A 71,472-nucleotide genomic window follows, 5' to 3' on the forward strand; every position below is an offset into this window, starting at 1 on the left:
CACATGACCCCCCCCCAAAGGAGACTGCAACCTGTTGTGATTCAGGGTCAGCCTGTGGGTTCGGCAGTTGGGTCGGACGACTCAGAGGAGGAGGGGGGTGTTGAAGAGCTTGCTGAGGGGGTTGAAGATCTTGCTGATGAGAGCCCTCAGCCAGGCCCCTCCCACCTGGTCACGATGGAGACCCAACTGTGTGAGCCTGACAGCGTGGATGAAGATGACCCACAGCTGGCCCTGTTCAAGGACGCCCGACGCAGGTGGCAGTCAATCAGGAGTAAACAGAGGAAGGCAATGGGGCACCTCAGAAGGAGGCAGAGAGAAGCCACGCCCTGAACTGTATAAAAGGGGAATGCGTGGGAGGGCTGGTTTGCTGAAGGCAACCGCTTGATTAGTTCCTGTTTCATAGCTCCTGTTTCATGGTTGGTGTTTTGTTTTGCTCTGCTTTATGTTAATAAATTTGGCAGGCTTAATTCCAGCCTCTTGCCGTTTGTAAAGGGGTTGTCCCTGCCTTTTCTGCAGGGCCGGTAGCAGGCTGGTACAGAACACAACCGTCATAAGTATGAGTTGATCATGAAGCATCTGAATTTTGATCACGTGACCATGGGGGAATGCTGCAACGGACGTAAACATGAAAAACGGTCTTAAGTCACTTTTTTTCAGCACCGTTGTAATTTCGAATAGTCACTAAGTGAACTGATGTAACCTGAGGACTACCTGACGTTTGTAAATAGGTGCCCATCAGCTAATGCCAGAGTTGGCAGCATTTTATTTGATTTTTATCTCTATGGCTCAATCTTCATATAAGACCCCTAACCATTAAGTATATCAAATATATATTACTAGTCCATGTGTGATGTGCCAAATGCTAAATAATTATACATATAGACAATCCTTGAGTTACAACTGTTACTTTAGTGACCGCACAAGATTACAACAGCGCTGAAAAAACAGACTTATGACCGTTTTACACACTTACGGCCATTGCACCATCCCCAGGATCACGTGATCAAAATTCAGACTCTGGGCAACTGACTCGTCTTTATGACGGTCGCAGCGTCCCAGAGTCACGTGATCCCCTTTTGCAACCTTCTGACAAGCGAAGTCAATGGGGGGAAAACCGGATTCACTTAACAACCGTGTTATTCACTTAATAACTGCAGCGTTAACAACTGTGGCAGGAAAGGTCGTAAAATGGGGCAAAACTCACTTAACAAATGTTTCCCTTAACAACAGAAATTTTGGGCTCCGTTGCGGTGGTAAGTTGAGGACTAATGACCCTCAAACAGGACACAATTTTAACATCCTCTCCTTTGTAAAAAGAAACATTTTGAAATATTTGTTGTAACCCTTTGGTGATCTCCTGCTAGAGCGTTAATTCAAGCAATATGGCTTCATCTGAAGCAAACAGGTGGTTAATTTCCTAACTCAGGCGAAAAAGTGGGGAGTGTGGCAGGTTTAATATCTCAGCGATTGCATTTTCTTCAATTTTGCTGTTTAGCTAGAAGCAGAGATTGATCTGCAGACTGGTTCTAAAGCCTAGGACTTTTTCTCCTCCTCCTCCTCCTCCTCCTCCTCCTCCTCCTCCTCCCCCCCACAAACCCCACTCCCTTCTGGCACTGATGATGTTATCTAGGTGGGTCATGAGACGTCTGCAAGAAAACAGCCAAGCTCAGAAAGCACCAAGGACTCCACAGTCCTTCCTCCTCCTCCTCCTCCTCCTCCTCCTCCTCCTCCTCCTCCTCCTCCTCCTCCTCCCTTCTGGCACTGATGATGTTATCTAGATGGGTCATGAGACGTCTGCAAGAAAACAGCCAAGCTCAGAATGCACCATGGACCCCAGTCATTCTTCTCCTCCTCCTCCTCCTCCTCCTCCTCCTCCTCCTCCTCCTCCTCCTCCTCCTCCTCCTCCTCCTCCTCCTCCTCCTCCTCCTCCCTTCTGGCACTGATGATGTTATCTAGATGGGTCATGAGACGTCTGCAAGAAAACAGCCAAGCTCAGAGAGCACCATGGACCCCACAGTCCTTCCTCCTCCTCCCCCCCTCCTCCTCCTCCTCCTTCCCTATTGACCTCCTCCCCACAAACCCCACTCCCTTCTGTCACTGATGATGTTATCTAGGTGGGTCATGAGACGTCTGCAAGAAAACAACCAAGCTCAGAAAGCATCAAGGACCCTATAGTCATTCTCCTCCTCCTCCTCCTCCCCCCCCCCTTCTAGCACTGATGATGTTCCCTATTTGAGTCATGAAACGTCTGCAAGGAAACCACCCAGCTCAGAGAGCACCAGGTACCCCACAGTCCTTCCTCCTCCTCCTCCTCCTCCTCCTCCTCCTCCTCCTTTGCCTTTTAATGCATCCCCCTGCTGAAACAGGCGTCCCTAAACCACTTTGGACAAAGGGCTTTTCAATGGGGAAGCCAGATTCACTTAACAGCCGTGTTACAAAGTTAACAACTGCAGTGATCCACTTAACAACTGTGGCAAGAAAGGTAGTAAAATGGGACAAAATTCACCTAACAATTATCTTGCTTAGCAGCAGAAATTTGAGGCTCAACTGTGGTCGTAGGTCAAGGACCACCTGTATGGTGGCGACCACAGCTGGACGCTGTATTCCAAGTGTGGCCTTATAAAGGGGTATCCACACTTCACATGACCTTGATCCTCTCCCTCCGTTGATGCAGCCTAGCACTGCGTTGGCTTGTTTGGCAGCTGCAGCGCACTGATTATAAAGGAGAAAATATATTCCTAGCCTGTCCTTTGCAGACTAAACATTTGGGATGTTATATCTGCGGCTGGGTTGCAAAACCACTGCAGAAAAATAATTGTGTCCGTGGAAAATCCCAGCCACATTCTTCTCTCTGATCATCCAGCTGATCTAGTGGTCTTCTCATCCCATTTTGGAAGCACTTTGTATCATAATTTCCGAAAACCTCAAGGTTGAAAGCCACTCCATCACCGATGCATATTGCTATGATTTATTTAAGAACTTGTTAGGAACTCAAGAGGAGGCCATTATTTTTTTTAAAAAAAAACATGTGCTTCTTGGCTGACTTTAATCCAACAGCTTGAAACCCACACCTGCCATTTAACTTCTAACGGCCTCCAGGAGGTGTGAATGAGGTTCAGGGACGCAAAACAGCCAAAGCTTTGGAATGGAGGTCTGTGGAGATTCTAAGTCATCCAGGTCATGGTTTTCCCATCTTGTTTAAGATGTTTTGCTTCTCATCCAAGAAGCTTCTTCCATTCTGATTGAATGGTGGTGGATGGAAGGATTTATATTTCTTGCAGTCATCTGATCCAGGGCTTTTTAACCTTTTCACCCATTGTACCACTTTTAGGATATGGAAACATCCAAGTAACACCAGTCGCCTAGCAAGGTGTCAAAAACATGATGACCAAAGGAAAAAAGTGATGAAGTACAGGTAGTCCTCGACTTACAACAGTTCACTTAGTGACTGTTCGAAGTGTGGAGCCTTCTTGGCTGCAGGATGATTTTCTGCCCTGGGTCCCTTCCCTGTTGGAGACAGGCGGAGGATGCTGGGGATGTGTCTGTGCTGTCTGGATCTCAAATTGAAGCGCAGATGGTTCCTGTAGCCTGCCAAGTTTTCTGGAAGTCCGTTCACACTCCTGCAACCATTTGAAGGGTGTTCATTCCCAAATGCACCGCTAAATGTCCACGGAGGTTCTCAGTCATCCAGGTCAGGGCTTTTCAACCTTTTCATCCATTGTACCACTTTTAGGATATGGCAACATCCAAGTACCACCAGTCACCTAGCAAGGTGTTAAAAACTTGACCAAAAAAAAAAGGAAAAAAGTGATGAAGTACAGGTAGTCCTCGACTTACAACAGGTCACTTAGTGACTGTTCGAAGTTACAATGGCACTGAAAAAAGTGCCCCCTGAGCCACAGCCGAGCAAGACACCTGCCTGCCCACCCGGGGGCGCTCTTCCTCCTGTCCGAGGTTTTCATTGTTCTGAGCATTTCTGCTGAGGATTGGCAGCGCGGCTGGGTGTGTGTGTGTGTTTGGTTTTTATTCCCCCCCCCCACTTTGCTAGGTGGTTGCAGCAGGTTTTGGTCACTTCACATGACCCTGGGACACTGTGACCGTCATAAATATGAGTCAGTTGCCAAGCATCTGAATGTAAAATCACAAGACCCTGGAAATGCTGCAACATTCCAGCTGATTGGAGCTTCTTCTGGGCTCAGCAGAAGCACCAGGATTAGTGCCAAGCTCCAGCTGGATCCTGGCACTGATCCTGGCGCTTCCGCTGAGCCCTGACAGCCCTGCAGCTCCAGCCGTCTCTCACTCAGGCTTGTGCGGTGCTGCCACCGGTTCAACTCATTCCCCTCCCCCACTACCACTTTTCTAGGATGGTCGCGTACCACCTGCCAGGTGCCAATGTACCACTGGTGGTACCCGTACCACTGGTTGAAAAGCCCTGATCTGGTCATTAGTACTCTTTCTGAGATTTTTTTGAGGCCACTTGAAAGAGGGGTCAAAGAGGCCATCTACATTAAGATTGAGGAAGACATCACCTATTATTTCCTGTCTACCACACGGTCCTTTCAGCATTTCCAAAAAGGCTCCACACCCATTTGCACCATTCAGGTGACTCTGAGGACACAGATAAACCTCCAGGTGGCCTCAATGACTCTCAGAGAGAGCACTAACGGCCAGATGACTGCAAGGAACATAAATCCTTACATTCCCCACCATTCAGTCAGAAATGAAGAAGCTCGTTGGATGAGAAGCGAAACGTCTTTGAGGAAAAACTCCAGTTGCCTTTTGAAAAAGCAACTTTGGGGACGTTGCAAAGCAGGCAGTTTAGAGATGAATATGCAAGCAAAATGCAAACCAGCTCTGAATGTTTAATTCTATGCATTTTATGCAGCTAGAATGAACTGGGTTTTCAAAACAACTGTTTTTTTAAAAAAAATCATGGTCAATTGACAAAATTTCAGGTGGCTGGGTTCATACGGAGAATACATACATACATACATACATACAATGAGAGCTAGTTTGGTCTAGTGCAGGGGTCAAAGCTCCATGCGTGGGATGCAGGCAGCACACTAAACCACGCGCTCTCCGGTCCACGGAAAAACCTCTCTCCACGGAACCGGTCCCTGGTGCCCAAAAGGTTGGGGACCTATGGCCTAGTGGTTAACTCACCAGGCTAGAAAGCAGGAGACTGTGAGTTCAAGTCCTGCCTTAGCCCTGAAAGCCGGCTGGGTGACTTTGGGCCAATTGCCAGGATATGGTGAGTTCTAGTATCTCTTTAGCCCTGAAAGCCGGCTGGGTGACTTTGGGTCAGTCACCAGGAGACGGTGAGTTTTAGTCTCGCCTTAAGCATGAAAGCAAACTGGATGACTTTGGGCCAATCACCAGCAGAAGCAGAGTTCTAGTCCCACCTTAGCTGTGAAAACTGATTGGATGACTTTGTGCTAATCACCAGGAGACGGTGAGTTCTAGTCCTGTCTTAGGCAGGAAAAGCAGCTGGGTGACCTTGGGCCAGTCCCTCTCTGAGAGCCCAATGCACCTCAAAGGGTTGCTAACCAACCCCCTGCTCAGGCAGGAGACCCTATACCATTTTGGACAAATGGCTGTCCAGTCTCTTCTTAAAAACCACTTTTACATTTACCACTTCTGGAGGCAGGTGGTTCCACTGGTTAATTGTTCTCACTGTCAGGAAATTCCTCCTTAGTTCCAGGTTGCTTCTCTCCTTGATGAGTTTCCATCCGTTGCTTCTTGTCCTGCCTTCAGGTGCTTTGGAGAAGAGCTTGACTCCCTCTTCTTTGGGGCAGCCCCTGAGATACTGGAACACTGCTATCATGTCCCCCCTCGTCCTTCTCTTCGTTAAACTACACATACCCAATTCCAGCAACTGTTCCCTATATGTTTTAGCCTCCAGTCCCCGATCATCTTTGTTGCTCTTCTCTGTACTCTTTCCAGAGTTTTGACATCTTTTTTACATCGTGGTAACCAAAACTGGATGCAGTATTCCAGGTGTGGCCTTACCAAAGCATTGTAAAGTGGTATTAGTACTTCACGTGATCTTGATTCTATCCCTCTGTTAATGCAGCCTAGCACTGTGTTGGCTTTTTTGGCAGCTGCAGCACACTGCTGGCTCATATTTAAGTGATTGTCCACCAGGACTCTGAAATCCCTCTCACAGGTACTACTATTCAACAAGGTACCCCCTATACTATACCTGTGCATTTGATTTTTCCTGCCTAAATGTAGAACCTTCCTTTTTTCACCATTGAATTTCATTTTGTTAGACAGCGCCCAGTGTTCGAGTCTGTCCAGATCCTCCTGTATCTTAAGCCTGTAACTTCTGGAGAGTTGGCTATTCCTGCCAGCTTGGTTGTCGTCTGCGAATTTGATGAGTTTGACTCCTTTTCATCAAAGTGACCCCAGTTTTCTGGAATAATTACTCAGATTGGGAAGGAGGAGTGGTGTCAGCCTCTCCGGGGATGGAATAATAAGCTAAGTTATTTCATCTAACAGATTAAAGGAGATGTCATCTAATGCTGTAAAAATGAAATATATTCATGTAGGGGTCCAAGGCATCGTGTTGTTTTTTTTCCGATCCCAGGAGTTGTGAATTAGAAATTGCATCCTAAGGCCAAAATAGGCTGACGCTGGAAGTGAGCGAGAGAAAGAAAATGAAAACGTCTTTGGGGAACCAGCTGCTGAAAGCTGGGTCTCTCTGACTGAAAAATCTTTTTCCCTAGGAGAAAGATTGAGGATTCCCTAAATTTGTGTAGGAAGTTTATATTAGAAAAGCTGAGGTAAATTTCCTTCCTCCCTTTGCTTCCTCCCTTCATGTCTTTCTCTCTTACTCCCCTCCCTTTCTTCTTCCTCTCCTCATCCCTCCCTCTCTTTTTTCCTTCCTTAATTCCGTCCTTCCTCCCTCCCTCCCTTTCCTTCCTCTTTGTTTCCTTCCTTCCTCCTCTCTTCTTCCTCCTTCTTCCTTAATTCCTTCCTTCCTCTCTCCCTCCCTTCCTTTCCCTCCTCCTTCCCCTCCCTCTCTTCTTCCTCTTTCTCGCCTCCTCTTCCTTCCTTCCTTCCTTCCTTAATTCCTTCCTTCCTCTCTCCCTCCCTTTCCTTCCTCCCTTTTCCTTCCTTCCTCCTCTCTTCTTCCTCCTTCTTCCTTAATTCCTTCCTTCCTCTCTCCCTCCCTTCCTTTCCCTCCTCCTTCCCCTCCCTCTCTTCTTCCTCTTTCTCTCCTCTGCCTTCCTTCCTTCCTTCCTTAATTCCTTCCTTCCTCTCTCCCTCCCTCTTTCCTTCCTCCCTTTGTTTCCTTCCTTCCTCCTCTCTTCTTCCTCCTTCTTCCCTAATTCCTTCCTTCCTCTCTCCCTCCCTTTCCTTCCTCCCTTTGTTTCCTTCCTTCCTTCCCCTCCCTCTCTTCTCCCTCTCTTTCTCCTCCTCCTTCTTCCTTTGCTCCTCTCTTCCCCTTTTTTTCTCTCATCTTCCTCCCTCCCTCCTTCCTTTCCTCCCTCCCTCCCTCCTCTCTTCTCTCTCTATTATTCCTCTTTCTCTCCTCATCCCTCCCTCCCTTCCCTCCAGTTTTTCTACATCTCTCTCTCTCTCTCTCTCTCTCTCTCTCTCTCTCTCTCTCTCTCTCTCTCTCTCTCTCTCTCTCTCTCTCTCTCAGGCGATTTGTATTATTAGGATACGAGGCCCAGGACTCGTAAGCTACAATCAATCACAAGCTGCAAAGCATTTTCCCATATTGCAGCCTCAGCAGTTTGACCAAAGACATCCCATTCTCTCTCCCTCTCTTTTGTTGGATGGCTGAGGCCATCTCTCTCATCCTTTTTCCAGGAGCCTGGATTTTGTCAGTAAAATCTAGGTCATTGCTAGAAAGAAAATAAATAAATAAAAAGGAATGCCTGTAAAATATCTCAGAGAAAAATCACTGTTCCTAAAAGTCTCCAGCAGACAGATGAACCCTCCATAAATCAGGAAGGAAGGAAGGAAGGAAGGAAGGAAGGAAGGAGAGAAAAAGAAAGAGAAAGAAAGAAAAAAAGAGGAAGGAAGGAAGGAGAGAGAGAAAAAGAAAGAGAAAGAAAGAAAGAAAGAGGAAGGAAGGAAGGAGAGAGAGAAAAAGAAAGAGAAAGAAAGAAAGAAAGAAAGAAAGAAAGAAAGAAAGAAAGAAAGAAAGAAAGAAAGAAAGAGAAAGGAAGGAAGGAAGGAAGGAAGGAAGGAAGGAAGGAAGGAAGGAAGGAAGGAAGGAAGGAAGGAAGCCTCGAACGCAGACATTTTATAGTTGCTGGTTGAATGTTCAAATTCAAAATGCATTTTTCCGGAGTGAAAATATACCGCCTTCTACTGTTAGTTCTCGACTTACAACCGTTCGTTTAGTGACGTTCGAAGTTACAACCCCACTGAAAAAACTGACTTATGGCCATTTTTCACACTTACGACTATTGTAGCATCCCCGTGATCATGTGATCAAAATTCAAGACATCTGGCAACTGGCTCATATTTTACGACGGTCGCAGCAGCCCGGGGTCACATGATCCGTTTTTGCAACCCTCTGACCAGCAAAGTCACAGGGGGAAAGCCTGATTCACTTTGCAAACTTAACAATTTCAGTGATTCGCTTTTGTGGCGAGAACGGTCGTCAAGTGGGCAAATCTCATGTCACAGCTGCCTTGCTTAGCAACAGAAACGTTGGGCTCAATTGGGGTCATAAACTGAGGATTGCCTGTTTTTGCTAATTCTGGAGTTGTCAAAGACAGCGTGAGAAATGCTGCTGTCTAAAGCAGGGCTTTTCAACCTTTTCACCCATTGTACCACTTTTAGGATATGGCAACATCCGAGTACCACCAGTCGCCTAGCAAGGTGTCAAAAACTTGATGACCAAAAAAAAAAAAAGGAAAAAAAGTGATGAAGTACAGGTAGTCCTCGACTTACAACAGTTCTCTTAGTGACTGTTCGAAGTTACAATGGCACTGAAAAAAGTGCCCCCCAAGCCACAGCCCAGCAAGACACCTGCCTGCCCGCCCGGCGACACTCTTCCTTCTGTCCGAGGTTTTCATTGTTGTGGGCATTTCTGTCGAGGATTGGCAGTGGGGGTGGGGTGGGGGGTGTTTGGTTTTTATTCCCACCCCCCACCCCTTTGCTGGGTGGTTGCAGCAGGTTTTGGTCACTTCACATGACCCTGGGACACTGTGACCGTCATAAATATGAATCAGTTGCCAAGCATCTGAATGTAAATGCTCCAACACTGGAGGTTTTTAAGAAGAGACTGGCCAGCCACTTGTCTGAAATGGTATAGGGTTTCCTGCCTTAGCAGGGGGTTGGACTAGATGACCTCCAAGGTCCCTTCCAACTTTATTATTATTATTATTATTATTATTATTATTATTATTATTATTATTATTATTATTATTATTATTATTATTATTATTATTATTACTATTATAAACCACAAGACCCTGGAGATGCTGCAACATTCCACCTGATCAGCGTTTCTTCTGGGCTCAGAAGTGGCAGGATCAGCGCTGAGCTCCAGCTGGATCCTGGTGCTGATCCTGGCGCTTCCACTGAGCCCTGACAGCCCTGCAGCTCCAGCCGTCTCTCGCTCAGGCTTGTGCGGTGCTGCCACCGGTTCAGCTCATTCCCCTCCCCCACTACCACTTTTCTAGGATGGTCGCGTACCACCTGCCAGGTGCTAATGTACCACGGGTGGTACCCGTACCACTGGTTGAAAAGCCCTGGTCTAAATCACCCACTGTTTAAAGCACGTTGCCCTGACCACTGTGGTTGGGGTTTTTGTGTTGGAAAAGAAATTTTGTTAAAAAAAACTCTCCCAAAAAAGGCTTTGATATTAAAATTCCTCCGAAGGGAAGCCTAGATATCTCTGCTTATATTCATCCATCTTTTGCCTCCTAACATTCTTGTGATGGCTTTTTCCTTTAAATCCAGAAGAAAATAGTTTTTTGTTTGTTTTTAACCTCATAAAGTTTATTGGATTCCCTGAGAGAAAAGAAGCCTGAGGATTTTTAAACTGAATAATGTTTTTGCTTTTATAAAAGCTGTCAATTTCTCAAACCCAGAGGCAAAATTATTAATATCTATATCAATATCTATCTCTATATATCTGTATCTATCTATATCAGATAGACAGACAGATAGATAGACAGACAGATAGACAGACAGGCAGACAGACAGATAGATAGATATAGATAGATAGACAGACAGACAGATAGATACATACAGTACATACATACATACATACATACATACATACATACATACATACATCTTTAATGTCTTGAGTCCCCAAAAGATCCATGGGTAGACAGGAACAAATCAAATGAGACAGAGACCTCATATCTATCTATCTGTCTGTCTGTCTGTCTGTCTATCTAACTATCTATCTATCTATCTATCTATCTATCTATCTATCTATCTATCTATCTATCTATCTATCTATCTATCTATCTATCTATCTATCTATCTATCTATCGATATAGATAAAGATATAGATATGTTGTATTTAATGTGCTGGAACTCCGTTCTGAGCGTTCTATGAGAAAAAAAGCCCTGGATATAGATAGATATAGATATAGATATAGATATAGATATAGATATAGATATAGATATAGATATAGATATAGATATAGATATAGATATAGATATAGATATAGATATAGATATGTTGTATTTAATGCAGGGGTGTCAAACTCAATTTCATTGAGGGCCGCATCAGCATTGCAGTTCCCCTCAGGGGGCCGGGTGGGTGTGGCCAGGGTGGGCGTGGCCTACTGGCTGGGCGTGGCTAGAGTGCATATGGCCTACTGGGTGGGCGTGGCTAGACTATGTATGGCCTACTGGGTGGGCGTGGCCAGCTCTACATCATTGGCATCAAGGGTGCCTATGGGGGCCTGGGCAGGGGTGGGACAGATCTGAGGGTCTCTGGCAGAAGGAGGGTCTCTGGGCCAGGGCCAAGGCAGTGGGGGTCGTTCCCTCACTGTTTCCAGGATGGCTTCGCGGGCCGCATGAAACCACTTCGCGGGCTGGATCTGGCCCCCGGGCCTTGTGTTTGACATGTCTGATTTAAATCATTATAGCTAGGAATGGTGAAATTAAGCAATTGAACACAAAGAATACCAAGAGTAAGAATAAAAAAAATATTAAGTCCTAAATGATTTACTAAGCACAGTGGCGTAGCGTGGGTTGTCAGCACCCGGGGCAAGGCAAGTAATTTGCGCCCCCTAACCGCATGCCTGGCACCCCCCCCCTCCACAGTGGGCGGCGACCCGGCAGCTCGGATCGGATTCACACAGCCAGCACTGCAGTGAGAGAGAGTGAGTGAGCCAGGCAGGGGCAGAGAGCTGCGAGTGTGAGCGCGCCCCCCCAGATGTTGCGCCCGGTGTGGCCGGCCCCCCCTGCACCCCCCACGCTACGCCACTGACTAAGCAAAGTCATCAATATTATATACTTCTAGGTAGCAGCCCAGCAAGCTTTAAAATTACACAGTATGTTAAATAGAGGACTGCAGAAGGTAGATGCCTTATAGTCACCAGTAATCAACTCGAAACTATTTAATTTACAATTGTTTGCAGTTCTTTTAAGTCCTTCCCTATTCGCAGAAGGGGGCTGATTTTTTCCCCTACTCTCCCCACTCAAATTCATTATCTCATGGTCTTCAAAAGTTCCTTAAGTCCCCAGGAATGGATTTTCTAGTGGAGAAGTCATTATCCTATTTTATATAAATAAAATGTTCCAGGATAGCAGGTGCTGGGAATATGTGTATTTTCTAGAACTGAATGACAATGGAATAAACAAGATTTCCATCTCAACAGATTTCAATCTACTTTCTTATCCAATAGATCAGGGGTGTCAAACTCAATTTCACTGAGGGCCACATCAGCATTGTGGTTGCCCTCAGGGGGCCGGGTGGGTGTGGCCAGGGTGGGTGTGGCCTACTGGGTGGGCGTGGCTAGAGTGCATATGGCCTACTGGGTGGGCGTGGCTAGACTATGTATGGCCTACTGGGTGGGCGTGGCCAGCTCTACATCGTTGGCATCAAGGGTGCCTATGGGGGCCTGGGCAGGAGTGGGACAGATCTGAGGGTCTCTGGCAGAAGGAGGGTCTCTGGGCCAGGGCCAAGGCAGAGGGGGCCGTTCCCTCACTGTTGCCAGGATGGCTTCATGGGCCACATGAAACCACTTCGCGGGCTGGATCTGGCCCCCGTGCCTTGTGTTTGACATGTCTGATTTAATGTCTTGAGTCCCCAAAAGATCCATGGATGGACAGGAACAAACCAAATGAGACAGAGACCTTTCATATATATTTTTTACCCCAAAAGCCTATTTCCAGAAATTCAGATGTTCGAAAAGGCCTCTGTTTACGACCACAATAGAGCCCAAAATTTCTGTTGCTAAAAGAGATTAGTTAAGTGAGTTTTGCCCCATGTTACAACCTTTCTGGCCACAGCCGTTAAGTGAATCACTGCAGTTAAATTAGTAACACGGTTGCTAAGTGAATCCAACTCCCCCATCAGCTTTGCTTCTCAGAAGTTCGCAAAAGGGGATCATGTGACTCCATGACCCCACAACTGTCAAAAGTACATGCCAGTTGCCGAGCATCTGAATTTTGATCATGTGACCATGGGGGTGCTGCCACAGCCATAATTGTGAAAAACGGTCATAAACTGCCAGTGTAACTTTGAACGGTCGCTAAACGAACTGTTGTAATTTGAGGACTGCTTTTACTCTTTGCAGAGTCTTAGTAAGAATATTGTTGGATCGACGGATGCTTGTCAGAGTAGTGATTGATCATTTTTACTGCTCTGTGGTTTATCGGTATGTTAATTTTACACGGAGGGAGCCATCAATTGCCTGCAATCTGTGGAGTCAGCATGATGTAAATATTGTAATAAGTAAACAATGAGAAAAAAAAACTCGCTCTAAACTTGCTCCATGTCTTAATGCTATCCCATTAGTTGTTTCCAGATTTTTGGCACATTTACTGAGTATGGTTACAAAAATAAGGCTGCAAATTCTCTTTTAGATAATAAATAAATAAATAAAATCTCTTTTGCAGCTGTGTAAACTTTTGAAATCAAGTCTACAAAAATGTCCTTTGAACCTTTCTTAGCATAGATAGATAAATTATGTTCAAGCTTGGCAGCCTTCATTGTTGACACAGAATGACAGAGTTGGAAGGGAACCTGAAGGTGATCTAGTCCAACCTGCACTATACCAATAAGCACATGGAGAATGCGTGTGACATGTCCTTGCAACTCCCTAAAACAGCTATGTCTTTCCTATGCCATTTCGTGGCAGTGATGCGGTTCCTTTGAACGATACGGCTAATTTAAAGGTTGCAATGCAAATCTGCAATTGAATTACTTGCTCTGCTCCGTACAGGTAGTTCTCAACTTATGACCATCCATTTAGGGACCGTTTGAAGTTAGGGTAGCAATGAAAAAAGTGACTTACGACCATTTTTCACATGACCGTTGTAGCATTCCTGTAGTCATGTGATCAAAATTAGAATGCTTGGCAACTGGCATGTACTTTTGACAGTTGCATCATTCTGGGGTCACGTGATCACCTTTTGCCACTTTCTCTGCTGGCTTCTGACCAGCCAAGTCAGTGTGTGTGTGCGTGTGTGTGTGTGTGTTCTGGATTCACTTAACAACCATGTGGTTCACTTAACGACAGGCTTTGCTTAACGACCATGGCAAAAAAGGTTGTAAATGAAAAAAAGTTTCTGTTTCTAAGCGAGAATGTAATTAACTGAGCTTAGTCCCATTCTACAACCGTTCTTGCCACAGTTGTTAAGTGAACCACTGCAGTTGTTAAATCAGTGACACGGTTGTTAAGTGAATATGGCTTCCCCCCTTGACTTTGCTTGTCAGAGGGCTGCAAAACAGGATCGCGTGATTGTTTTCCCTTTCTTTATCAGCCAGTCCATAGTCCTGGGATCGCTTGCTGGTCTCCCATCCTGGCTTTACTGCATTTCGGAGGCTGCAAAAGGGGATCTTCGCGTGATGCGTACGTCATAAATATGAGCCAATGGACAAGCACCTGAATTTGGATCACATGACCACAGGGGTGCTGCGACATCGTGTGAAAAACATTTGCAAGTTACTTTTATCATTGCCATTGTGATTTTGAACAGACACTAAATGAGTGTTAGTAAGTCGAGCACTATCCGTACCTGGTCAGAAATTTTAAGAACTAGACCTGAGCAACACTGAAGACTTAATCCCACACATTTCTTTTCTACAGATAGAGAACCTAAATAAAAAAATAACCGACTAAAAATAACACTGACATTTTCCTTTGAGGCCAGGGACCCCATAAGGCCGTTGAAAAGGACTTAATTGCAGTCAAGCCTTGGTGGATTGCAAATTACAGCTGGCAAATAAGATCCTTGATGCACTTAATCAGAGCCCACATCTGTTGCATTAAAAATGAGAATTAGGTATTTAATTTTTACAGCAAAGGTGACTCCTGTAGACGTTTAATCAGTGCTTACAGCTGTTGCATTAAATGGGATCCTCTTCAGGAGGCAACTGGATTTTTTTTGCTTTGCTTTGAAGACGTTTCGCTTCTCATCCAAGAAGCTTCTTCAGCTCTGACCGGATGGTAGGGGAATGGAAGGATTTATACTCCTTGCAGACAGCTGGTCGTCTGCATTTGGATGAGAAGCGAAAAGTCTTTCAAAGAGAAAGCAAAATGAGAAAGTCCAGCTGCCTCCTGAAAAAAGCACCTATGGGACAACGGTGACCTGGATCAGGGCTTTTCAACCAGTGGTACGGGTACCACCTGTGGTACATTGGCACCTGGCAGGTGGTACGCGGCCATCCTAGAAAAGTGGTAGCGGGGGAGGGAATGAGCTGAACCGGTGGCAGCACCACACAAGCCTGAGCGAGAGACGGCTGGAGCTGCAGGGCTGTCAGGGCTCGGCGGAAGCGCCAGGATCAGCGCCAGGATCCAGCTGGAGCTCAGCGCTGATCCTGCCACTTCTGAGCCCAGAAGAAGCACCGATCAGCTGGAATGTTGCAACCTCTCCAGGGTCTTGTGATTTACATTCAGAGGCTTGGCAACTGATTCATGTTTATGACGGTCACAGTGTCCCAGGGCTATGTGAAGTGACCAAAACCTGCTGCAACCACCCAGCAGAGGGGGGGAATAAAAACCAAACACACCCTACCCCACCCCCACTGCCAATCCTCGACAGAAATGCTCACAGCAATGAAAACCTCGGACAGGAGGAAGAGCCCTGCCGGGCGGGCAGGCAGGTGTCTTGCTCGGCTGTGGCTTGGGGGCACTTTTTTCAGTGCCATTGTAACTTCAAACAGTCACTAAACGAACTGTTGTAAGTCGAGGACTACCTGTACTTCATCACATTTTTTCTTTTTTCTTTTTTTTGTCATCATGTTTTTGACACCTTGCTAGGCGACTGGTGGTACTCGGATGCTGCCATATCTGAGAACCTCTGTGGACATTTAGCGGTGCATTTTGAGATGATCACCTTTCAAATGGTTGCAGGAGTGTGAACGGACTTCCAGAAAACATGGCAGGCTACAGGAACCATCTGCGCTTCAGTCTGAGATCCAGACAGCACAGACACATCCCCAACATCCTCCGCCTGTCTCCAACAGGGAAGGGACCCAGGGCAGAAAAACATCCTGCAGCCAAGAAGACTCCACACCTCGGGTGACCCTGAGGACACAGATAAAACCTCCAGGTGGCCTCAATGACTCTCTAAAAGAAGGCAAACGACCAGCTGTCTGCAAGCAGTATAAATCCTTCCATTCCCCACCATCCAGTCAGAGCTGAAGAAGCTTCTCGGGTGAGAAGTGAAACGTCTTCAGAAGAAAGACAAGAAAGTCCAGATGCCCCCTGAAAAAAGCACCTGGGGGACAACCATGACCTGGATGACGGAGAATCTCCCTGGACATTAAATGAGATGCTGCAGTCCTTCACAAGATGCTAACAGGTGGGGTAGGTTTCAACCTCACTTCCCCTGTGGAACTACCGTCTAAATTCCACCCAGCCTCTTTTTCTGCACATGCCCCAAAAGATGTCATGCTGTTCCCATTAAATCTCGGATCAGAGTTGCATTAGGAGAAAATCACATGTAGAAAGTATTCCAAAGGATGACTTCAAAGTAGGCTTCTTTGTTTTTAAGATGAATCCATCAGGGTTAAAGCCTGGTCAATATCAAGCTGGGACGATTGTCTCTGATAAAAGAGAATATTTTAGCTCGAGGTTGAACTGTGGGGGCCCTTGGTGCTCTCTGAGCTTGGTTGTTTGCTTGCAGACATTTCATGACCCAACTAGGCAACATCATCAGTGCTAGAAGGGAGGAGGAGGAGGAGGAGGAGGAGGAGGAGGAGGAGGAGGGGGGGGAGAGGGGAATGACTGTGGGATCCTTGGTGCTCTCTGAGCTTGATGGTTTTCTTGCAGACGTTTCATGACCCAACTAGGTAACACCCTCAGAGCTAGAAGGGAGGAGGAGGAGGAGGAGGAGGAGGAGGAGGAGGAGGAGGAGGAGGAGGAGGAGGAGGAGGAGGAGGAGGAGGAGGAGGAGGAGGAAGACTGTGGGGTTCCTGGTGCTCTCTGAGCTTGGTGGTTTCCTTGCAGACATTCCATGACCCAACTAGGGAACATCATCAGTGCTTGAAGGGAGGAGGAGGAGGAGGAGGAGGAGGAGGAGGAGGAGGAGGAGGAGGAAGAAGAAGACTGTGAGGTCCTTGGTGCTCTCTGAACTTGGTTGTTTCCTTGCAGGCATTTCATGTCCCAACTAGGCAACATCATCAGTGATACAAGGAAGAGAGGAGGAGGAGGAGGAGGAGGAGGAGGAGTTGGAGGAGGGGAGGAGGAGGAGTTGGAGGAGGAGTTGGAGGAGGAGGAGGAGGAGGAGGAAGAGGAGGACAATTGTGGAATCCTTGCTGCTCTCTGAGCTTGGTAGTTTTCTTGCAGGCCTTTCATGACCCAACTAGGGAACGTCATCAGTGTTATAGCAGAATGGGTTAGTTCTCTATATGCAAGCTAACATCTGATAAACCAAGAAACCACCAAGAACACTCACCAACACTAACAGGGCAATCCACTTGTATTTAAACAGAAAGCAAACCCCACTCCTTTCGTTCCACAGATGAGGTTACCTAGTTGGGTCATGAAACGTCTGCAAGAAAACCACCCAGCTCAGAGAGCAACATCAAGGACCCCACGGACCTCCTCCTCTCCCCCCACTCCTCCTCCTCCTCCTCCCCCCCCACCCCCTTTTAGCACTGATGATGTTCCCTACCTGGTTCATGCAACGTCTTCAAGAAAACAATCCATCTCAGAGAGCACCAGGGACCCCACAGTTCAGCCCTGAGCTACATAGGCTCTCTTGTATTAGATGCCAGCAATTTTAACAACCACAAACCACTTCCCCAACCCACCGCCATTGGTCTAACGAAGGGAAAAGGGTCCTTTAAATCAGCCAATCAGGGTTGGAAGTGGGTTTGAAAGGACTAGAGTTTGGGGGTTTGCTTTGGAAAGGTGATCCTAATTAAGCACCCAGCCAGTTTCCCCGCCCCCCCCCCTCTCATCCTGATGGATGATATAACACAATTTCTGCGTGAGGGTTTAATCAGGCAACGTTTGAGCCCTGTCACAACAAGCCCCCTTTCCTGCCTCCAATTTTCCCACATGCAAAATCAAGCTTCTGGTTGAAGGTTGGGTCTTCCCTGGCACGTTGCCAGAGACGAGATTTTTGAAGGGCTGCTGTCAAAACAATTGACTTCCTTGCTTCAAAGTGGTCCAGAATGCTGATAAAAACTTTTGAAAGAAAACAAGGTGGCAAGTTTCTCACCCAGCCCACGTGAGGAACAAGGCGGGGAAAGAACTGCACAACTTTACCCATGGAAAGGCTACAGGCAGTCCTGGACCTCATTTAGTGACCGTTCAAAGTTACAACGGCAATGGAAATAGCGACCTCTGACCTTTTTTTTTCACGCTTTATGACAGTTGCAACATCTCCGTGGGTCACCTCATCAAAATTCAGACACTTGGCAACTGACTTGTACTTATGACGGTCGCAGTGTCCAAGAGTCACGTGATTCCCCTTTTGCGACCTTCTCACAAGCAAAGTCAATGGGGGAAGATAGATTCACTTAACAACCATGTTATTTGCAGTGTATGCCTCCCAGCATACACAAAGGACAGCACAGCAGGAGGCTGATGGTGCAGATCAGCAGAGGGGTTGGACAGCTCCGGGTGATAAATGCTCACTCAGGATAAGCCTAATGAGTTAAGCTGTTGACAGCCCCAGGCATGGTCAGCCTGGTGGGAAGCCAGGATCTACACCCATTGTCACCTGCACTGGCAGGAAGCCCAGATTTGAACTGATTGGATGCCATCCACCTGGGCAGGTACAAATAGACGCCAGGCTTCCCTGTTTCCCCAGTTCGTTCTGTTCAGAATAAACTCATCCTTACCCCAGCTCTGTGTCCGTCTCTATGTGAAGCACGCGACTTTACATTATTAATTTAACAACTGCAGGGATTCACTTACGAACGGTGGCAAGAAAAGTTGTAAAATGGGGCTAAATTCACTTAATAGCTGCTTTGCTTGGCTGCTTTGCTTGGCTCAGGTCGTAAGTTGAGAACTACTTGTAAGGGAATACTTAGATTTTCATGGTTTGGACCTAACTGCTGGGCAGAAAAGATGTGTAGAGGCTGTGTTTGGCTATATTTTAAAATAGTAATACCAATACAGGTAATCCTCAGCTTAACGGCCACAACAGAGTCCAAAATTTCCGTTGCTAAGTGAGACAGTTGTTAAGGGAGTTTTGTTCCATTTTACATAACACAGTTGTTAAGTGAATCTGGCTTCCCCATTGACTTTGCTTGTCAGAAGGCCGCAAAAGGGGGATCACGTGAATGCTTTCCCTTCCTTTCCCAGCCAGCTCGTAGTCCTGGGATCACTTGGTGGTCTCCCATCCTGCCTCTGCTGCATTTCCGAGCCTCTCTGATGTGGCAGCCTACCCTTATCAAAGAAATGCTTTTCTTACTAGCCTTTCTTCCACAAATACCGTGAGTCCTTGCTTAATGACGTACCTCCTGACAAGCAAAGGCCAGATTCACTTAATGACCGTGTGACTAACTTAACGGCTGCAGCAATTCACTTAACCACTGTGGCAGGAAAGGTCATAAAATGGGTCAAAACTCACTTAACAACTTGTTTAGCAAAGCAAATTTTGGGCTCACTGATGGTCATAAGTCAAGGACTTACCTACATAACCTTCCCATGTTATTTTTACAGGTTATTCTAGCTGCTTCATTGCCTTTTAGCCATTTCTGCCTTGTTCTTTTAAGGATCCAATCTGTGCTACTAATTCTTTTCATTAAAAAGTTTTTCCCTTCCAGAATCTTCCTGATTTAATTCACTCTTTTGTAATGAACAATTTGTCCTCATTAGCTATACCCCGCAGGGGAGTGTTAATTAGAGAATCTGTTTTTGTTGATTTTCCTGTTTTCAAATGAAAAATAAAATAAAATGCTGAATTGCTGAGATTGGGCTGCAAACCCCAAACAGGTACCGAGCAATTTCGGCATCTGTCTAAATTAAAGAAATGATTTTTCTAATTGTGTTTTCAGTTACCAAGGGGTAAAATTGCTGGTAATCATCACCGCCCCCAAATAATTCTTGATTGTGTTGAAAGCACTTGAAAAGTGGTGCAAAACAGCCAGCTTTTCTTCCTACCAACAGTTGTGTTTCGTTTTGTCTTTTGACAAAAATCTCAAGAAGTGGGTTACGTTAACGGCCAAGCAAGGATTAAAACTCCCAGTTCAAATGATTTCTGTTTTTAAATATATATCTATATAAATTTGTAGGTTTTTTTTTAAAAAAGACTTTGACTTATTCCTGGGTTTTGGCTTCACAACAGAGGAGTATCTGAGGGGCTGCCCGAAAGAAGAGGGAGCCAAGCTATTCGCCAAACCACCTTGTTATTGTTGTTAGTTGCGAAGTCGTGTCCGACCCATCGCGACCCTATGGACAATGTTCCTCCAGGCCTTCCTGTCCTCTACCATCTTCTGGAGTCCATTTAAGCTCACGCCTACTGCTTCAGTGACTCCATCCAGCCACCTCATTCTCTGTCATCCCCTTCTTCTCTTGCCCCTTTGCCACGACAAGGCAGTAATCCATGAAGGGGCCAAACCACCTTAGGATAGGACAAGAAGCAATGCATGGAAACTCATCAAGGAGAGAAGCAACCTGGAACTAAGGAGAAACTTCTTGATAGTGAGGACAATTAACCAGTGGAACTAGTCGCCTCCAGAAATTGTGGAGGTTTAAAAGAAGAGATTGGGTAACATTTGTCTGAAATGGTGTAGGCCAGACATGTCAAACACAAGGCCCAGGGGCCAGATCTGGCCCGCGAAGTGGTTTCATGTGGCCCGCGAAACCTTCCTGGAAACAGTGAGGGAACGGCCCCCACTGCCTTGGCCCTGGCCCAGAGACCCTCCTCCTGACAGAGACCCTCAGATCTGTCCCACTCCTGCCCAGGCCCCCATAGGCACCCTTGATGCGTGGCCACACCCGCCAAGTAGGCCACGCCCACCCTGGCCACACCCACCCGGCCCCCTGAGGGCAACCGCAATGCTGATGCGGCCCTCAATGAAATTGAGTTTGACACCCCTGGTGTAGGCTCTCCTGCTTGAAGCAGAGTTGGATTAGAAGACCTTCAAGGTCCCATCCAACTCTGTCATTCTGCTCTTCAAGTTGTCGTCTGTGTGTGTCCACCAACAAGTCAGGTTTCATTTTAGGGAAAATCTAAAGAAAGATCCTGCCATTTAAGCTGCTTTTTCAATCCTTCGTGAGAGAATGTTCTTCCAAGGAGAATAGCCCGCAGACAAAGCTTTCCATCCCTGAATTATTCAGAAGTTTCCACCAAATGAACATTGAACACAGAAAGGCAAGAAGATGTTGGCGAAATCCCATTATCCTGTCATGGATTTAAACCTGTGGGGTTTTTTTTGTTTTTAACTCACCCAATTTCCCGAGCAGACTGTAAAACAAATTTCTTTCTCTAAATGTAAAAAAAACACCCTTTTCAAAGCCATTCAGGTAGTCCTTGACTTATGACTGATTGAAACTATGATGGACACACACATTCACGGAATATTAATGATGCCCTCAAGGACTTGTGATTTATTTACAACCATTTGCAGAATCCCATGGTCCCATGGCCCATGTTATACATCATTTTTGCAGAAAATCTTCACTGCCTTCTGGTTTTTTGGGAAAATCAGACCACAGTTGAACAGTTGGTTCTCTGAAAAAGGTTGTAAAAGCAAGTCTGTCACGTGGGTGTCCCACTTTACGATGGTCTGAAATTACACCCATAAAGTGGCTGATGGGGAAATAAGATCTCATCCGGATCTTAGCTATCTTACTTGGGTTTTAGGATAGGTTTTAATCATATTTTAACTCTGTGCTGTTTTAATCTTTTAATCTTTTAATTTGTTTTATAACTTGTAAGCTACCCAGAATCACTTTGTAGGGAGAGGAAAGAAAGAAAGAAAGAAAGAAAGAAAGAAAGAAAGAAAGAAAGAAAGAAAGAAAGAAAGAAAGAAAGAAAGAAAGAAAGAAAGAAGGAAAGAAAGAAAGAAAGAAAGAGGGAGGGAGGGAGGGAGGGAGGGAGGGAGGGAGGGAAGGAGGAAAAGAAAGGAAGGAAGGAAAGAAAGAAAGAAAAAGAGAGGGAGGAGGGAGGGAAGGAGGAAAAGAAAGAAAGAAAGAAAGAAAGAAAGAAAGAAAGAAAGAAAGAAAGAAAGAAAGAAAGAAAGAAAGAAAGAAAGAAAGAAAGAAAGAAAGAAAGAAAGAAAGAAAGAAAGAAAGAAAGAAAGAAAGACTCCATAACAGTCCTAGGTCGAGGACTACCTGTGTTAAAAAAACTAAAGGAGATCAAGCAGTTAATTCTGAAATACAGCCTGTTTATACTGATGCAGTGTTAACTCACTAATGCCCCCTAGTGGCTGAAAGGGAAAAGATTTTTGTGTTTTATTCCACAACACAGAAAAGGGAATTGTGTTTAAGATGTTCTTGTATTACATCTGCCTGCTTTTCGTTCCTAAGATGGGTTCACACACTAGTGACCTTCAAGCTACAGGTAGTCCTTGGCTTATGACCACAACGTTTTGGATTCTAAGGAAGGCAGTTGTTATGTGAGTCACACCACTTTCTGCTGCAGTTGTTAAGCGAATCATGCCGTTAAATGAATCATGCAGTTGTTAAGCGAATTCTGGCTTCCCTTATTGATTTTGCTTGTGGGAAGCCAGCTGAGATTACAAATGGTGATCACATGACCCTGGGACACTACAGCTGTCGTAAGTATGAGTCAGTGGCCAAGCAACCAAATTTTGATCACATAACCATGGGGATGCTGCAAATGGTCGTAAGTATGAAAAACGCTCATAAGTGCCTTTTTTCCAGTGCCGTTGTTGGCTACCAACAGTCACTAAATAAAGCCACATTCACTTAACCATGTTACTAAATTAATTAGAGGGATTCGCTTAACTGGAGCAAAACTCACTTAACAACTGTCTTGCTTAGCAACACAAATTTAGGGCTCAGTTGTGTCCCTTCTATCTTTAGTGTTGCAAATTCCTCAACTTACGACCATAATTACTACAATAATTTGCATTGGTAAGCAAGGTGGTCATTAAGGGAGCCACACTCAATTATACCTTTTTTAATTTTATTTATTTTAATCCCATTTATATCCCGCCCTTCTCCGAAGACTCAGGGCGGCTTACAATCTAAGCACAAACCAATGTGCTTAGCAATAGCCTTCATTCTATGTATATGCCTGCTTATTAGGGCTTTTTTTGCCCCATTTAAGAGAAATACTGCGGCCGTTAAGTGAATCCAGATCCCCTCATTGACTCTGCTTGTCAGAAACTGACTGGGAAGGTCATAAAAAGGTGATCATGTGATCCCGGGGCAATGCAACAATCGCAAATACAAGCCAGTTGCAAAATGCTCAAGTTTTGATCCCACAACTGTGTGGAGGGGGGTGGGGAGGTGCTGCAGCAGTCGTAAGTGTGAGGACTGGTTGTTAAATCCTATTGTTTCCAGCGCCGTTGTAGCTTTGACGACTATCTGCAGTTACGTTGGTTTAGCAAGTCTTCCGTCTGTAAGTGAGGAAGGCTAAAGCATACTGCTTGGAAATAATTCTACGTGTTTTTCTTGGTTCCTGGCACTGCAGAGCGATGTTCCTCATTTTGCTGGCTGCTTTTTATTTATTTATATTTATTAAATTTTTATGCCGCTCGTCAGCTCCCCAGAGCTTACTTTCCTCCATCGATTTTAACAGATATTTAAGAAACATGGTCTCTGAATAAAATCCACCCAGATCCTAGGTGGCAGGGAAGACAGAAGTGAAGGGGGATAGAAAACTTCACTCATAAATACATATCAAAAATGGAATGTAATCCTTTACTCTCCTTATTGATTGCTCCTCTTTGTATTGACAGATGCAATTTTTTTTCCACCAGATATTTGGAAGTCTTTTGAACTCAGTGCAAAGGCAAAGTGGTCGAGGAGAATCAGAAACTCACCAAAGGCTTTTTGGTTTAAAAATTTAAAGCTGAATGTGTTTAAAACCCTCTGATCATTTCAAAGGTGGAGAAATTGGGAATTTTAACATGTTGGCTTTCATTCAGAAAGGGGGGGTTGGAATCAGGACTTGGCACCGACAGGGATGTTTCTTTTTAAAATATACAGTACAAGATAAAAACCATGTTGCATTTCCTAAAGAAAAATGTTAAAAGACAGACCTCGACTTACGTCCATTGCAGCATCCCCACGGTCACGTGATCAAAATTCAGACACTTGGCAACTGACCCATTATTTATGACGGTCGCTGCGTCACGGGGTCATGTGATCCCCTTTTTGTGACCTTCTGACAAGCAATGGAGAAGCCAGATTCACTTAACAACTTTGGGCTCAATTGTGGTCATAAGTTAAGGTCACAAAATTCAAAGGGCCTTTTGTCAAAAGGCAAGACGATCAGGGTGGGCTCAAGTAGGTCAAAATAGTCAAGATGGATTATTGGCTGATGGAAGCCACACCTCTTTTTCAAAGGGGGCGTGTCTGAAAGTTTCACCAGGTCCCTGCATTTGGAAAGTTAGCAGTTTGCAAGGTTTGCAAGCTAGACAATTGGGAAATTATAGATTTAACTCAATACCCAAATCTTTCCTTCCATTGTCCAAAAGCGCTTCTGATAAAATCTTTTCGAACTTTGAGGATTGATCATAAGTCCTATCCTTCAGCACCGTCGTAACTTTGAGCAGCTGCTGAATGAATGGTCACAATTTGCGGATAAGAACAGTACAAGGAGTCCTCAACTTATGAACACACTTCAGCCCAACATTTCTGTTGTTAAGCAACACTGCGGTTTAGTGATTTTACTCCCGTTTTACGACCTTTTTCGCTAGTTACAAAGTGAATCTCTGCAGTTGTTCAGTTAGTAACACGGTTAAGTGAATCTGGCTTCCCCATTGATTTTGCTTGTCAGGTCGCAAAAGGGGATCACGTGATTGCTTACCCTTCCCTTTTCCAGCCAGTTCGTAGTCCTGGGATCACCTGGTGGTCTCCCATCCACGTGACCCCGGGGAACTGCAATGGTCACAAATAGGAGCCAGTTGTCAAATGTCTAAATTTTGATCACGCAACCACAGAGATGCTGCAATGGTCATAAGTCAGAAAAATGGTTAAGTCACTTGTTCCGGTGCCCTTGTAACTGGGAAATGGTCATTAAATGAACTGTTCTAAGTCAAGGACTATCTCTATTTATTTATACTATCTCTATTTATCAGATGGAGGTCCAGCCGATCTGAATCCGACCGATTGCGACTAAGAACCCATATTAGGTCTTATCTCGCAGCGATAAGGGTGGCGAGGTCTAATTACTTCGCTACCCTTATCGCGTCCGCAGATAATTGCCCGGCCGCCCTGTTTAGGGTGACCCGCTCCCTCCTCAATCAGGAGGTGAGTGAGGAACCCTTGCAGGGGGCGTGCCGAGGAGTTTAGTCAACATCTGTTGGATAAAATCGCCCGGATTCGGACCGATTTGGACTCCGACTGGGCAGAGTCGGACGATCAGGACACGGGTGATCTTGTCAATGTGATCTGGGAGGAGTTCGATCCTGTAACTCCGGAGGAAGTGGACAGGATTATGGGGAGGCTGAGCTCCACCACATGTTTATTGGACCTGTGCCCTTCCTGGCTGGTTTATGCAGCCCGGGAGGGGACACGAGGCTGGTTCCAGGCGGTTATATCTGCCTCTTTGAGTGAGGGTAGTTTCCCCGCCGCCTTGAAGGAGGTGGTGGTGAGACCTCTCCTCAAGAAGCCTGCCTTGGACCCAGCTGTGTTAAATAACTTTCGTCCGGTCTCCAACCTTCACTTTCTTGCGAAGGTTGTTGAGAGTGTGGTGGCGCATCAGCTCCCTCTGGCCCTGGATGAAGCGGATTATCTAGACCCGTACCAATCGGGCTTCAGGCCCGGGTACAGCACGGAGACGGCATTGGTCGCTCTGGTGAATGATCTCTGGAGGGCTCGGGACAGGGGATATTCCTCTGTCCTAGTCCTATTGGACCTCTCAGCGGCTTTCGATACCATCGACCATGGTATCTTGCTGCGGCGTCTCAAGGGATTGGGAGTGGGAGGCACGGTCCTTCAGTGGTTCTCCTCCTATCTCCTGGGACGCTCGCAGTCGGTGTTGGCAGGGGGGCAGAGGTCGACCTCGAGGCCTCTCGCTTGTGGAGTCCCTCAGGGGTCGGTCCTCTCGCCTCTCCTGTTCAACATCTACATGAAACCGCTGGGTGAGATCATTCGTGGTTTTGGAGTTGGGTATCATCAGTATTAGGTCTTATCTCGCAGCGATAAGGGTGGCGAGGTCTAATTACTTCGCTACCTCTGTGATGGAATGAGCTATACTGGGACATCCAAGAAGTAGCACTGGCCACTGTGGCACAAGAGACTGTGCGAACAAGAACTGATAGCGTGCATCAACTCAAGATCTGTTAACGTTTACCCCGGCCAAGCGTGGCGCGTGCAAGGCCCTTTCTGAGCTTGGTTGGATATCATTGAAGATAACTCATGACCTGAGGGAGGGAGGACTATGGGGTCCATGGTGCTCTCTGAGCTGGGTGGTTTCCTTGCAGACGTTTCATCACCCAACTAGGGAACGTCATCAGTGCTGGGAGGGAGTGGGGTGTATGTGTAGAGAGGACAACAACTGTGGGGTCCTCGGTGCTCTCTGAGCTTGGACGCTTCTTGCAGGCATTTCATGACCCAGCTGGGTAACATCATCAATCTTCGTGTTCCTTGCCATGAGGTCTAGTATTATGTTTCCTCGAAAGTAGATCCACCTCCCAAAGTAACCCTTGGCTGTTTTTCGGGGGAGTGGGCCTAATATAAGCCCTCCCCACAAAAGTAAGCTCTACTTAAGGGCATACACGGACAACCTGCCTCTGTGACGAGGCAAAGACGATGGGCGAATGGGGATCTGACCTACAATACCGGTATAGCGGTTCCCTACTGCCACCTGGCTTGTTCCGCGGCCTCATGGCAGCGGCATTGGGCAGAAGATGGCAAACAGCTGGTTTGGGCATAACGCAGCTGTTTGCCACCTCGCGCGTCGTGCCCGATGCCTCTGCCAGGCCTACCGTATGCTAACTCTAACCCCCACTGCCCCCCAACCCTAACGGGAGATGTGGAGTCCTGAGGAAAAAAAGAGACTTGGGCGGGGGTAAAAAAACACACAAACAAAATGGTTTTTCCCGTTCGTTTCCAAACTGCTTGCAGGGAAAGGAAATAAGTTTTTTTTTTGGGGGGGGGGGGGTTGGGAAAGGTCAATCAATCAATTCCAACTTCCTGAGGTTTTGTTGTTTTTTTTCACCAGAAGTTGGGATTGACCTTTTTTTCTCCCCAAAAATCCCCTTTCGTTTTTCTGCACACGGCGGCGGCAGCGGATCACGAAGGAGAAAAGGCTGGGAACCGGGTAAGGAAAGAAATGTAATTCCTGTGGGGAACGAGGGCATCTGGGTGGTGGTGTGCCAAGCTCTCCGGCTCCACGGGGAAGGGGCAGCCGGCATGGGTGCTGACAGCAGGACACCCGCCCACTTCACCGTCCCTGAGCCTCCGGCGCTCCACCTGCCGCTTTGGTCAGCCTTGCCAGCCCCACCTCAGTACCCTTCCCACGGCCGCCCAGCAGAGCCGCTCAGAGGCTGGCCTGGCACAGGCGGCCACATGCCCTGCCCTCCCACCCACTCCAGTACCATACCTGGTCCGCCACGTTGCTTCTCCACCCCATGCATCCCGACCCACCCCATAGTGGGTCCGGGATATCTGAGGGAACACCTGCTGCCAGCATCAAGCTCCCTTCGTCCAGTGCGCTCCCACAGGGAGGGTCTTCTCAGGGTGCCGCCGATAAAAGACTGTCGGCGGATAACACCCAGGGGAAGGGCCTTCTCTGTGGGTGCGCCTGCCCTGTGGAACCAGCTGCCTGTGGAGCTTAGGACTGCCCCCGACCTTCGCACATTTCGCCGGGACCTGAAGACCTGGCTCTTTGAGCTTTCCGGCCCAGGCTGAGAATTTCTAACTGGGTTTTTTTTAATTTTAGGGATAATTTAATCTTTTTTTAATTTGTTTTTAACTTTTGTACTGGTTGTTTTAAATACCCTGTAAACCGCCCTGAGTCCTTCGGGAAAGGGCGGTATATAAATCTAATAAAATAAAATAAAATAAAATAAAATAAAATAAAATAAAATAATAAAATAAAATAAAATAAAATAATAAAATAAAATAAAATAATAAAATAAAATAATAAAATAAAATAAAAAAATAAAATAAAATAAAATAAAATAAAATAATAAAATAAAATAATAAAATAAAATAAAATAAAATAAAATAAAATAAATAAAATAAAATAAAATAGTAGCGGTAAAAAGTAAGCCCTCCCCGAAAGCAAATCTTTGTGCTTACTTCAGAGCCCAAAAGAAAGTTAAGACGGGGTCTTAATACCGAGGAAACACGGCAGCGCTTGAATTCAACTCGACGGGTCCCCTGCTTAGGGGACACACCGTTATAAATTACTGTTTGCTCGCAATAAAAATCCACCCCACTCAGTCAGATTGGAAAAAGTAACTTTAAGAAGAACATAATATCCAGTAGATTTTTCCTCTTATTATCCATGCTGTAAACCTATGGATAATGCACCCGTGTGTAGAAACTCGACGGAAATCTAGGTACATGAGAAAATTCTTTTAAAAAACTCCGTATCAATGTGAAATCGTGTAATCAAGGCTGGTGCTGTTTTCAGTTCAAAACGAGGCTATGTACAGGAAATGTTTACAGGACGTTCCCTCTCAAGGCACCTTCACCATCCGTGATTTTTCAAGGCTGCTGCCTCCTCTACCCAAACTTGATATAAATAGATTTATCTACAACTTAAGTCTAACGCAAACACGATTCAAAAGTCAGTTTCCCAATAACATTACAATTATCCTCTCCCAAATAATATTACAATTAATTATATATGTATTATAACCACCACCTCCCACTCTGTCGTGAACAAAAACCCTCAATTGTTTTGGTAAAGAATCTTATGCTTTAAACAGCTTATAGCACACACAGTTGGGAGATTTCAGTGCATCTGATTTTCCAGGTTGATTTTTCCCAGATTATCAGCGGTGGATGTGGCTTTCTGAATTTGCTTTCCGTTTGCAAAAAAAAAAAAAAAATGTGACGGAAAAACCAGATAGCGGCCTGTAAAACTCTGAATTTTTGCTAGAAGTCAGAGCGGCGAGAGTCTTTTTCAGCACGCACATCCTGCGGCCTTTTTTTTTGGATTAAACAAATTAATATAAAAAGATCGCAAGCTTCCTTCCTGAAGATGGATATTTTCTTTCTGCCTGTCAGGTCTAAAAAAAAATAAGAGTGTTTTTTCTTTTTGCTACAAAAATAATAATAGTGTTTTTCTTTTTTCTAAAAAAAAAAAAGTGGTTTTCTTTTTTTGCCAAAATGCATTATTTCGAGCAAGGACGGAAAAACCCCAAACTTACGAGTCCATTTGCTCAGAGCTCCTTTAGAATAATTTCCCTCAAAGCTGAGACTTTTTTTTTTTTCAAAAAAAAAAAAAAACAACACCCCGCCTGGGATGCAGGGAGTCCTTTTTCACACCCCCAAATCCAGCTGTTTCTCAGCCAGCTGCCGGGTTAGGATCTGGTGAGAAGAAAGGGAGGCAACGGCGACGTGGAAGAGGATTTGCCAGTGGTTTCGTAATCCGTACAGGTAGAGGTTGCAGAGACAGACCGTCGCAAAAAGGATGAAGACTTTGATCTTCCGGGCGGAAGCGTAGAATAAGTAGAGGTAACACTGCAAAAATATATTTTGAAAAAGAAAAAAAAACGGCTGTTAAGCAAGCAGGGCACAAAGGCAACATAACAGAATAACAGCGTTTGGAAGGGACCTTGGAGGTCATCTAGTCCAACCCCCTGCTCAGGCAGGAGACCCTATACCATTTCAGACAAGTGGCTGCCCAGTCTCTTCTTGAAAGCCGCCACTGATTAAGCCCCCCCCCCCCCAATTTCTTGTGGCAACTCATCCCACTGATGAATTGTTCTCACTGTCAGGAAGTTTCTCCTTAGTTCTAGGTTGCTTCTCTCCTTGGTTAGTTTCCATCCGTTGCTTCTTGTCCAGCCTTTAGGCCCTTTGGAGAATAGCTTGACTCCCTCTTCTTTGGGGCAGCCCCTGAGATATTGGAAGACTGCTATCATGTCCCCCCTCGTCCTTCTCTTCGTTAAACTGGACACCCCCAATTCCTGCAACATGTTCCTTTTATGTTTTAGCCTCCAGTCCCCCAATCATCTTTGTTGCTCTTCTCTGTACTCTTTCCAGAGTCTCTTTTTTTTTTGTATTGTGGCGACCAAACTTGGATGTAATCACCAATCAAGGTTTTCTTAAGAAAATGGTCCTTGAAATATCCCAAGGTTACTAGAATTAGCCAGCAATCAAAAAGCAAAATGAGGTATTAGTGTAGTTACTCTGATAACATTTTGTAGCAGGAATTCATTGGAGGGAAGGCCAAACTCTTAACAAGATCGCTGGGTCTTATCTGATTTCCTGCAAACTCTCATTCAAGAGTATTAAAACCTTCTCTGAAATTGGATATTATTTGGTTACGTAGTGAGATCTGAGCCATTTTTAATTTTATTTTTAAGCGCCTGGTATTCAAAAACCTTTTTTTTTCTTTAGAAGGCCAGATCCTGAAGTTGAAACTCAAGTACTTTGGCCACCTAATGAGAAGGAAGGACTCACTGGAAAAGAGCCTAATGCTGGGAAAGGTTGAGGGCAAGAGAAGAAGGGGACGACAGAGAATGAGGTGGCTGGATGGAGTCACTGAAGCAGGAGGCGTGAGCCTAAAGGGACTCCAGAAGATGGTAGAGGACAGGAAGCCCTGGAGGAATGTTATCCATGGGGTCGCCAGGGGTCGGATAGGACTTCGCAGCTAACAACAACATTGAAAAACCGCCGACACCTAATTTACAAGCCTACTGAAGACAAAGAAGTGAATACAGAAAAACAGCATGATAATAAATCCAGGATAGGCCTTCAGTTATCAATTGATAAATCAAAGGGTCTATGGAGATTCTCAGTCATCCAGGGTAATAGTTGTCCCAAAGGGCCCTTTTTTCCCCCTTAAAAAGGCACGTGGACTGTTCCTTATTTGAGGAAGAAAACATTTTGCTTTCCATCCAAGAAACCTCTCATGCACTTTATGTAAAACATAGTAAAAAACCCGATGAAGCTTCTTGGATAAGAAGCAAAACTTCTTCCTCAATCAAAAAAAAACCCGGTCCACTTGCCTACTGAAATAAAAAACAGGAAAGCACCTTTGTGATCAATCAAAGCATTACAGAAAGTTGCTGAGGCAGAAGCCACTTTTAAGTCACCAGCGAAACAGTAAATATGTAAGTTACTCACCAAACCGAAGCAAGACAGGAAAGGCAGCAGAAACGCTACGACCTTTCCAATTCCTCGGTGATCTTCCTAGGGGGGAGATGAATTCGAGGGTCAAATTAGAATCCAAAGATGAATTTCAAGGTCAAATTGAAAAAAAAAGAAAAAGAAAAACAGATCAACTGAAACGTAAACATATTGTTTTTTCACTTTTTTTAAACAGTCACGTTGGCACCATTAAGGCAGAATCCAAATTAGCTACAGGCAGTCCTCAACTTCCGACGGTAATGTAGCCTGCCTGTTCGGGTCACAAGTTGTGACAGTTGTTAACTGAGGTGGACTGTGGATCATCTAATTTAAAAGACCACCATCCCTGTGCTCCCCAACGTGGTAGTTAAGCAACTGTACAGGTCGTTAAGCGGAGCACAGGGTACTTCAGGGGTGGAGGGCCCTATGTGGGGCTAGAACTCACCATCTCCTGGTGACTGGCCCAAAGTCACCCAACTGGCTTTCGTGTCTAAGGCGAGACTATAACTCACCGTCTCCTGGTGACTGGCCCACAGTCACCCAGCTGGCTTTCGTGTCTAAGGCGGGAGTAGAATTCAGCATCTCCTGGTCATTGGCCCAAAGTCATCTAGCTGGCTTTCATGGCTAAGGCGAGACTATAACTCACCGTCTCCTGGTGATTGGCACAAAGTCACCCAGTCGACTTTCACGCCTAAGGCAGGACTAGAACTCAGCATCTCTTGGTGATTGGCCCAAAGTCACCTAGCTGGCTTTCATGGCTAAGGTGGGACTAGAACTCACATTCTCCTGGTGACCGGCCCAAAGTGAAAACAGACAGCTTTTTGGCCTAAGGCGGGACTAGAACTCACAGGCTCCTGGATTCTAGGCCTGCACCTCCTCCACTAGCCCAAACTGACTCTCCTTGCCTCCACATCAGCAGCCCCGTTACCTGCAATGAATACTCTGCCAGATGAACCCCCCGTATGAGATTAAGCGCCCCACACATGATGTTGAGGACCAGAGAGAGGATCCCCAAAGGAGAGACTTGCTGCATCCGGCAAGCAGGAGCTGCAGGTGAATTGAAAAAAATGAAAAGGACATCAAACAAAGGTGAGATTGTTCCATCTTGCTAGGAAGTTCACAACGCTTCTTTGTGCTTCAGCCACATCTCATTGCCTGAACTACTTTCCAGTTTAATTATTTTTCGCAAAACATCTTTTGTAAACCTAAGTCTGAAATGCAGGCAGTCCTCAACTTACAGCGGTTCATTTAGTGACCATACAAAGTTAAAGCAGCACTGGAAAAAGCGACTTATGATGTGTGTTTTTTCAACATGTACGACCATTGCGGCATGGGGTCAAAATTCGTCTGCTTGGCAACTGGCTTGTATTTATGACAGTTGCAGAGTCCCGGGGTCACATGATCCCCTTCTGACAAGCAAAGTCAATGGGGAAGCCAGATTCACTTAATAACCATGATTAACTGAACAACTGCAGCGATTCACTTAACAACTGTGGCAAGAAAGGTCGTAAAAGGGAGCGAAACTCACCAAACGTTTTACTTAGCAACAGAAATTTTGGGCTCCATTATGGTCGTAAGTTGAGGAGTACCTGTACTGTTAACTAGTGGCCTACTGAAATCCTGAAATTAGACAATATTTTAGACAAAAAGTGGGTATGAATTTTGCCTCCTTGCACCTCAAAATTCAGTCAATGGGGAAGCCAGATTCAATTAGCAACCGTGTTGCTAAGTTAACAACTACCGCAAGAAAACTGTGGCAAGAAAAGTGATAAAAATGGGGCAAAATTCACTTAGTAAATGTTTCACTTAGCAACATAAATTTTGGGCTGTTGTGGTTGTAAGTCGAGGACTACCTGTGTAGGTAGACCTCAACTTATGACCACGACTGGCTGTTCCCAAATGCTATTGCCAAGCAAGGTTGTTAAGTGACTGGTTTCCGATTTTGCCATGGTTCTTAAGCAAATCACTGCAGTTGTAAAGTGAATTGCACAGTCATTAAGTGAATCTCTTTTCTTCCACTGACTTGTCAGAAGCCGGCTGGGAAGGTCGCGAAGGGAGACCACATGACCCTCGAATGCTGCCCTCTTCATAAAACACATGCCAGTTCCTGAGCCCTTGAATTTTGATTACCTGACTGAGGATAATGTGATGGTGGCAAGTGCACTGGGATTCTTAATAGCTGCTAAGCAACCCATCGTAAGTTGAGGACTACCTATACAATTTGGAGACGTCAACTCCCAGAATTACCAAAGCAAATGGCTAGGGAATTCTGAGAATTAAAACCCACAGATCTTAAAAATCGCTGAGACCGAGAAGCACTGGGTTAGAGGAACAGAATAGCACAGATAATCCTTGACTTACGACCATAGCTGAACCAACAACAAAGCAAGACGGTTAAGTGAATTTCGCCCAATGTTACGACCTTTCTTGCCACAGTTAAGTGAATCGCTGCGGTTGTTAATCACTGCGGTTGTTCAGTTAGTAAAAAAGTTGTTCAGCAAGTCTGGGTTTCCCATTGATTTCGCTCGTCACAAGGTCGTGGAAGGGGATCACGTGACACACATATACACATACCCCCCGGGACACTGCAACCGTCATAAATACGAATTGGTTGTCAAGCGTCTGAATTTTGATCATGTGACCACGGGAATGCAGCAGCAGTCGTAAGTGTGAAAAATGGACATAAGTCACAGAATATTTAAACTGAATATTTGAAGCTGACTGTTTTATTATTATCTAGCAATAAGAGTAACAACCCCTCTTATAACTGAATGAATTACGGCAGGGTTTTTTTTGTTGTTTTTTTAGATTAGTAGCAAAGATGCTTTTTCACGAGGCAACTGGACTTTTTTTTTTCTCTTTGAATATGTTTCGCTTCTCATACCAGAAACTTCTTCAGCTCTGACTGGATGGTGGGGAATGGAAGGATTTATACTCCTTGCAGACAGCTGGTCATTTGCCTCCTTTTAGAGAGTCGTTGAGGCCACTTGTGGGTTTACCTGCGTCCTCAAGGTCACCTGAGCTGTGCAAATGGGTGTGGAGCCTTCTTGGAACTGCTGAAAGGGCTGTGTTGTAGACTGGAGATATATGATGTCACCACTCAGCTGACCCTGAGGACACAGATAAACCCACAAGTGGCCTCAACGACTCTCTAAAAGGATGCAAATGACCAGCTGTCTGCAAGGAGTATAAATCCTTCCATTCCCCACCATCCAGTCAGAGCTGAAGAAGCTTCTTGGGTGAGAAGCGAAATGTCTTCAGAAAAAAGACAAGAAAGTCCAGTTGCCTCCTGAAAAAGCACCTTTGGGATAACCACGACCTGGATGATTGAGAATCTCCATAGACATTTGTTAGATTAGATTAAATTAGGGATTAAAGCAACTTTTTGTCTCTGAGTACTTTCTCCGCGCCACCCATTTCTGCGGCTCTCGATCTGTGATGGGATGAGCAGGAAAAACTTAATCCCAATGTAGGATCACTCACCTGTCTCAAGGTGAGCTTCCGCCCGGCCGTTCACTATCCTGTTCATCAATTCCATGTCATCCCAGCTGACAAGGGCGGGAGGTCGCAAGCGGAGGTCCTCTTGCATCTTTGCCACGTCGATCTTTGGCTGAGCGCAGTTGGTGTGATTAAACTGGTTTTGGATTTTCTGGACGACACTGTCTGCGGCAAAGAGGCAAGAAGAGCTTTCTCTAAAAATAAGAAAATATTGATGTATGCTTCGCTAGGGCCCACCAATGGAGCTGTGCAGCGGTGGGATTCAAATATGTGAACAACCGGTTCTCTGTGTGGATGCCGCCTCCGGAAGTCCGTTCTGGGCCTGGGCAACACAAAATGAGCTACCGATTCTGCCAAAGTGGTGCGAACCGGCTGAATCCCACCACTGGAGCTGTGATATTGTGTAGCCGAATCACATCTGGAGATTACAGGTATTCCTCAATTTATAACCACAATGGAGCCCATACTTTCAGCTGCTAAGCAAGACATTCGTTAGGTGAGTTTTTGTCCCATTTTAAGGCTGTTCTTGCTACCGTTGTTAAGTGAACCCTTGCAGATGTTAAGTTAGTCACATGGTTGTTAAGTGAATCTGGCTTCCTCATTGATTTTACTCGCCAAAGAGGGATCACATGACCCCAGGACACAGCGACTGTCATAAATACGAATCAGTTACCAGGCATCCAGATTTTGATCACGTGGATGCTGCAATGGTCGTTAAGTGTGAAAAATGGTCATTAAGTCCCTTTTTTCAGTGCCACTGTAATTTTGAACAGTCACTAAACAATCTGGCTCCCCACACTGACTTTGCTTGTCAGAAGGTCGTAAAAGGGGATCATGTGACCCTGGGATGCTGCGACCGTCATAAATACGAGTAAGGTGCTAAGCATCTGAATCTTGATCATACGACCATGGGGGGACGCAGCAATGTCGCTAAGTGTGAAAAACGGTTGTAAGTCACTTTTTTTCAATGCTACTGTAACTTCGAACAATCATTAAACGAACTGTTGTATGGATCTTTCTTTCCAGAAAACCTGAAAGATCAGGTTAGTGACAGATGCTGAGAGAGAAAACCTAAGTGATCTTTAAAGGCTCAACCACCACTTGACAGCTTGCGACCACAGGCCAGAATTTTCAATGCTAAGCGAGGGGGTGGTGAAGTCAGTTGCACTCAATTGTTCGACCTTCTTTGCAACGGTTGTTAAGCAAATCACTGCCGGTTAAGCGAACCACGTGATTGTCATGTAAACCCAGCTTCCCCCATGGACTTTGCCTCTGAGAGGCCAGGTGGGAAGGCTGCAAAAAGCCGACCGCTTAATCCTAAAGTGACGCAACCATCGTAACCATGGTTTACCATGGGCCTGAATTTTGATGGGACCATGGGGATGCTGCAAGGGTTGTTTTAAGTCACTTTGTTCAGTGGCGTTGTAGCTAAACGACAGTAAGTCAAGGACCACCGGTAGAAATAGCACAACTGAGGATTCTTAACGTAGCAATGACTAATTAGAATATTTGTAGCGTGGAGTTGACCTGTGGGGTCCTTGATTGTGCTCTCTGAGCGTGATGGTTTTCTTGGAGACATTTCATGACCCAGCTAGGTAACATCATCAGTGCTAGAAGGGAGGAGGACGAGGACTTGGCACTTTCTGAGCTAGGCGGTTTTCTTAAGAGATATTTCATGACCCATTTGGGTAACATCATCAGTGTGAGGCAGCGTTTATATACAGTAGCGTTCCCTGCCAGTGTGGGTGGGATGTGATTTTATCCTTGGTAGTTGCTTGATCAAGTATTGCTTTGTGCTTCACTGTCTGTCTGGTGTAAATCCATACTTATCTGTGTTTCTCTTTCTTTAGGGTCCTTGGTGCTGAGTATGGTTGCCTTCTTGCAGGCATTTCATGAGCTAAGTAGGTAACGTCATCTGTGCTAGAAGGAAGTGGGGTTTAGAGAGAGAGAGAGAGAGAAAGAGAGAGAGAGGAGGAGGAGGGGGAGGAAGATTGCTTCTTGCATATATTTCATGACCTGTCTAAGTAACATCATCAGTGCTAGAAGAGAGGGGGATTTGGGAGGAGAGAGGAGGACTGTGGAGTCCTTGGTGGTCTCTGAGCCTGGTTGCCTTCTTACAGCTATTTCATGACCCAGCTAACATCACCAGTGCCAGAAGTGATTCTGTGAAACCTCTGCAAGAAAACAGCCAAGGTCAGAGAGCATTAAGCACCTCACAGCAATGACTTGCTAAATTTTCCCCACCAAGAGAGAGACATAAGACAGCAAACCAACAACGTACCAAATTCAAGGAAAGCATAGGGCCTGGAAGCCAGACTGACACTGGTGGCATTGTAGGACGTGGCAAATTTACACCGAAGCTCTTCCAGGAAACAGAAGGCCATCACAGCTGGATAACTGCTGGCGGCAATGCAGGTGCAGGCCACGCCCCCAGAAGTGTGGAAGCTGTGAAAGGAAAGATCTAGGATTAAACTCTCAAGAGTACAAGGGGGAACCACAAGCGAGGGATGGACTTGTGGACAGACAAAGGAAGGCGTTTCATAGCAGGGGAATTCCTAAAAAAAAATCCTCAGGGGGCTGATACAGCAACAGAAATTTTGGGCTCAGTCAAGGACTCCCCTTATAAGATTTCTATTTCTATTGTCCGATGTTAGGCGGTGCTATGGTTTTACGATTATATCTGCACAACGTGTTTTTATAGCTTCATGAGTTGGTAGCTTTCCGAACACAGGACTTTCTCTATTCTTTCCTTATTTGTTAAGCCAACCAGAATGAACTCAAATGATCAGAGCTGCAGAATATATGGTGTGTGTGTGTGTGTGTGTGTGTGTGTGTGTGTGTGTGTGTGTGTATATATATATATATATATATATATATATATATATATATATATATATATATATATATATATATATATATATATATATATATATATATATGTGTGTGTGTGGTGTGTGTGTGTGTGTGTGTGTGTGTGTGTAAATTTTAGATTGCTAACAAAGAATAGTTAACAAGCATTTAACATATATATATAGTAAGTCACAACAATAGAAAAACACAGTCTGCTTAAAATAATACTACACAAACATTAGCTGTTGTCATGTTTTAATTGAACATGAGATGGAAACATTCACAGTGCAGGGTGGAAAAAGTATGTGAACCTTTGGACTTAATAACTGGTTGACCCTCCTTTGGCAGCAATAACCTCAACCAAACATTTCCTGTAGTTGCAGATCAGACCTGCACAACGATCTGGAGTAATTTTGGACCACTCCTCTGCCCAAAACTGTTTCAATGTAGCAATATTCTTGGGATGTCTGGTGTGAATCGCTCTCTTAAGGTCATGCCACAGCATTTCAATCGGGTTGAGGTCAGGACTCTGAGTGGGCCACTCCAGAAGGCGTATTCTGTTCTGTTGAAGCCATTGTTTTGTTGAATTACTTGTATGCTTTGGGTCATTGTGCTGTTGCATCACCCATCCTCTGCGGAGCCTCAGTTGGCGGACAGATGGTCGTACGTTTTCCTGCAAAATGTCCTGATAAACTCTGGAATTCATTTTCCCATCAATGACAACAATCCGTCCAGGCCCTGAGGCAGCAAAGCAGCCCCAAACCATGATGCTCCCTCCGCCATGTTTTACAGTGGGGATGAGGTTCTGATGTTGGTGTGCTGTACCTTTTTTTCTGCACACATAGTGTTGTGTGTTTTTCCCAAACAACTTAATTTTGGTTTCATCTGTCCACAGTATATTTTGCCAGTAATGCTGTGGAACATCCAGGTGCTCTTTTGCAAACTTCAAACGTGCTGCAATTTTTTTTTTGACAGCAATGGCTTCCTCCGTGGTGTCCTCCCATGTACTCCATTCTTGTTTAATGTTTTCCTTATTGTAGATGTGTCAACAAAAATGTTAGCATGTGCCAGAGATTTCTGTAGGTCTTTAGCTGACACTCTAGGATTCTTCTTTACCTCATTAAGCATTATGCACTGTGCTCTTGCAGTCATTTTTACAGGACGACCACGCCTAGGGAGAGTAGCAACAGTGCTAAACTTTCTCCATTTGTAGACAGACTGTCTTACCGTGGACACATGAACATCAAGGCTTTTGGAGATACTTTTGTAACCCTTTCCAGCTTTATGCAAGTCAACAATTCTTGATCGTAGGTCTTCTGAGAGCTCTTTTCTGCGAGGCATGGTTCACAATAGACAAGTGCTTCTTGAGACCAGTAAACCCAAAACAGGTGTGTGTTTTTAAAGAGCAGGACGGCTGTCAGCAACACATCCAATATCATCACACTGGTTGGAGTCAAGGTTGGCTCACTCCTGGCTCCAATTAGCTCTTGGAGAAGTCATTAGGCTAGGGGTTCACATACTTTTTCCACCATGCACTGTGAATGTTTCCATCTTATGTTCAATTAAAACATAACAGCTAATGTTTGTGTAGTATTATTTTAAGCAGATTGTGTTTTTCTATTGTTGTGACTTACATGACGTTTAGAGTGTATTTTATGGCCAATTCATGCAAAACTCCACGTAATCCCAAAGGGTTCACATACTTTTTCTTGCAACTGTATGTATATATGTATATGTATGTATATATATATTTGTTTTCGTAGATTTTCACGGGTATAGGTATGTAGGTCTTGGTGTATTCGGGTCTTTTCCCGTGTAGGATTGAGGGTGTCTTGGCGACGTTTGGACGAGGTCCCAAGCGAAGCACAAGCACGAAACCGAAGACACCAGCCTGAAGATGACGAATGGGACCTCGTTGAAACGTCGCCAAGACACCCTCAATCCTACATGGGAAAAGACCCGAATACGCCAAGACCTACGTATATATATATATATATGGAGGGACGCGGTGGCTCAGTGGGTTAGGACGCTGAGCTTGTCGATCAGAAGGTTGGCAGTTTGACGGGTCGAATCCCGAGTGCCGCGTAACAGAGTGAGCGCCTGTTACTCGCCCCAGCTTCTGCCAACCTAGCAGTTCGAAAGCACGTAAAAATGCAAGTAGAAAAATAGGGACCACTACGGTGGGAAGGTAACGGTGTTCCGTGCGCCTTTGGCGTCTAGTCATGCCGGCCACATGACCACGGAGACGTCCTCGGACAAGCGCTGGCTCTTTGGCTTTGAAACGGAGATGAGCACCGGCCCCTAGAGTCGGAAACGACTAGCACGCATGTGCGGGGGAACCTTTACCTTTTATATATATATATATATGTGTGTGTGTGTGTGTGTGTATGTATATATATGCATATACATATATGTGTGCGTGTGTATATATATATATGTGTGTGTGTATATATATATGTATATGTGTGTGTGTATACACACACAATAAGTAAATAAAACAGGACGAGCTAGTTAATGTCTGAAGCTAGAGCATGACTTACTGTATACTGAGGTCACGTTCTTTGGCTGTGCCCCGTTCTGGATATTGTGTCAGTATGGAGGACAGGGCCCTGAGTCTCTTCCTGCATTCCAAAAAACGAGGGTCTAGGTGGAAATCACTGGACGCCGAGAGAGGAAGTCCATCCCTTACCCGCACCACGCAGGTGAAGAGGATCATGGACATCCTCGGCGGGAGAACTCATGGGGACAGTCTGGAAAAAGGAATTTGAGTTAATCCAGGTCCACGTTGCTCTTTGGCCCATTGAGATAGATAAAAAATACAGGCAATTCTCCACTTACAACCATTCGTTTAGCGGCTATTTGAAGTTACAACAGCACTGAAAAACTGATTTATGACCGGCTTTTACACTTACGACTGCTGCGGTATCCCTGTGGTCACAGGATCAAAATTCAAATGCTTGGCCACTGACTCATATTTATGACAGTTGCAGTGCCCTGGGGTCACATGATCCCCTTTTGCGACCTTCTGACAAACAAAGCCAATAGGGAAGCCGTATTCACTTAACAACCGTGTTAGTAACTTAACAACTGCAGCCATTCACTTAACAACTCTGGCAAAAAAGATCGTAAAATGAGAGCAAGCTCAGTTTTGCTTAGCAGAAGAAGTATTGAGCTCAACTGCCGAGGAATATTTGTAAAGACTTACAAACAGAAGCCAGCAATGCAGAATAACAGAAAGATGGAGCACTACAACTTTAAAAATTGAGACAAGGAAGAAAAAAACTTTTATTTGCTGCTGAAATGATGCATTCCTAAGCCAGGCTTTTTGGAGAGAATTTGTTAAGGAATTTGTTTGTGCAGAGGTCTCCTTGTGCTACCAAAGAGTTGCACAGACAAGGAAGGGCACTGAGAGCAGTAAAAGTCACACACAGAAATACACTGAGTTCTAAAAGCAAAAAGTATTTTACTTTGAGGTGGTGTAAAAACAAAAATGCACAGTCAAAAATAAACAGTCCAAGTCATAAACAATAGCAACAGTCCAAGTAGCAATCCAAACTACAAAGTCTTCTTACCGGTCCAGAGGTCAATACACAGTTCAAGTTTACAACAGTAGTAAACCAACAGCAGAGCAAAAACAGTAATAGTAGAGATCAGTGAATTCAGAGAGAGAGAGAAGCTACGTTCCTAGCTTCCTCTTATGGCCATGAGAACACTTACACACCCATTGGCCAATTAACAACTTAAAGACATAGCATTATGGTTAATATATTTTCAACCCAACATTGTAGGCTAACACCATATGCCTAACATTCTCCCCTTTGGGTAGAATAATATATAACTCTTACAATCTTATGCACATTCTTTCACAATTAGCATTGTGTTTCACAGCACTTTGTACCTTCGTAAAATGGTCTGCAATATTTACATCAGATGGACAATACTCTAACTGTATTAATTTATCTTTGACACATTGTCTGACATTTAAATAACGAAGATCAGTATGTTTAGATCTTGTTCTTACTGCAGCATTATTAGCCATCTTTATTGCAGCTTGATTGTCCTCATACACAATAAATGGATCATTTACATTTAAACCCATATCTAACAATAATTGTTTGTACACTAGCAGTTCTGTACATAACACTGATAAACATGAAAATTCAGCCTCCATTGTAGACAAGCTTATGTGCTTTTGTCTGATGGACTTCCATCCAATCAAAGAATCACCCAACATAACAGCCAACCCTGAAGTAGATTTACGAGTGTTTGTATCAGAGGCAAAACTCGCATCTGCATATGCAGTAAGGATTAACTCACGATTTGGCTCTAGATATAACGAGTAGTGAATAGTCTGCTTCAAATACCTTAATACTCGTTTAGCTGATTGCCAGTGTCTAACAGTTGGATTATTGTTGTACCTAGCTAATTGATTTACACAGTAAGAAATATCAGGTCTAGACCAATTACTCAGATACATAAGACTTCCTATCAAAGATTGGTACATAGTCTTATCAAATACAGGACTCTCAACATTAGTGTCCTTAAAATCCATAGCCATCGGAGTTTTTGCTGGTTTACACATTTCCATATTGTATCTCTTTAATAACTGAGATATCTTACTGGCTTGCGACACCTTAAAACCCCTATTTGTTTTCACAATATCTAACCCCAAATAGTGGCTAATTTCTCCAAGATTTCTAATTGTGAATTTATTTTGCAATCTTGAAATGATAGTTTGTGCTTCTAACTCAGTTTTTGTTATTATTGCAATATCATCTGTGAATAATAAAATAAAAGATAATGCTCCGTTGTGTTCTCTTCTAAACAAACAAGGATCAGCATTACTGGCTACAAAACCTATTGCACTTAACTCATTAACTAAACATGTATTACACTCATAGCCTGATTGTTTCAATCCATAGAGGCTTTTCTTTAATTCCCAACAATCATGGTCTCTATCACTGGTCAATCCTGGTGGTATTCTTAAATAAATAGTATGTTGCAATGGAGCATGTAGATATGCAGTTTCAACATCTACATGGGTAACCATATATTGGTTTTTAGCCGCCCATACTAAAGCTGCTCTTAAAGTAGTTGCCCTTAGACTGGGTGCAAACACTTCGTCATAATCCTCAGTAGTTTGGGCAAAACCTTGTGCAACCAAACGTGCCTTATGGGTTACAGTCCCATCTACACCCTTCTTTATTTTATATATCCATTTACAACCTATAGCTTGCTCACCAGGTGGCAGTTTTGCTTTCTGATAAACCTTAAGATTCTGCAAAGAATTTCAACTCCCTGTTCATTGCAGCTTTCCATGATGCCTGTTCTTTTTCAGGATACATCCTGATCTTATCATAGTTAGAAGGCTCTACACTAACTTGACATATTATACTAGCTTCATAGCGATCAGGTGGATGTCTGATACGCATTGAACGCCAAGGAATTACAGGGCTTTGAATTTCTGTCTCCTTTCCTTCCTCTGATTCATCTATTATCTCCCCTATCTCCTCTTCATCCTTTATATTTACAGGAGATGTATTATCATTACTAGTTACGTTATCAGAGGAGTCCTCAAACACTAGAGGATCAGTATTAACAGTTTCTTGCTCTAACCTATCCCAACCAACGTGCTCAAGGAATTTTGCACTAGCACTGTTATATACATTAGTTGTGCCCCGTTCCCAGAAACGATAGGATCTGTGATTAGCTTCGTAACCTACGAAGTATAATTGCCTAGCCCTATGTTGGCCTTTACTCCTGAGTTGTGCAGGAATGTGGACCCAAGCTGGGGTGCCAAATGTGTGCAGGTAATCAAGGTTTGGTCTTCTACCATGCCATATTGTATATGGTATTTTACCAGTAGAAGTATTAACAACTATATTCAGAACATGGTTTGCACATTTTGCTGCCTCCCCCCACAGTCTATCTGTTAAGCCAGAATCTCTTAACATGGTTCTAATCATGGCTTGTAACGTTTGCCCACGTCTCTCAACAAAAGCATTATGTTGAGGCCTATATGGGGCTGAACGTTTATGCTCAATACCAGCTGATTGTAACATATCAACAAAACGCTTATTTGTAAATTCAGTACCATTATCAGTAATTATGCACTAAACCTTTCTCTTTGTTTTTCTCTCCACGAACTTCAGCCAGTTTGCAAATTGTTGGAAAGTGTCTGCCTTTGACTTAAGCAGATAACAAAATCCATAACGAGAGTAGTGGTCCAATATACTTAAAATATAACAGGATCCTCCTAAACTTGGTTTCATGGGTCCAATTAAATCAGCAAACACAACTTCCAAAGGTACAGTTGTTTTGAAGCCGTTTATCCTGTTTGCAGGAGTTGCCTTGCTCTTTTCCTGATTACAGGCATTGCAATTCAAATACTTACTACATGGCTTCAGTTTAACTCCCTCTACTAATTCCACTGTTTTACGTAGTGAGTTAAAGTTTACATGCCCTAACCGCCTATGCAATAAATGTATACATTCATCATGTGGCTTCTTGTTCTCACATATTGAGTTAGCTTTAACTGTACTAACCTGGTTACTTGTGAGAACGAATAAACCATTTTTCAAATTAGCAGTTACACAGGTTCCATTCCTCTCAATAGTGCATTGCTCCCCTCTGAATGTTACCACAAACCCAACCTTAACCAATTCCCTTACAGATAACAGGTTGAATCTTAGCTTAGGTATATATAACATAGGTAACTGTTCATCAATGCATGGACAATAGGAATTACCTTCACCAGAGGCCTTCATCCTCCAACCATTGGCCAGTGAAACATATTGGTTGCTGTTTTTCATATTAACAAACCTCTCTTTCACTTTAGTAATGCATTGTGAAGCCCCACTATCAACAACCCACAATTCATTGTTTCTGGATGTTGGTTCACCAGAAATAGCCAAACCAATGCCCTTCTTAGCCTTCCCACTGCTATTTACATTCTGTTTTTTACCCTTTCTACAGAATTTGGCTATATGCCCTCTAGCCCCACAAGAATAACATTTCTTGACGTTGTAAGCAGTGGTAAATTGCTGCTCCTCTCGTGGCTGTGTCTCTCTCAGCTGGTCTCTGTCACGCCTCCTTCTGGACTCTTCCAGCAGTCTCCCAGTAATGTTAGTCAATGTCAGTTCCTCTCTGGTCAGGACTTCCAAAGAAGAAACATACCCATCATAACTCTCATCCAAAGATGACAGAATAATGTAGACCTGATGCAACTCTGAAAAAATCAGCTCCTTTTCATGAAGCTCTTGAAAAGTTGCCTTCATGTAATTTAAATGGGTCAGCATATCTCCATTCTTCTGCAAACGAGCCCTAAACAGCTTACGTGTAAGGTGTATATGTGCACCCACACTGTCACGAACATAAAGCCTTCGCAAAACACCCCAACACCTAGCAGCAGACTCCTCACCACGAATATGGACAAGCTGCTGGTCATTCAGTGTTAGTCCAATAATGCAAAGAGCTTTCTCATTGCTACGTTTAAAGTTGTCTAACTTCTTTGCATCCTCTTCGTCATCTGGATCCCAAGCAGTAGTATCTGGTGGGTTATTTACAACAGTCCATAGTCCTTCCTTGCGCAAAAGCAAGCAGCATTTTGTGGACCAGGAAACATAGTTTGTCCCATCCAACCGGGTTATCCAGGAGATGCCTGACAACAGTTCCTGTGCCATTTTACACCAAAAAGCTAACACAAACTCAGCTAGGAATACTGTGTGTACTTACTCTCAGTACAGACCTGGGCCCATAACCAGTGTTAAGGAATTTGTTTGTGCAGAGGTCTCCTTGTGCTACCAAAGAGTTGCACAGACAAGGAAGGGCACTGAGAGCAGTAAAAGTCACACACAGAAATACACTGAGTTCTAAAAGCAAAAAGTATTTTACTTTGAGGTGGTGTAAAAACAAAAATGCACAGTCAAAAATAAACAGTCCAAGTCATAAACAATAGCAACAGTCCAAGTAGCAATCCAAACTACAAAGTCTTCTTACCGGTCCAGAGGTCAATACACAGTTCAAGTTTACAACAGTAGTAAACCAACAGCAGAGCAAAAACAGTAATAGTAGAGATCAGTGAATTCAGAGAGAGAGAGAAGCTACGTTCCTAGCTTCCTCTTATGGCCATGAGAACACTTACACACCCATTGGCCAATTAACAACTTAAAGACATAGCATTATGGTTAATATATTTTCAACCCAACATTGTAGGCTAACACCATATGCCTAACAGAATTACAATTCAGAAATTGTTGTAGAGGAAGAAGGGGGTCATATACTGATCAGGTTTAACTCTCTGCCCAATGTAGCAATCCAAAGTACTAATAGTCCCTGACTTACCACAATGTGATCATATGACCCTGGGACACTGCAACCGTCATAAACATAAGCCAGATGGCCGAACATCCAAATTCTGATTATGTGACTGACAGAGATGCTGAAAGGGTCAGAAGTGTGAAAAATTATCGTTAAGTCACTTTTTCCAGTGCTGTTGTAACTTCAGTCACAAACAAATAACTATCTGTATATTTGCAGATAAACCCACCCACAGATAAGCTGAACTTCATACTGTGGACGTACAGGTTGTCCTCGGCTTACGACCACAACTGAGCTCAAAATTTGTTGCTCAGTAAGAAATTTGTTAAATGACTTTTGCTCCATTTTACAACCTTTCTTGCCACATTGTTAAATGAATCACTGCTGTTACGTTAGGTTAGTAACAGAGCTGTTAAGTGAATCTGGATTTCCCATGTCCATAAGTATGAAGAACGGTCACAGTGCCGTTGTGATTTTGAACAGTCACTAAATGAATTGTTGTAAGTTGAGGACCACCTCTATTTTGGAAGCTAAACTTCTCAAGATATCCGCAGGTCATTCTCAGCCCAGCCCTCCTCACAGGGTTGTTGTGGGGAAAATAGGAGGAGGGAGTAGTAGATTAGATAACCTTTATTGTCATTTTTTTTTCCTGTGGGCACAATGGCACACATTAAAAATGAAATTTAGTTGTTTGCTCTCAAGTGTTACTTACATAACACGCATTTAAAACATATTATATACAACATATGTATAGACCTACACCCTTACATCTTTGAACTGTGGTGCTGGAGAAGACTCCTGCGAGTCCCTTGACTGGAAGGCGATCAAACCGGTCAGTCCTAGAGGAGATCAACCCTGACTGCTCTTTGGAAGGCCAGATCCTCAAGTTGAAACTCAAATACTTTGGCCACCTAATGAGAAGGAAGGACTCACTGGAGAAGAGCCTAATGCTGGGAAAGGTTGAGGGCAATAGAAGAAGGGGACGACAGAGAATGAGGCGGCTGGATGGAGTCACTGAAGCAGTAGGCGTGAGCTTAAATGGACTCCAGAAGATGGTAGAGGACAGGAAGGCCTGGAGGAACGTTGTCCATGGGGTCGCGATGGGTCGGACACGACTTCGCAACTAACAACACCATCACCCTTACATATAAGTAACATATAAATATTAATCACTGTCCATCTTGAATACATAAAGAGTATTGAATATCTCCTCTGCTTTGTTTATAAAAATAATAAAAACGATAAAGAAATAAATAAGCATACCCAGTAAGTAATTGTACTGTGGATATTTCTTTTTTAAATAAATGACCCGTAAAGAAAATAGTTTGATTCCAAACCGCAAAGCTTGCCAAGCAGAATAATTGCTTTTATCTAATCTTTCAGGGTTAAAAAAAGATTATGATGCATACACCACGTTGCCCAAGATTCTGACCCTGCTCCAAAGTGTCACTGCAATCTTTGGTTTCCCTCCCTGTCCTGGAATAACTTCCATTCAGACAGTTGAAATAAACCTCTATTCAACCTCCTCCGACCCTGAAATGTCCCAAAATTATTTCTTAAAATAAATTTACAGGTAGTCCTCGACTTATGATCAAAATTGAGCCAAACGTTTCTGTTTCTAAACAAGGTAGTTATTAAGCGAGATCTGCCCCATATTACGATGGGTTTTTTTTGCCACAGTTGCTAAGCGAATCACTGCAGTTGTTAAGTTAGCAATATGGTTGGCTTGTCCCCATTGATTCTGTTTGTCAGAAGGTTGCAAAAAGGGATCATGTGACCCTGGGACCCTGCAACCATCGTAAATATGAGTCAGTTTGCAAGCATCTGAATTTTGATCATGTGACCGTGCAGATGCCACCATGGTCGTAAGTGTGAAAAACCATATTTTTTTTCAGTGCTGTTCTAACTTTAAACAGTTGCTCAACAAATTGAGAACTACCCATCCATTGGCTTAAGAAATAGATCATTTGGCTTGGAATAAATATATAAGTAAGTAAGTGAGTAGAGGCCTATCTGTCCATTGGTCTAAGAAATCGATAATTTGGCTTGGAATAAATATATAAATAAGTAAGTAGAGGCCTATCTGTCCATTGTTTTAAGAAATAGATAATTTGGCTTGGAATAAACATATAAATAAGTTTATTTTATTTATTTTAATTCCATTTATATCCCGCCCTTCTCCAAAGACTCAGGGCGGCTTACAGTGAGTAAGTAGAGGCCTATCTGTCCATTGGTCTAAGAAATAGATAATTTGGCTTGGAATAAACATATAAATAAGTAAGTGAGTAAGTAGAGGCCTATCTGTCCATTGGTTTAAGAAATAGATAATTTGGCTTGGAATAAACATATAAATAAGTAAGTTTATTTTATTTATTTTAATTCCATTTATATCCCGCCCTTCTCCAAAGACTCAGGGCGGCTTACAGTGAGTAAGTAGAGGCCTATCTGTCCATTGGTTTAAGAAATAGATAATTTGGCTTGGAATAAACATATAAATAAGTAAGTTTATTTTATTTATTTTAATTCCATTTATATCCCGCCCTTCTCCAAAGACTCAGTGCGGCTTACAGTGAGTAAGTAGAGGCCTATCTGTCCATTGGTCTAAGAAATAGATAATTTGGCTTGGAATAAACATATAAATAAGTAAGTGAGTAAGTAGAGGCCTATCTGTCCATTGATTAAGAAATAGATAATTTGGCTTGGAATAAACATATAAATAAGTAAGTTTATTTTATTTAATTCCATTTATATCCCGCCCTTCTCCAAAGACTCAGGGCGGCTTACAGTGAGTAAGTAGAGGCCTATCTGTCCATTGGTTTAAGAAATAGATAATTTGGCTTGGAATAAACATATAAATAAGTAAGTTTATTTTATTTATTTTAATTCCATTTATATCCCGCCCTTCTCCAAAGACTCAGGGCGGCTTACAGTGAGTAAGTAGAGGCCTATCTGTCCATTGGTTTAAGAAATAGATAATTTGGCTTGGAATAAACATATAAATAAGTAAGTGAGTAAGTAGAGGCCTATCTGTCCATTGGTTTAAGAAATAGATAATTTGGCTTGGAATAAAATAAATAAATAAATGATTTGGTGAGTTGGGGGGAGGACACTTGCCAGCATTTTTAAAAGCCCCACCATATAATAAACATCTATTTTTTTTTAAACAACACCCCCACACAACCCCAAGCAGCAACAATATAGCCAAATTCCAAATCAATCTGATGTTTGTTTTTTATTAATACTATTAATTTTTTAATTAATGATCTTTTGGGTCGCACTTGGAGGCCTTCCCTGATTGGCAGACCAGCCCTTGCGGGGGGGGGGAGGCTCTCTCCCTTGGACCCAGGGCTAAGCTAAGCCGCGCATGCGCACTGGTTGCAGCCAAGGAAGGCATGGTGGTTCTTTCCCCCTCTTCCCCCCCCCAATAGACCTGGTTTCGCCTCACACACCCCAAAACCGCCCTCACAACACCCGGGCGAGGTAGGCTGCAACAAGGGCACCCTGCGAGCCCATTCAACTCCGGCTCCCCTCCCGCTCTGAACCCAGGCCCAGACCCGGGCCCGCTCAGGCCGGGAGAAGAAAGAGGCCCCGGTCCGCCGCTCGACGACGCTCCCACCTCGCCTCTCTTGCTTCAGGACTCGCCGCCGCGTCGGAACGGGCTGCCATCATAACAAACCCCCCCAGCCACGCCCACTTCCGGTCACGGAGAAGACGTCGGCGGCCAGAACGTCCGCGGGCATCATAGAGAGGCTAGAGGGGGAGAGTCACGGGGTCCCGCCCACTTTCCGAGGAAGGGAGAAGCCTTATAACAAGGCTCCTCAACCTTGGCAACTTTAAGACTTGTGGACTTCGGCTCCCAGAATGCCTCAGGGCTGGCTGAGGAATTCTGGGAGTTGAAGTCCACAAGTCTTAAAAGTTGCCAAGGTTGAGGACTCCTGCCTTATAATAAGCTTTAACGAGACCGACCATAGAGACATACAAAAGTGCAAATGATTGAGAGGTGCATTTTGTCCGCCCCTTACTCGAGAGATGAAAATTGCTTTTTCTTTTTTTTTCCCCCCTCAGGAAATCCAAAGCTCTCAGGGTTTCCCTATTATTGTGATGTACTGTATATTTAGATAAGTGTTTCTCAACCTTGGTCACTTCAAGAAGGATGGACTTCAACTCCCAGAATTCCCTAGCTTGTCAGGATGGAAAATAATAGATTTAGATTTTTTTCCTCCCTCCCTCTCCTCCCTCCCTCCCTCTAATGTTATATCTCTCCTTCCTTCCTCCCTGTTCCTTTCCTTTTTCTCTTTTCAGTCTTCCGTCCTTCCTCTCATTTTACATTTTTCCTTCCCCCGTTCCTTTTTCTCTCTCCTTCCTTCCTTCCATCCATCCATCCTCTAAATTTATGTTTTTCCTTTTTCTTCCTGTTCCTTTTTCTTCTTTTTCTGACTCATTTATGACAGTTGCAGTGTGATCCCCTTTTGCAACCTTCTGACAAGCAACATCAGTGGGGAAGCCTGGTTCACTAGCAGCCATGCTACTAATTTAGCAACTGCGGTGATTCCCTTAACAACTTTGGCAAGAAAGGTCTTAAAATGGGGCAAAATTCACTGAGTAACAGTATTGCTGAGCAACATAAATTTTGGCCTGGAATATGGTTGCAAATTGAGGACTATCTGTATTATCTTATTTGTTTGCAATGTGGCCTTTATATTAAAAAAAAAAGTTTGAAGCAGGTTTCTGCAATTCCGCACAATGGATTCAAGAACTTTATTTGGCATTTGATCTTATTGAAAAGAGGCCTTTGTTTCTGATGACACAGCTGAGAGAAGCAGACCTGATAATACCACATAAATTTAGCATTTCTAATGTCTGTCACACAGTGCTGTTTTTCCAAGACTGATGCTGGTGTTCAAGCTGGGCAGTTAAATACCATATATGAAAGAATTCATTGGAAATTTTATTTATTTATTTATTTTATTTTAATTCCATTTATATCCCGCCCTTCTCCGAAGACTCAGGGCGGCTTACAAGCTTAGCAGTAGCCTTCATTCTATGTATATGCCTGCTTATTAGGGCTTTCATACACCCCCCCAAGCGGCATTATTACAAAGTCAGCTTAATTGCCCCCAACAATCTGGGTCCTCATTTTACCTACCTCGGAAGGATGGAAGGCTGAGTCAACCTTGAGCCTGGTAGGATGCGAACCTGCACTAATTGCAGGCAGCTGGTGTTACTTAAGGAGGCATTAGCCCACTGCTCCACCAAGGTATACAGTATAATACAGTATAATAATACAGTATAATACCAAGTATATACAGTATAATACAGTATAATACCAAGGTATACAGTATAATACAAAATTCAGCCCAAAATAAGTAGGACCCTAAAAAACACATTATATAAAAATGTTTTTATAAATGCTCATTAAAAAGCTGTGTCTTAATTCATTTTCTAAAAAAAGTTAAGGCTAAATGCATTTCCCAAGGGAGGGCATTTCTTAATTTTAGAACCATGCAGGATTAGCAAGGTAAACTTTTTTTCAGTTAAAGTCTTCTCTTGTTCATTTCATGGAGACATCTGGGTAGCCTTTATTTCTAAATTATTCTCCTTTTTAGATAAATCACACATAACTGAAGGATTCTGGGTAGTCTCTGAGCTTGGTAGTTTCCTTGCAGATGTTTCATGATCCAACTATGTAACATCATCAGTGCTAGAAGGGATTGGAGTTTGCCGAGGGGAGGAGGAGGAGGAGGACTGTGACGATTGTGGGGTCCTTGATGCTCTCTGAGCTTGGTGATTTTCTTGCAGATGTTTCTTGTCCCAATTAGGTAACTTCATCAGTGCTAAAAGGGAGAAGGGTTTGCAGAGAGGAGGAGGAGGAGGAAGACGATTGTGGGGTCCTTGGTGCTCTCTGAGCTTGGTGATTTTCTTGCAGATGTTTCACGACCCAACTAGTTGCAACTTCAAACTATTGGAAGAAAAGTCTTCATTACAGTTCATCCAAGCTGGGAATAAACATGGCAACTGCTTTGGGAAGAAGGTTGTAGTTTAGGAGAACCAGACAGGAAGATGGCTGGCAGAAAAGAAGGACTGACCACATGTTGGGAGTAGGTTTTTATACCCTCTGGATCCTTTTGTTTGGAGTTGATTTTGCTGGGCAGAAGGTCACAAAAGGGGATCACATGATCCTAGGACACTGGGAGTTTGAATTTTGATCAGGTGAACGCAGGGATGCCACAATGGTCATAAGTATGAAAAAATGATCATACGGTAAGTCATTTTTTTCAGTGCCACTTTGAAAGATCACTAAATTAACGATTGTAAGTTGAGAACTACCTGTAATTGCACAAATATAATCCCTGTAAATCCAGCTAATGTCTTTCTGGAACCAAAGTGGACAGCTTCGTAGCGGCCTGATGAAAGATTAGGGCAGCGGAAGGCAACCTTGGCTCTTTTATGACCCGTGGACTTCAAATCCCAGAATTCCTGAGCCAGCGTGGCTCAGCTTGGAAACCTTTCCCTTTCTCCTCAGCATGGCTGGCTCAGGAATTCTGGGAGTTGAAGTCCACCAGTCATAAAAGAGCCGAGGTTGCCTACCCCTGGACTAGGGAGTGACGTGACTGCAGTCTTCCAGTATTTGAGGGGTTGCCATAAAGAGGAGCGGTCCATGTCTCCTCCAGAAGGCAGGAGAAGAAGCAATGGATGGAAACTAATCAAGGAGAGAAGCAATTCCTGGAACTAAGGAAAAATTTCCTGATTGTGAGAACAATCCGTGGAATGGCTTGTCTTTAAGGAGTTGTGGGTGCTCCATCACTGGAGGTTTTGAAAAACAGAACAGACAATTTGTCTGGAATGGTATAAGATCTCCTGCTTGAGCAAGGGGCTGGACTAGAAGACCTCCAAGATCCCTTCCAACTCTGTTATCAGTTAATGCATTAAAAATGAATTTTAAAAAGCTGTATGTACATGTTATCTCCGCAGCGGACAGCATTGTGATGACTGGATTCCAGCCAATGTAAATCTCTACCATAAATACAGTGATCATATATCCTTTATTATAAAGAACAATTTGTTATTTCAAAAAAGTGACCTTTCAGTTGATGGATTGCTTTGGCTTTGCTTTTGAATCTTCCTTTGTCAAGCAACGTTATCAACATAAACAATGAGTGTTTTGTTGTCCTTGACAAACCTCTTTCAGATTTGCCCCTTTTTCACCTTTGCCTTTTATTTTTTTGTGAAGCAGGTCTGACGAGAGATCGATGGGCCGTTAAGGTGCTTCCAAGTAAAAGAGGCAGGATGCAGAGATGCAATCATTATGAAGCTTTATTCATCGATAGGTTATATAGAAAGAGCTATATGGCATGGAGGCATCCATGCTTGTATGATAGAGAGAGAGAATGCATGCAAGAGAGAGAGAAAGATGAGAAGCTAAGAGCAGCCCCTGAGCAGAGGTATTTATGGGGGGTCTCGGCCCCTCCCTAACTATAAAACACTCTCTCCAATGGGGCTGCAGGGGTCTGAGACCCCTGGCTCATCAGTGGAAGCAAAGAAGCCTCTTTGCTTCCATCTGATGACCTTTTTGGGTAACTGCCAATGGCTGGCACAAAACATCTAACATTTTTTTCCTCCCAAAATACAGTCACTATAAAAGTAGTCCTTGACTTATAATCATTTGTTTACTGACCATTAGAAGTTACAACAGCACTGGAAAAAGGGACTTGCGATAGTTTTTCACACTTACAACCATTGCAGTATCCCAATGATCACGTGACCAAAATTCAGACACTTGGTAACTGACTCATATTCACGACAGTTGCATTGTCCTGGGGTCATGTGATCACATAACCTGGGGATGCTGCAACCATTGTAAATACATGCTGGTTGCCAAGCGCATGTATCTTGGTCACGTGACCGTGGGGATACTGCAATGGTCATAACTGCGAGGGCCAGTCAGAAGTCGCTATTTTCAGTGCTATTTTAACTTTGAACGGTTGCTAAATGAACGGTTGTAAGTCAGAGATTACCTTTGATAATGAGTGAGCTTGTATCCCTGTTGTTCTCATGTCTTCCTGAGATTCAAAATAAGTCACTCGATGGAAAGAAAAGTTTCCCCCCCCCTTTTTTTTCAAGCACTTTCTAGTTTGCTCTTATGTGACTCCTTGTTCAACTGTAAATAGAATAGAATATCTTTATTGTCATTGTGTAACTCACAACAAAATTAAATGAGAAAGTTTCTTACCATCATAGTACTAAACTTCCTAATCAAAATATTCTTCCAATTAAGCTCCTGAACAACAGTTTCAAGTATTTCTTGATCTTATTTTGTTGTTGTTGTTGTTGTTGTTAGTTGCGAAGTCGTGTCCAACCCATCGCGACCCCATGGACAACGTTCCTCCACACCTTCCTGTCCTCTACCATCTTCTGGAGTCCATTTGAGCTCACGCCTACTGCTTCAGTGACTCCATCCAGCCACCTCCTTCTCTGTCGTCCCCTTCTTCTCTTGCCCTCAATCTTTCCCAGCATTAGGCTCTTCTCCACTGAGTCCTTCCTTCTCATTAGGTGGCCAGAGTATTTGAGTTTCAACTTCAGGATCTGGCCTTCTAAAGAGCAGTCAGGGTTGATCTCCTCTAGGACTGACCGGTTTGATCGCCTTACAGTCCAAGGGACTCGCAGGAGCCTTCTCCAGCACCATAGCTCAAAAGCCTCAATTCTTTGGCGCTCGGCCTTTCTTATGGTCCAACTTTCACTGCCATACATTGCAACTGGGAAGACCATAGCATTGACTATACGTACGTTTGTTGGCAGGGTGATGTCTCTGCTTTTTAGTGTGCTGTCTAGATTTGACATGGCTTTCCTCCACAGGAGTGTTTTTTAATTTCTTGGCTGCAGTCCCCGTCTGCGGTGATCTTGGAGCCCAGGAAAATAAAATCTGTCACTACTTCTATTTCTTCCCCATCTATTTGCCAGGAATTGAGAGGGCCGGATGCCATGATCTTGATTTTCTTAATGTTTAGTTTCAGCCCAACTTTTGCACTCTCCTTCTTCACTCACAACAAGAGGCTATTTAGTTTCTCTTCACTTTCTGCCATTAGAGTGGTATCATCTGCATATCTTAAGTTGTTGATATTTCTCCTGGCAATCTTAATTCCAACTTTAGATTCATCTAGCCCTGCCTTTCTCATGATGTGCTCTGCATATAAGTTAAACAGGCAGGGTGACAGTATACAGCCTTGCCAGACTCCTTTCCCAATTTTGAACCAATGTCCAGTTCTCACTGTTGCTTCTTGACCCGCATATAGGTAACTCAAGAGACAAATAAGATGGTCTGATATTCCCATCTCTTTAAAAACTTGCCACAGTTTGTTGTGATCCACACAATCAAATGCTTTAGCATAGTCAATGAAGCAGAAGTAGATGTTTTTCTGGAACTCCCTAGCTTTCTCCATGATCCAGCGTATGTTGGCAATTTGATCTCTAGTTGCTTTGCCTGTTCGAAATCCTGCCTGTACTTCTGGTAGTTCTTGATCCACATACTGCTGGAGTCTAGCTTGCACAATTTTAAGGATAACTTTATTAGCATGTGAAATGAGTACAATGGTGCGATAGTTTGAACATTCTTTGGCACTGCCTTTCTTTGGAATTGGAATGTAAACTGATCTTTTCCAATCCTGTGGCCACTGTTGAGTTTTCCAAATTTGCTGGAAAATTGAGTGTAGCACTTTTACTGCATTGTCTTTTAAGATTTTGAATAGCTCAGCTGGAATACTGTCACCTCCATTAGCTTTGTTTTTGTTCAGCTTTCCTAAGGCCCACTTCACTTCACATTCTACGATGTCTGGCTCAAGGTCAGTGACCACCTCATCGTGGTTATCAGGGATATTAAGCTCGTTCTTGTATAGTTCTTCTGTGTAATTTTGCCACCTCTTCTTAATCTCTTCTGCCTCTATTAGGTCCCTGCCCATTTTTGTATGAAACGTTCCCTTCATCTCCAACTTTCTTGAAGAGATCTTTAGTCCTCCCTATTCTATTGTTTTCTTCTATTTCTTTACACTGTTCATTTAAGAAGGCATTCTTATCTCTTCTAGCTATTTCACTTCCCTCCTGTCCTCAGCTATTTGCAAAGCTTCCTCAGACAGCCATTTTGCTTTCTTGCATTTCTTTTTCTTTGGGATGGTTTTAGTTGCTACTTCTTGTACAATGTTACAAACCTCTGTCCATAGTTCTTCAGGCACTCTATCAGATCTAATTCCTTAAATCTATTTGTCACCTCTACTTTATATTCATCGTGGATATGATTTAGTTCATACCTGAGTGGTCTAGTGCTTTTCCCTACTTTCTTCAGTTTAAGCCTAAATTTAGTAATGAGAAGCTCCTGGTCTGAGCAACAGTCAGCTCCTGGTCTTGTTTTTACTGACTGTATAGAGCTTCTCCATCTTTGGCTGCAGAGCATATAGTCAATCTGATTTCTATGTTGACCGTCTGGTGATGTCCATGTATAGAGCCGTCTCTTGGGTTGTTGGAAAAGAGTGTTTGCTATGACCATCGTATTCTCTTGACAAAATTCTATCAGCCTGTGCCCTGCTTCATTTTGTACTCCAAGGCCAAATTTGCCTGTTATTCTGGTTATCTTTTGGCTTCCTACTTTAGCATTCCAATCCCCCATGATGATAAGGACATCATTTTTGGTGTTAGTTCTATAAGGTGCTGTAGGGCTTCATAGAACCAGTCAATTTCATCCTCTTCAGCACCGGTGGTTGGGGCATAGACTTGGACTACTGTGATATTGAATGGTTTGCCTTGGATTTGAACTGAGATCATTCTGTCATTTTGAGGATTGTATCCCAGTATTGCTTTTCCTACTCTTTTATTGACTATGAAGGCTACTCCATTTCTTCTGAGGGATTCTTGCCCGCAGTAGTATACCTGATGGTTATCTGAATTAAATTTACCCATTCCTGTCCATTTTAGCTCGCTGATTCCTAACATATCAATGTTCAGTCTCGTCATCTCTTATCTGACCATGTCCAGCTTGCCTTGATTCCTGGATCTTACATTTCAGGTTCCTATGGAGAAAAAAATCTTTACAGCATCGGACTTTCCTTTCACCACCAGATACATCCACAGCTGAGCATCCTTTCGGCTTTGGCCCAGTCGCTTCATTCTTTCTGGCGCTACTAGTCCTAGCCCTCTGCTCTTCCCCAGTAGCATATTGGACGCCTTCCGACCTGAGGGGCTCATCTTCCAGAGTCATATCTTTTTTCCTTTTGGTGCTGTCCATGGGGTTTTCGTGGCAAAGATACTGGAGTGGGTTGCCATTTCCTTCTCCAGTGGATCACGTTTTGTCAGAACTCTCTGCTATGACCTGTCCGTCTTGGGTGGCCCTGCACAGCATAGCTCATAGCTTCATTGAATTACGCAAGCCCCTTCGCCACGACAAGGCAGTAATCCATGAAGGGGATACCTTATTTAAATACATTTATTTTGGAATATTCCATTCCAAAGACAAATATTATTTTTTCAGCATCTGCGTAAAATTCTTAACCTGTTAAGCTCTGAATATGAAGCGTTTATGATCTGATATTCATAGCACTCCTGATGTGAAATATAGGCTGTCCTTTACTTACAACCATTCATTTAACAACCATTCAAAGTTAAAACAGCAGTGAAAATAATGACTTATGACCGTTCCTCACCCTTACAATCCTACAGTCACATGATCAAAATTTGGGCACTTGGCAATCTGCATGTATTTAAGATAATTGCAGCATCCCAGGTTCAAGCAGTCGCCATTTTTGACCTTCTCAGCACCCAACAATGAAAGGGGAAGATGGATTTGCTTAACACCCCTGTGATTCAGTTAGCAACTGTAGTGGTATACTTAGCAACTGTGGCAAAAAAAATCATAAAATTGGAGTCATTGAACGACTGCCTTGCTTCTGGCCCAAACTGCAGTTGTAATCTGAGGACCTATAGCTGAGACCATGACTTCCATAATACCAATCAAATGATTCACAAATAAGCTAAGTTTGAATTACATCAAAAAATAGTCTCTCTTAATTACATCCATGTAATTTCCTCAGCAATAATACAGACTGGTTTGTCGTTTTTCTTTTTCTGAGTTTTTCCCCCCAACTTTCTAGCATACAACTTGTGGGTTTCTTTGTGGTTTCCTATCCAAATACAGGGAATCGTGGACTTACAACCAAAATTTCTGTCGCCGAGGGAGACATTTGTCAAGTGAGTTTTGCCTCATTTTACAACTTTTCTTGAATCACTGCAGTTGCTAAGGTAATAGCAAGGTTGTAAAGTGAATTTAGCTTCCATATTGACTGCGTCAGAAGGTCGCAAAAGGGGATCACACTGCAACCATCACAAATATTTGAATTTTGTTCAAGTGACCATGGGAATGTGGCAAGTCGTGTTAAAAACAGTGTAAGCCACTTTTTTTCATTGGTGGTGTAACTTTGAACGGACTCTAAATGAACTGTTGAGGACTACTTGTTTTAAGAGGAAGTTCAGAAATATGTCCAAAAATTAAAGGGAATTCTGCAATGTAGCAAGCCTCTTCCTACTCTTGAATTGTTTTTTGCTCTGATTTTGTAACTGTCTGCATAATTCGCATTTAATTTTGGGATGAAGCAGGCTGCCTCTGAAGGAAAACACCACTAAGCATAGCCTATTGAAGGCAAAAATGCAAACAAGTAGCAGGAAATAACTGCCTACAGGGTACAGACGTTATTTTATTGCGGCTTTGATCGACGGTAAGGATACTTGAAAGAGCTAATTTAAACGGTTATTTTTCAAGGCGACCTCGAGCAAGATATCCAACCTCCCTCACGGCCAGAGGCCAAGTGCCACATCCTCAAAGCATGCGGGCCGAGGAACGAGAAGCGATCTCGCGAGAGTTCAAATCGACCAGCCTTTTTCTATTGTTGTGGCTTGGTTCGGTTTGGACTCCTCCCCTCGAAGCTTTGGGCGGGGCAGCGCTCGCACACAGGAAGGGAAAGAGGGAGCGAGGCGCGCTGGTCGGGTGCCCCGCCCTCTTTCGGTGGCTTAAAAAAAAAGGGAAAAAAAGGGAGGGTGGGCGTGGCCCGACGAGAGCGGGTGGAGGCGGCGGAGGCGCGCGCGCCGAGGGCGGGGCTGTTCGGAAAAGGCCAATCGAATGGAAAGAAATCCCGAGGGCGGGCCTCAAAACAGGAGCGCGCGTGCGTACTCGCGCGCCTCGGCCCCGCCCTTCGTCGTCCCCTCAGAGGGTTTCCGTTAATGGCGCTATTGCTGGGTGCTTGTTGCGGCTGCTTCGGGCCGAAGTACTTGGCCGCGAGCCGGGCTGACCGGAAGCGGGCGGGCGCGGAGGACTGACCGAGCAGCTCCGGCACAGCCAGGTAACGACCCTGGTGGGGCTCCTTCGGGAGCTGAAAGCCCTTTGACCAAAAAGGCGCTAGTCCTCTTGAAGGAGTGCGGCCAATGCTTGTGGAACCCGAGTAGGTGTTTTTCTCTTCACACATTCCTTATTAGAATCTGTCTCTTCCCGGCCGCTCTTTTTCAGGAGACTCAGCTTCCCTCTTCATCTCACGAGGAAAAAAGTTCCAATTCCCATCATCCCCAGCCAGGCTTGGCCCGAGGAAAGGGGGAGTGGGACAGTTTACACCTCCCTACGCTTGCCAATTTATTATTATTATTATTATTATTTTTCCTTTAAATAGAATCCAAAGGAAACAGGAGTAATTTATTTTCATATCTTAGAATATTTAAATTCTCTCCCTTTTAGTTAAGAAATAAGAAAAAGGGACAGAAACGCTCAACATTTGACCATGCAACCAATGATTATGATTGCAAATAATGCATACTTATTGTATGCATCATATGTGCAATAAATATATAGTGCATTTATAAAACATGTAAATGTATTATTTCCCATTCAGTTCCTGTGTAGAATATGGAGATTATGTGAAATGTAATTTTCTATTTAATTTTTCTAATTTTAATTCTTTCCTTGTACTTTTTCTGCTTTTTTATTATATTGTAAGAAGCCCAGAGACACTGTACAGATAGTCCTCGACTTTTAACAGTTCATTTAGTGACCATTCAAAGGGACTGAAAAAGGGACTTATGGCCGTTTTTTCCACACTTGACTGTTGCAACATCCCCATGGTCACGTGATCAAAATTCAGACCCTGGACAACTGGCTCATATTTATGACAGTTGAAATGTCCCAGGATCACAACTGCAATGATTCACTTAACAGCTGTGGCAAGAAAAGTCGAAAAATGGGGCAAAACTCAACAATGGTCTTCCTTAGCAGCAAGAAATTTTGAACTCAGTTGTGGATGTACTTTAAGGACTACTTATAGTTAGTCCTCAATAGCAATTATAATTCCTTTGAATGACGTGAAACTTTTGGTACTGAATTTTATTGGCTCCTTCAGGATCTGGGTGGGGCATTTTTAATCATATAAATAGTTCTCTCTGTGCCTCTAAGATTCAGCCAATATTTAAGTTTTGATATGCTTCTGTTTTCCTGAAGGTGGTAAAGAAGTGGGCACTAGGGCATCCTAACACCATGGGGGCAGAGGATCGCCCCCAGTGCTTCTTTGATATCGAAATTAATCGAGAACCAGGTAAGGTTTGAGGGCTCTGTCTATAAGAATATTTGTATCACGATACCTTAGAGTTCATGCTTGCGGAGATGAATGCTTCTCATTGTTAGATTTTGTGTACAGCCCTCTTTTATGCACCGATCACTTGAATTTTCGTGGTTATGTGCTATTTTTATACATGGTCAAATAGTATTTCAGAGTAGCAATGCAAAGTGAAAAGAAGTACTGGAGTGATGTGATAGCAGTGTTCCACTGTTTGAGGGGCTGCCACAAAGAACAGGCGGTCAACCTATTTTCTAAACTCCATAAGGCAGGGCAAGAAAAAAATGGATGGGAACTAATCAAGGAGCAAAGCAACCTAGAACAATGGAGAAATTTACTAGGAACAATTCACCAGTGGAATGGCTTCCCTCCAAAGTTGTGGGTGCTCCATCACTGGACAGCCACTTGTCTGGAATGGTATAGGTGTCCTGCTTGAGGAGGGAATTGGACTAGAAGACCTCCAAGGTCCCTTCCAATTCTGTTATTCTCCCTTTCATCATGATGATGTGGTTTGTTTGTTTCTTATAGCCTTTTGTTGTATCAACAAATAAACCAGGATTAATTGCATACAATACAGTGATGGTATAGCGAAATTTGGATTTAATTCCTGATTAGCAACAGCTTCTTCTTCTTCTTCTTCTTCTTCTTCTTCTTCTTCTTCTTCTTCTTCTTCTTCTTCTTCTTCTTCTTCTTCTTCTTCTTCTTCTTCTTCTTTATTATTGTTGTTGTTGTTGTTGTTGTTGTTGTTGTTGTTGTTATTATTATTATTATTATTATTATTATTATTATTATTATTATTATTATTATCAAATGAGTGAGATTAGCCAAATCAAGCCTGACAATGAATGAGGTGACACCTGTTGCAGCCAGTTCAGCCTCGCGTCCAATAAGTAGGAAAAAAAAAGTGACATTAAATACATTTTCTGATAATCTTTCTTAAAAATTTAGAAGTGGATGGAAGAAGGTAACCATTTCTCTGTATTTCAACTCAACATTTTGATAAGTACAATGTGGGATGCATCCAAGTGTTTCCAAGTTCGAAAAGCTCTGCTGTCAAAAAACCCCTTGTCCTGCCTTTATGATTTCTGTCCTGCGGTCCCTGGATAATTCCTTGATGTGCTGGTTTCAGGTTTATAATCATTTTTTATGAATGCTAGGCAAGTGTTTTATTTTCATATATCAAGTTGCTTTGAATATTCAAGCGTTAGAAACACTTAAAATGAGTCCATATATTTTTGTATTCTAAATATCCTGGTTCTGTAGTTTCAGCTAAAAGGTGTAAGGTTTTGTTACATTGTTATACAAAGAAGCATATTCTCATGTCAGTTATCCAAATGTGATACTTTTTCTATTTTGTAAATGTGTTTCATATATTAAGTAAATATATAAAACATAGAAATGTATCACTTGCATTTAGATAACTGACACCGAAATAGGCTTCTTTGTATAACAGTGAAATTGTTACTCCTTTTAGCTGAAAGTATGGGAAAAACTTAAATAAGCATAGCTTCTCATTTCAAATAGTGACTAAAGGGATCTTATACAGACAAATAAGACCAGAAACAAAACAATACATAATAAAAGCAATATTTGGTCTTAAGCTTTAAGGCACCAGGCTAGAAACTGGGAGTTCTAGTCCCAACCATGAAAGCAGGCTGGGTGACTTTGGGCCAATCACCAGGACATGGTAAATTCTAGTCTCACCTGAGGTATGAAAGCCGCCTGGGAGACCTCAGGCCAATCACTAGGACACTGAATTCTAGTTTCACCTTAGGCATGAAAAGCAGACCTCTCTCTCACTCCAGCCCACCTCACAGGGTTGACATTGTAGGGAAAATAAGAGGAAGAAGGAGTAATAGGTATATTTGCTGCCTTGAGTTATTTATAAAAATAATAAAGACAGGAGATAAATAAATGTACAAAAAGATACCACAATATACTGCATGCCTGCTGTCAAAAGACCAAGCTTGTCACTTTACAGGTAGTGTTCAACTTAACAACCATTCATTTAATTATTCTTCAAATTATAACAGCACTGAAAAAGTGAATTTTGACCAGTTCTTGTACATATTTTGTGTTTGTGTCTGTGGTATAAATCACATACATACTTAATCATATTTCTAGGGTTTGGAAAATAGGTACCAATCAGGATTCCTTTTTTGTTGTTGTTCTAGAAATTCTCACTGCAACTTACTTGCTCCAACATGTTACAAAATTGTTATTTTGGGACTAGGATTATAATTAGAGCACATAAAAATACCTGGTCATTTGTGGAAAATGAAAGTGATCGCTAAGCATTTCTAAGTGCTCTCCGGCTGTGGCTTTCACTTGTTTTTCATGTCTTTACTGAAGGCAGAATGCAAGAGGGTTGCAGTTTCTGTAAGGTAGGGGTTTAAGGAAAGGGCAGGCCGATAAAGCTGAAGGTTCATATAAATTGAAAAATGAGAAGTAGTACTAATTTTCACAGCACAGTTTAAATGTATAATAAAGTAATTGTAAAAAAGCTGCAATATGCTTTGGTTGGCTAGTGTAAAAATGGGATGTAATTCTACTTTAATTTATATTCCAGTTGGTCGTATCATATTTCAGCTTTTCTCTGATGTATGTCCAAGGACTTGCAAAAACTTCCTTTGTCTATGCACAGGTATGTTTTGTTAAAGTTGTGAATAATTATGATTTTATTGTAATAATATACCGAATTATCTTTGGAGCCACTCGGAAAAGAAAGACAAGGCATCAGTGGCTGCCTGTTTCTTCCTTGGATGCCAGAAATTGTGCTTAGCAGATTAAAAAAAAAATCTGTAATGCAGTCCTTTTTTCAAAGTATTAGTCTGTTCTGATAAACAAATATAAATTTCCCTTAGGGCATGTTTATTGCAGGATCTCTTTTTGGAAATATCTGTTGGGAATGGACTGAAGCCTGTTTCAAAAGTGAATAGTATACAGATAGTCCTCGACTTACAACAGTTCGTTTAGTGACCATTCAAAGTTACAATTTCACTGAAAAATGTGACTTACGATAGTTTAACAACCGTTGCAGCATCCCCAGGGTTACGTGATCAAAATTCATATGCTTGGCAACTCATTTTTATGATGGTTGCAATGTCCCAGGGTCATGTGATTCCCTTTTGCAACTTTCCAAGAAGCCCTAATAAGCAGGCATATACATAGAATGAAGGCTATTGCTAAGCACATTGATTTGTGCTTTAGATTGTAAGCTGCCCTGAGTCTTCGGAGAAGGGCGGGATATAAATGGGATTAAAAAAAAATAGGGAAGCCAGATTCACTTAACAGCTCTGTGACTTAACAACTGCAGCGATTCACTTAACAACATTTGGTAAGAACAATTGTAAAAGGGGGCAAAACCCATTTAACAACTGTTTTGTTTAGCAACAGAAATGTTGGGCAACAGAAATGTTATTGTAGTCGTAAGTCGAGAACTGCCTGTACTCTCTCACTGAGCTAGAACAAAGGAATAAAAATGGAATGTCTAAATATTATTTAGTCATATCTGAATGTGTTTTTTTTTGCAGAGTTAAATTTGATACAGGGCATCAAAGTTACAGAGTTGAGCTATACCTCAAGTTGCTTTTTCAAGAGGCAACTGGATTTTATTTTTCTTTGAAGATGTTCCACTTCTCATCCAAGAAGCTTCTTCAGCTCTGAAGAAGGGGAACATCTTCAAAGAAAAACAAAATCCAGTTGCCTCTTGGAAAAAGCACCTTGGGACAACTATGATCTGGATGACTAACAATCTCCATAGACATCTAGTTGAGCTATACTGCAGTATTGGATGTTAGTCGCCTTTTCCCTACCCAGGAACCTGGAATTTCATCTGTTCCCAGGAATTTTAACATCCTATCTATATTGTGTCAATGTTTTTTTCAGCACAGTCCTGGAGAGAAGCAGCCAACCAGTGGGAAAGTATGGTTAATACAGCTAATCAGTTTGACCAATGTCTTTATCAATGACATTAAACATTACTAGTAAAGAGGTGGGAGAGCTAGCAACAAGTAGGAAAAACTAAGTTGTTTGTGGGGTCCTGATCACATACAGGTAGTCCTTGACTTACAACCATTCATTTAGTGACTATTCTGAGTTACAACGGCACTGAAAAAAATGACTTACAACCGATTCTCGCACTTAGAACCAGCACAACATTCCCCACTGTCACGTAATCAAAATTTGGGCAGTTGGCAACCCGACATATAATGGCTGCAGCATCTCGGGGGTTACACGATCGCCATTTGCAACCTTACCAGCCGGCTTCTGACAAGCAAAGTCAACGGGGAAGCCAGATTTGCTTATTGATGTGTGATTCACTTAACAATTGCAGTGGTCTGCTTAACAACTGCGGCAAAAATTGGGTGCAGCTCACTTAACAACCTCCTTAGCAACAGAAATTCCAGTCCCAGTTGTGGTCACGAGTCAGGGACTACCTGTATCCTTTTTAACCATTATTATTGTTGTTCGTCGCACAGTCACCAGTCGTTCAGATTGGATTGGGCATTTTTGTCCACCTCTGGAATCCTTCCCGAGGACCTGGGATAGGCAGATGTGGAAGTTTGGTGGTGTGAAAGGTATCGTCGCAGGATGTCAGCTGTTCCAAGTAAAGCTGCCTTCTACAATTGGCCGATAGGGATTTTTTTTCCAATGCTGATGGTATCAAATACATTCGCTGCCCATTTCACCATTCAAAGCAATTCTAAACACCACCTTTCTCCGTGCTGAATGTTTCTGTATGGTGAAATCCCCATGTCAGGAAAAGAAAGCATTGGCGAAGGATTTGACTGACTTGATAACAGTGAAACATGTAGTCTTATCAATACTTCACCCTCCTATCCCAAAGGTGCTTTTTCAAAAAGCAACTTGACTTTGTTTTTCCTTGAAGATGTTTTGCTTCTCATCCAGGAAGCTTCTTCAGTTCTGACTGAATGGTGGTGAATGGAAGGATTTATATTCCTTGCAGACAGCTGGTCATTAAAAAGCTGTTGAGGCTAGTTGGAAGTTTATCTGTGCCCTCAGGGTCATCTAAATAGTGCAAATGGGTGTGGAACTGCTAAAAGGACTGTAACCTCAATTACTCTGTAATAAACAGATGATTACAAGGAATATAAATTCTTCCATCCTCCACCATTCAGTCAGAACTGATGAAGCTTCTTGAATGAGAAGTGAAACGTCTTAAACAAGGATAAACATTTTTGGGACAACCATGACCTGGATGACTGAGAATCTCTACAGACCTTTATCCTGCTAAAATTTAATGAAGTCTTAATTGGCAGTCAAAAATGGCTACCTCTGTGTTTAGGTTTGGTAGTAGTAGCATCTTCCATTTGGAATAGAAACACTGAAGCTCTGCCAAATGTAGGTGGTTATTTAGAAGTCATGTTTGTCCAGCTATGTGTAGGAGATACAACTGGACATACCTGTAGTATTGTCACCACTTATGACTTTAAGTGACGGGTGACACAAGACCAAGTTACAGTATCTGACTCGTTCGCCTCTCTTGGACATCATGGCTTGTAAGACTGCTAAGACCTTACATATATTTCCTCTTTATAGGTGAAAAGGGAATTGGGAAAACAACTGGAAAAAAGCTTTGCTACAAAGGTTCAACTTTCCACCGCGTGGTTAAAAGCTTCATAATTCAAGGCGGAGACTTTAGCGAAGGTAGATGAAATGACCTAACCTTAATCCATCACCCCAAATTGGAGGGGTTTTTTTCCATTGTAATAAAAAAGTTTGCCCAAATTTATCAGTTGCCTGCAAAAAAAATTATGAGATGTTTGAATATATTTAAATATCTACAGTAAATGATCCTTTTCTCTTTTCGGGAAAAATAAATAGCTTGGATATGCTGTTAGCTCTCATGTTGCATTATAATAATGGTAACTTTAAAGAATAGATTATATTATGTCAGGAATTAAACCACTGGCCTTTTTTTAAGACATTCTAATTAACAGTTTTATGTAAAGTAAAATCCTGTCCTCGTCTGACTCTCTAAAATTTAGCCTGAATATTGTTATTACCGTTGTGGTTATTATTACATGTAGCAGTTTGGTCATAAATTGTTGCGTGTACATTGAGCAACTTGCACATCCATATTGTTACAATTAGTCCTTGACTTACTGTAATGGAGCCTGCTCTTTAAGTCCTGATGGCCATTAAGAGAAGCAAGTCACATGATCACCTCGCTTGTGACTCCTCCATTCCTGCTTTTCCCAGTCCACTCATTAAACAAATTGTGGGTCATTAAACGCAGCACAGACCCTTCCCCAGACCTTCCGCCAACGCCTGAAGCCCCCCATGGGGACCCTTCCCACTCACCCTTACCCTGCATCTCTCGTCATGGGCTTATCTCTCAAAAGATCTCAGATTAGGGAGGCAAAGCAAGTTGATGAGCCATCCAGGAAATGACCCCCATTTTTCCAAATGACCATAATTCAGTGTCGCATCTCGGAAAATGTTGTCCACTTCCAGGATCACAGTCTGTCCTTCTTCCTTGATCTGAGTTCCAGTGATGGTTGGAAGGAAGTGAGGAAGACAGTATGGGACCCACTGGGGTGGGAAACAGCCGCAAGGCTTGTGGGGATTCTGGCAAGAAATGGGGCCAAACTCACTAAACAACTTGTCTTATTTAGCAGCAGAAATTTTAGGCTCAGTTATGATCCGAAGTCAAGGACTACCTGTGTACTCTGCTCTACCAACTGGAAATCTTAACACCTGGGCGTAGAAGTTATCAGAGCTGTGGTGGTGCAGTGGTTAGAATGCAGCACTGCAGGCTAATTCTGCTGACCGCTGACTGCCAGCAGTTTGGCAGTTCAAATCCAAAGGTTCACATAGTTTTTCCACCGTGCACTGTGAATGTTTCCATCTTATGTTCAATTAAAACATGAGAACAGCTAATGTTTGTGTAGTATTATTTTAAGCAGACTGTGTTTTTCTATTGTTGTGACTTACATGACGTTAGAGCGCATTTTATGGCCAATTCATGGAAAACTCCACGTAGTCCCAAAGGGTTCGCATGCTTTTTCTTGCAACTGTATGCTTATTAATGAAATATTGTAGAATAATAGAGGATAAAGTAAGTTCTCAACTTACCACTGGTCACTTAGCGAACTTTTGAAGTTACAACCTACCTGGAAAAGGGGACTTATGACCATATCCTAAGTTTCAGTGCTCAGCCTCCCCACAGTCACAACACAACCCCATTTAGCAATAGACTTTTATACCACTTCATAGTGCTTCATAGCCCTCTAAATGGTTTACAGAGTCAGCCTATTACCCCCAACAATCTGGGTCCTCATTTTAGCGACCTTGCAAGGATGGAAGACTGAGTCCGGTCAGGATTCAAACTCCTGGCAATGAGTTGAATTAGCCTGCAATACTGTATTCTAACCACTGCGCCACCTCCGATGTCCAGCAGTCGCATGATCGCAACAAACCCCATTTAAGGCAGCCTCCCACAGTCACAGCATTTAAGAACACTAAAATCAGGTCGGTCATGTGGCCAACTTGTTTTACAAGTGCCACGAAAACCAACCTTAATAATGGGCAAGCTCTGTGATGGGTCGTATGTCAAGGACTATCTACGTGCTATCCGTATCTAAGGCGCACCTGTTAATCACCTGTACTCAACTACAGTTCTTGAAAAAAATGAGCCTCTTCTGATTTTGAGTTTTCCTCAAATGGAACCGTGTCTCCCTATTGCCCATCTAAGGAGCACTTAAAAACGCCGGTGGCAACTGCCCGTGCACTAGCCTCAGCCTTGTGCACATTATTAGCCTTGCGCTGCGTGAATTTGGGCAGGCGTTAAACTCAACCTGGGATCAGTTTATAAATTGCATTCAAATCAAATTTCACACTTCAGGTAGTCCTCAACTTGCAACAGTTCATTTAGTGATCATTCAAAGTTACGAGGGCATTGAAAAGAGTGGTTTATGGGAATTTTTCGCACTTAACAGCCATTGCAGCATCCCCGTTGCCACTTGATCAAATTCGGACACTTGGCAACTGACTTGTATTTATGACAGTTGCAGTATTCTGTGGTTATGTGATCAGCTTCTGCGACAAGCAAAGTCAATGGGGAAGCCAGATTCACTGAACAACTGTGTTGCTAACTTAACAGCAACAGTAATTCGCTTAAGTGTGGCAAGAAAGGTCGCAAAATGGGGCAAAACTCATTGAACAACTGTCTCGCTTAGCAACAGAAATTTTTGGCTCCATTGTGGTCATAAGTCAAGAACTACCTTAATTGTGACCCACCTGTAATTTAGAATTAGGAATCTCACGGCCAATTGCTCTCTGGTAAATGTGCTGTGTGACTAGTTAAATTATTTAGTGCTACAGGTAGTCCCTGACTTACAACAGTTCATTTAGTGACTAAAATTACAGCAACACTGAGTAAAGGGACTTGGGAAAGTTTTTCACATGACTGTTGCAACGTCCCCATGGTCACATGATTAAAATTTGGATGCTTGGCAACTGGCAGCATCCTGGGGTTCACGTGATCTCCTTTTGCGACCTTTTGTCAAGCAAAGTCAATGAGGAACCAGATTCACTTAACAACCATGATGGTAACTTATCAGTCGCAGTGATTCACTTAACAACTGCGGCAAGAAAGATCCATTAAACGGGGCGACTGTCTCGCTTCGCAACAAAAACCTTTGGCTCAATTGTCGCAAATCAAGGACTACCTGTAATTGCTACTTACCTGTAATTTAGAATTAGGAGCCCGCTGCTGATTTCTTTCATGCAATGTGACTAATTAAATTAGTGGCGCTTTTCAGGATTTTACATTCTACCTTCTTAACGCTAGGTAACGGAAAAGGAGGCGAATCTATTTACGGAGGATACTTCAAAGGTAAACTTCAAGCAGTTACTTTACACCTCGGTGGCTTCAGCTTTGCCAATTCCAATTTCAGCTTTTCGTAACCAGGTTTATATAGCTCCTCTTGCATGAAAGTATAATATTGCATGGATATTCTCTGTGTGCATGAGAGGTTTTTTTTAAAAAAAAAATTCTTAAGACTGTAAATGTTAGCGTTAACCGTCAAAAGTTTACGGCGGCTATTGTAGTGGTTAAAACTTGACTTCAGCATGGAGGCTAGCCAACTTGATTCATGCCAACTCCTGTGTTCCTGCCTAAAACTGTCAACATATTCTTTTGTTTATAGAGAATGTGATCTTTTGCAAAATGAAAAGGTAAGACACAAAAGCTCAACACAAATTCAAATTTGTTCCCCTGCACCCTTCCTAATAAATCTTTGGTCAGCTGTTAATGAATTTGTGGCTGGGTCCATGTAGCTTTGGAGAGCAGCCCCAAAATAGTTTGAGAGGCCCAAGATGGCCTTCGGTTTGACCAAGACGTCCTTGGGATGTCACCTACTTGTCTTTCAACTCAGGTGCTCCCTTCCTTTTCCCTGCCCTTTTTGAGGTTTGTATGTGTCTTCTCAATTATTTGGGGCGTATTTTAAAAGTGTTGGATTGTAAATCAGATACCGAGCAGTTTTTTCTTGTTACGTTGGTTCTGAATGTGTCCTGAACGTACTTAGGTAGAAAAGAATAACCTTTTCTAAATGAGCTGCTTTGTACAAAAGTTATATTCTAAAAGTACTTAATCATAGAATACAACAGCAATTACTCTTCTGTTTGCCAATCTGTATTGTAAAGGTTTTTGGTTCTTCTAAGATTTTGAATTAGGTAAGTACAACTGTCCTGGTACTGTACAATTATTACGCTTTTAATAAAATTCAATTAAAGCTGCCACAATAGACTCACAATCATCATCATCATAACAGCATGTTGTAAAATGAGATTTTTCCACTCTGAAGCTGAAAAAACAACAACGTGTTTTGTTGGTAGCTGTTTGTAGTTGAGAATTACCTAAACAAACAAATCATAATTTAATTATCGATGGAATATTTGTAGCTCAGGGTTGAAATGTGGAGTCCTTGCTGGTCTCTGAGCTGGATGGTTTTCTTGCAGACATTGCATGAAACATCATCAGCAGTAGAAGGGAGTGGGCTTCTAGGACTTATGATGATACCTAGTTGGGTCATAAGACGTCTACCGGAAAATCACCAAGCTCAAGAAAGCACCAGAACCGCACATAACTAGTTTAATTAGTTTTGTGAAGGAGTCAGAGTGGTTTTGTCTGTCCAGTTCAAAGAAAGAGGCTTTTTGGTAAGGGGATTCTGTTTTCTGATCCAACCCAATTTTATTGCATGCTAGCGATTCTTAAGGGACACGGTGGCTCAGTGGGTTAGGACGCTGAGCTTGTCGATCAGATGGTCGGCAGTTTGGCGGGTCAAATCCCGAGTGCCGCGTAACAGAGTGAGCGCCTGTTACTCATCTCAGCTTCTGCCAACCTAGCAGTTCGAAAGCATGTAAAAATGCAAGTAGAAAAATAGGGACCACTCTGGTGGGAAGGTAACAGCGTTCCGTGCGCCTTTGGCATCCAGTCATGCCGGCCACATGACCACGGAGACATCCTCGGACAAGCGCTGGCTCTTCGGCTTTGAAACGGAGATGAGCACCGGCCCCTAGAGTCGGAAATGACTAGCACGCATGTGGGGGGGAACCTTTACCTTTTAGCGATTCTTAGCCTATGGATTACTGGAGAAAATGCTTTGGAATTGTTCTTACCTTATTGCTAGTTGATTAACATTAAGGGAGTATCTACACTAGTGTTTCTCAACTTTGGCAAATCTAAGACATGTGGACTTCAGCTGCCAGAATTCACCATGGCTGGCTGAGGAATTCTGGGATTTGAAGTCCACACAGCTTAAAAGGTGCCAGGATTGAGAAGCACTGGTCTACAAAGATATTTATTTAAACTCAAGGTATGTTGTCTTTTCGCAAAGGAAATTTGAACTTCCTTATTTCGTGGAAACATTCATTGAGATGCTAGTTCTTAACTGGTCAGTCGATGGTTGAACCAAAGGAATATATACTAGTTCCATGGAGCTGCATGAGACCTGCCCATTCTGCAGCTAAAGGAAATCTGTTTTAATAGCAGGGCTGGAGAAATCTCTGCAATGTTGGAAGAACAGCCAGAGATTTCACAAAAGCGGTTAAGAAATGGTAAAGTGGCTTGTAATAATTGAAACTTCCAAATATTCTTGACTAAAGGCTGCTCAACGATTGCTTGCGTGCAAACC

At 43.3% G+C, this 71,472-nt stretch overlaps 2 protein-coding genes across 10 annotated transcripts in view; one reads left to right on the forward strand and one right to left on the reverse strand.

Annotated features, from left to right (window-relative positions):
• Nucleotides 1–28,157: 28,157 nt before the first annotated feature.
• Nucleotides 28,158–49,412, reverse strand: SEC22C (SEC22 homolog C, vesicle trafficking protein). 3 transcript variants are annotated; one of them, XM_081344166.1, is made up of 7 exons: nucleotides 49,297–49,412; nucleotides 39,902–40,111; nucleotides 36,793–36,956; nucleotides 34,497–34,676; nucleotides 31,942–32,060; nucleotides 31,011–31,076; nucleotides 28,158–29,402 (listed from the first exon to the last, which is right to left on the reverse strand). In XM_081344166.1, the coding sequence occupies exons 2-7, from the start codon at nucleotides 40,081–40,083 to the stop codon at nucleotides 29,202–29,204; spliced, it is 912 nt and encodes a 303-aa protein (XP_081200292.1). In that variant the 5' UTR covers nucleotides 40,084–40,111; nucleotides 49,297–49,412; the 3' UTR covers nucleotides 28,158–29,201. The 3 variants fall into 3 exon arrangements, with proteins under 3 accessions (XP_081200292.1, XP_081200293.1, XP_081200294.1); XM_081344167.1 differs by lacking the exon at nucleotides 49,297–49,412 and adding an exon at nucleotides 46,944–47,715; XM_081344168.1 differs by lacking the exon at nucleotides 49,297–49,412 and adding an exon at nucleotides 45,705–45,797.
• A 9,506-nt stretch (nucleotides 49,413–58,918) lies between these two features.
• NKTR (natural killer cell triggering receptor) overlaps nucleotides 58,919–71,472 on the forward strand; it is a 55,608-nt gene continuing 43,054 nt past the window's right edge. For 2 of the 7 annotated variants that reach the window (XM_081345601.1, XM_081345603.1), the window contains exons 1-6: nucleotides 58,919–59,053; nucleotides 60,196–60,289; nucleotides 62,880–62,954; nucleotides 64,792–64,890; nucleotides 65,873–65,980; nucleotides 69,129–69,173. In XM_081345601.1, the coding sequence (XP_081201727.1) occupies nucleotides 60,232–60,289; nucleotides 62,880–62,954; nucleotides 64,792–64,890; nucleotides 65,873–65,980; nucleotides 69,129–69,173 (385 nt within the window). In that variant the 5' untranslated portion in view covers nucleotides 58,919–59,053; nucleotides 60,196–60,231. Of the gene's footprint in view, nucleotides 59,153–60,195; nucleotides 60,290–62,879; nucleotides 62,955–64,791; nucleotides 64,891–65,756; nucleotides 65,981–69,128; nucleotides 69,174–69,486; nucleotides 69,515–71,472 lie in introns of those variants that run through there. The other 5 variants (XM_081345604.1, XM_081345609.1, XM_081345602.1 and 2 more) reach the window with 4 other exon arrangements.

The sequence above is a fragment of the Vipera berus genome (genome assembly GCF_964194415.1).
Source record: "Vipera berus genome assembly, chromosome: Z".
Classification (NCBI taxonomy): Eukaryota; Metazoa; Chordata; class Lepidosauria; order Squamata; family Viperidae; genus Vipera; species Vipera berus.

Bases quoted from the DNA above. Each gene is read 5' to 3' on its own strand.
- SEC22C (XM_081344166.1), bottom strand. From the start codon at position 40,083: ATGTCCATGATCCTCTTCACCTGCGTGGTGCGGGTAAGGGATGGACTT. The intron at 36,957-39,901 runs GTAAGTCATGCT...TTCCTTTCACAG, and splicing joins GAACGTGACCTCAGTATACA to CTTCCACACTTCTGGGGGCG. The intron at 34,677-36,792 runs GTACGTTGTTGG...TCTTTGCCGCAG, and splicing joins CTATGCTTTCCTTGAATTTG to ACAGTGTCGTCCAGAAAATC.